Source organism: Myotis yumanensis, unplaced genomic scaffold (assembly GCF_028538775.1).
Source record: "Myotis yumanensis isolate MYYU_CA2020_CCGP unplaced genomic scaffold, mMyoYum1.0.hap1 SCAF_2, whole genome shotgun sequence".
In the NCBI taxonomy this organism is placed as follows: Eukaryota; Metazoa; Chordata; class Mammalia; order Chiroptera; family Vespertilionidae; genus Myotis; species Myotis yumanensis.
The window spans coordinates 77,879,705-77,951,793 of NW_027223753.1; positions in this window are offsets into that span (position 1 = coordinate 77,879,705).

Below are 72,089 nucleotides of genomic sequence, written 5' to 3' on the forward strand. Positions count from 1 at the left end.
AAAGGAGTGCAAAAATAGAATTGGGAAAAAAGAGGGGGGAAAAAAAAGAGAGCGAAAAAAGAGAATGAAGTAGAAGCGGGGAAGAGACTCCCCGTATGAGGAGCAAACTCCAATAGAACTGCCACTAATCTCAACAAATTCCAGCAACAGATCCCTGGAGATGAATGCAAACTACAAACCACCAATAATATCCAGAGGGGTAAGGGAAAACAGAAGCACAAAAATAACCGGGGTGGGGTGGGGGAGGGAAGGGAAAAACCATCAGAAAAAAAAGAAAAAGAAAAAGAAAAACAACCTCGCAACCAGTCCTAAAAAAGAAGAAAAAACACAAAACAAAACAAACAAACAAATTAAAAAAAAAAAAAAAAAAGCCCAATATATTCAACAATCAAGAAAACAATAGAAAGATAAGAGAGAAAAAAATGGTTGGAAAGTGAAGAAGGATAAAGAATAGGTGTATAAGGATTTAGAGCAGTAGATAGGAAATAGGATATATAAGTAGGGTGGAATTAGACAGGGGGTAAAAAGAGGGAATTGGGAAAGTCTGGAGCAGGAATAGGGTAAGAGAAACAGGACACCAAAAGGGGAAAAGTAAGGAAGAGGGTTTTAGCAAAGAGGTGGAATTGAGATAGGGAAAATTAATGCTAAAGGAACGATGAAAATAGAATGGAGAACACTAATCCCAAAAGAAAATAAAGAGAAAATAAAATGGCACTTTAAAAAATGGTAAAATGGTAGCAGTAATAATACTGGTTAAAAATAAAAATGTGGTAATTGAAAGGGTAAAACCAGGTGATGGAAAAAGAAGAAAAAGAGAAAAAAAAATTGGTTTCTTAGTAAAAAGGTGAAAAAATTAAAAAGAAAAAGGAAAAGAAAAAATTTGCAGTAGTGATGGTCTTTCGGTTCTTCTACTCTTCAGCCTGGTTCGCCTTAGTCCTGCCAGGTATTTAGGAGAGTGTTGAATTTGCCTGCATTACACTGTTCCTCCGTGTTGTAAATCACAGTCCTGATTTTAAAGCAGGCCGTATTTGTGATCCAGTCTGCCTTAATTTGTATTCCCCTAAGAGTCAGTTTGTGGCTCAGCCTCTGGGTGGCAGTGTTTTTGGGTTGGCCTCTGAGGCTATACAGCTTCTCTATCCTTTTTTAATCCTTACCCTGCTCTGTGTTGTTGGTGGGACTGAAAATCCCTCTATAGGCCAGACCCTGGTAACTCCCAGGGACTAATCAGCTTGTTTTAGTCCTTTATCTCATACAGGGTGGAATCTGGGTGTGGCTGTGCTCCTTGCCTGGGGGGCTGCGGGGAGGAATTCCACCCTCTGGAGGAATGGCTGCCCCAGTCCTGGGCCCAGGGGGGTCTCAGCACTCAATTCGCTGCCACCTCCTCCGGCTCCCCCTCTTTCCTCAGCCTCTCCCCAGATTCCCCTCGTCTGCACCTTCACCCTCTCTTCAGCACAGGTGAGTGTCTGTATCCGAACTGTCCTATGAGTAGGGTTCAGTGAAAACAAAGGAACAGACAAACGCCGGCCGGCCGCGGAAACGCTCCTCTCTTACCGGTCTGGGAAACGCTCCTCTTACCAGCACTGCATGGTCTGGGAAACGTTCCTCTCTTATGGGCACTGCATGGTCTGATCAGTTCCTCAGGATGCCCCCTTTAGTCTCAGTTCTCCGCAATTGCAAAATCCAAATCTCAAATCTCCTGGCGCCAGCAAACCCGCAGAACTCCTTACCCTGGTCAGGGTCTGTGTCTGTCCCAAGAGACGCGGCTGTCTGCCATGCGGTCTCCCTCCGACCCTCTGGGCTCAGGTCTGGCAAACTTTCCTGCCCAGACCCCTGGTTTTTAACCTTTCCAGGGGAGGTCTGCCCTTCCAGGCTGCAAGCCGTCTCACCAGCTGAGTAAATTTGCCAATTCGGGGTGGGTGTTATTAGTTTCAGCTGCTTACTCCGTTTGCTCCGGGACAAGACCTGGGACGCGTCTGCCTATATCACCGCCATCTTGCTTCTCCAATTTCAGCATTCTTTATGTTGATTAATTTCTCCATAGATTGCATTTAATCTGCAAATAGGTTTTTCAAAAGTTTCATGTTGTCAAATCTCACTGAACCCGTGATTTCATGTATAGAAATGCTTTTCTATTGTCTTTAATACCTGAAGAGCAAACTGACCTGAGATAATGGAAATTTTGTTACACTGTTTCTGAAACTGTGCTTATTCTGAAGTCAGTCAGATTTTGCCACATGCGTGTATGTTGCTTTTTCTTTCTAGAAACTTTAAAAATGCTCTACTCAATAACTAAATGTATTTTTATATTACTAGCTCTGTATTAACTCTTCTTGGTATATGACGTGCCCTATTGACTAGAAGAGTCAGTCATTCATTTACTGTAGGTAATTTTCCTATATTATATCTCTGATTATTTTCTATCTGATGTTGGAGTCTTTACTTGAGCAATATCAAACACCTTTAGGATAAACAGACTATAGTTTCCATATGTATTGTCTTTCTAATTATTTAAAACTTGTCTCTACCTTTATTCACTATCTATATATATAAAACCCTAAGTGACCGTACGACCAGAACAACCCAAAGGACCGGTTGCTATGACACGCACTGCAGGGGCCGGGGCTGGCCAACCTCCCTCAGCCCCTTCCCCTGGCCAGCCTTACCCCAAATAAGACCCCCCAACCACCATCAGGGACAGAGCCAGACAACTTCCCACGACCCCTACCCCCACACCGGCCAGCCCTGATTGGGACTGGGCGAGATGGCTCCAATAGGCTCCGATTGCTGGCCAGGCCTAGAGACCCCACCCACCCATGCCACAAATTTCATGCACCAAGCCTCTAGTAACTAAATAAAGCCTCATCTTCATGATAATTTTGTTTCTTTCTGCTTCTAGTTTACTTTATTTGCACTGTTTTTATTTTTATCTTAGGTTTATTTTTCTTTTGTCTTTGTTTCTTAGATAATATATTCTTTCAAACTGGACTATTTGTGTTACCTTTTGAAATCAATGCCTTTCTCCACTTGTATAGTTTGGTTTGGTGGGGGAGCTGTTATATATTTTCATAGTTCTCAAAGCATTTATTTCCATCCTCCACCTGTTCAGATCTTATCTTTCTCTGAAATAGTTTGTGTGATTTTGCTTTGACATCCTTCCCACCTTATGTGGAGTGATTTATCTTCCCTTCTGAACTAGCAGGCACAGAGAGCAGGATGTAGGGAAGGGGCAAGCACAGCTCAGGCTGACTGCAGTCTTTGCTGAAGTCCCAAGTTCTCTCATATTGCTGAGATCCCACCAGATGGCCTTTGTTAGACCATTTCACCCAGCTTGGCATGCATTCAGTTCTTGAACTTTGGCTCATTCTCCCAACTTAGCCCTCTATGCTGCAGCAATAGAATCAAGGGCCTTTCCTGCTCTTGCCAAGGTCCAGATGTGGTTTGTAGACCATTTATGCAACGTTTGATCTTGATTTTCCCAAGCATATCTACTCATGCCTTTAGCCCACTCCTTGTCAAATCAGAGGGTATTGAGAAATATTCTCAGGATTTTTGTAGCTTTCTATCCTCAGTGCTGCTTGCTGAGGTAGGAACAGGGTTGTCAAACTGGCCATTACACCACAGTCTTCTGTTCTTTCTCTGGTTATCACTTTTTGAAGTTTATAATTATTCCTTATTTCTGTTCGCTGCTGGAAAATTTTTGGCAGAGTTGTTTTGCTCTTCCTTTTGTATTGGAGGAGGGGGATTCTGTACTACAACTTCATGGTACCACCATCCCTCAGACTCAACATTACATGCTACTGTGTTTATGAGATATGCATCTTAAGATTTTAAAGCAAAATTACTAATGTATTAAAATAAATAATCAGGTATGTGAAACATTTATAAACATTGGCTGAGTGTTCATGTTGTACAAGACCTGATAGTATGAAACACATTCTGGTGAGTAAGTAGAGACAGGAAAATGGAAAGAGAGGCAAATATGTTTATGATCATTCTACAAGGGAGCATTACTTCCATTAACAAATCATAGACACAATGTCAAGAAGTATTAAAGAGTGGAGATAGCACACCCAGTTAAGAGACTATTGAGAAGTGTAATGGAGAACATGGCATTGATCATGTAGTTAAATGTTGAACAGGGAAGGGGATAAAGGCATAAACAGATGAGGAAAAGCATAGAATGTAGTTGGAAATGAACAACCTATATAATAAACATATAATTTTACACAATGGGGGAATTAGGGGCAGTGGAGAAAAAAGGCTAAAAGTACAGTATGGGGCTGCAGTGTAGGTAACTGATGCCAGAAAGACTACCTACTAGATAGCAGAAAGCCTTGAGTAGTTAATAAGAGCATGATATGAATAGGTCAGCAAGGATGATCACTAATTTGACAAGTTGAACCCTGAGATAGTGGAAAAAATGCCACAGTAGGTGTCATGAGACAGACTCTCATTCCAGCTTTCCCACACTTACCCAGATGTGTCAGATTGAGTCTTCTGACCCCTGTTGATCTCATTACTTTTTTGGTAAAATAAAGGTGGTGAACTTGGCTTCTGAAACTTATTCTAGCCCTCAAATAGCCTAGCTCTATGTATTGTAATGAGGAAAACGTGTGAAATATAAAGACTCTTTTTAGTATGTGGTAATAATTTTGGCAAAAATAAATGGGGGATAAATTACGGTGATTTAAATACTTATAGAAAACATTTTTGTAATGCAAGGGAATTTTCAGAGGTAGGATCAAGAAGTAGGAGAAATTACATTTTAAGATGATTCTGAGTTTCTGATTTTGTGTTATAGAAGGATACAGATGGCCTTCAGAAGTGTGGAAATAAGGCCAAGAAGCTGTTTTTAAGGACCAGGTCATTTTATAAACTTGGAATATTGGGAGGTTAAGGCAGTGATACTGACATATGGTGATGGTAAATTGGCAGTTAAAAATGCAAGTGTGACAATTCAAATGAAAAATGTAAGAAACTTGGGATTCAATTTGATAAAAAAGTGATTGTTTAACCTCAGAAGTGGAATATAGTTGGTGATATAGAGAGAGGAAAGAAGTAGAAAATGCAGAATAAAGTCAACTCTTAAAGGAGGTCTAATCCGTAATTAAGATGAGATAGGCAAAATATAAGGGGTAGAGAAATGAAAGATGACAACATGAACAATTAGTTCACTCAACAGGTATTTGAGGAGTACTTTTTGAAAAACACTGAAGTACTTTAGGAAACAAACAAATTCTACCCTCAAGTATGACAGAGATATGACTTTTAAATTTTGGTTAATTATGTACATTTATTAAGAATTGTATATCAATTCCTTGAGAATTCTGAGAGAGATGATACTACTTTCTATCAGGAAATATATGGGGATAATATTTTATATAGTAAGTGGCATTTGGTCTGGACCTTAAAGATGGGTAAGATTTTCCAATGGAAAGAATGCTAAAGGGGCAATTTCGGATGGAAAAACTTATATTAGTTGTAGTCCTATAGTAGTAGGGATCATTGCAGGCAGCATAAGGCACAGCGTGGTGGAGCTCTGGAATGACTTTATTGACTACTTACAGGGGCCCATGGACACATAACAGTTGAGAGACAGACCTGGAACAGAGTGTTCTAGGAGTCACTGAAGACCAGAGCCATGCAGACAGCGCCACTGACAAAGCTATTGTCCTGGAGGGATGGTCTCACTGCAGGAGCCATGGTGTGGAAGCAGTGAGGGAACAGGAGGATAAGCCCCCAGCCTCCTTCCTCCTTCTACCACCTCTTGCTGTGACTGCCACCAGCTTATCCTAGTGAGAAGCAAGGGAGCTAGGTGACACAGTGAGTAGGGATAGCTCCCTGGAGCACAGCCTGAGATAGAAAATGGATTTGGGTAGTGGCCAAATGAAGGATAATCACCATATCTACTGAGATAAAAACAAATAAAACGTATATCTAAGAAAAACAGATATTTCATTTTCACCAGAATAAATAATATATGAGGGTGATAAGCCAGAAATGTCCTTACAAAAGTAAATGGCTATTGAAATTCACAGTGACATGGGAAAGGGCAGGGTAGGGAAATTGTGGACTGGTGCTTAAGTCACTTGGAAATTTTGGTGCCTTTCCTGGAAATCAGCAGATGAAAGCAGCAAGGATAGAGAGAAATATTAAGTTAAAAAGAGGTGCTACAGGAGGAAAGTTTGTTTTCTAAAATATTAATGTAACAGCAGCCAAGGAGAGGTAGTAGGGAGAAGGGGGTTCTCTGAGTCTTTCTCTTCACTTTACAAAGTCAGTAGCACAAATGTCATATATTTCAAATGTACCACTGACTTCAGACACATACCGGGATCAGGAGAGACACGTTACTTTCCGATATAGGTATTGCTGGGGAAATTAATGGCAAAAAAGGACAGTTCACAATAAAATAGTTCCTGGGAAATATTTGTGGGCTACTAAAATGGGAGGAGCAGTGGAGTGGGGAGAGGTGGCCAGAGCCACAGGAGATAATTAGAAGGGAAGAAGAGAATTAGAAAGGATGGCTGTGGATGGGGTTGTACACCTGGGATCGTCATTTTTAATAGCAGGAGCAGAGAGCAGGTTGTTGGAAAGTTTAGCAAATACATATTAACTCCTGTGAGAGGAGGGATGCATACTTATTAGGTCTATAGTCTCAAGATAAATCTTGGCATTTGAAAGTGGGTTTTAAGAAGGACCTCGGAGGTGGTTGACTACCACGTGTGATGGTGTCTGGAGCTGGCTCGTACTGGCTCCTGAGAGGTGATTGTGTACATTTCCACCTCTGGGTTCAGTGGCCTCATACTGGCAGCATGAGATAGGTCATGATGGATATATTTACACCACAGAAATCTACAAATGCTAGAAATGAGGGTTCCCCTCTACCTTACAGCCAATTGTTAAACATTTGCCAACACAAACTCGTCTTCTACAAAGACTCAAGCTGAGAATACACTATCGTGTTACGCAGTGAAGATGGTGTCCTATGAGAACATTTTTGCAAGAGGAGGGGAACCTTCTTTGCCAGGGGTGAGGGTGCAGGCATGCTTTTCTTTAAAAGAAGGGAATGAGTTCTACTCATTGGTCAGAACTATATATTGGTCAATTAGGAAGAGAATTCCAGATGATACAACCTGGAAAGAGCTGAACAAATAAAAATAAATAATCGGGCATGCTGAATTCAATGAATAGATCCATTCCATTGAATCGAGCAATGACTGACTTAGCTTACATGAGCCTTACAAGGTGAAGCTTCTTCCTGTGTGCACCCCCACTGCAAGAAGTAAAATTACACACCACCCACCTAAAGCTTGTCACAGTCACCTGTGCTTCTTTGGGAATCTTTTATGCATCCCGAGTTACTGCTATAAATTTCCAGCAATTGTGTCTGTGTTTTCTAATTTGTAGAGAAAATAAATATTCTCAAACCCCAACTGTTGTTGTTTCCCACCTTCAGATGCCTCACACTGGCTCAGTAGGCTTAAATAAACTCTACTGCTGAGCAAGGAATATTTTATTCTAGGAATATAGTGCTGAGGGTGAAAACAGAGTAAAGTTTTTCTTTCTTATAATTTTCTGGATTCCTCCTTCACCTTTTACCCTTAATTTCCTTCTTTAATTTTTTTCTAGATGACATGTTTTTTACACCAATCTTATACACAAGATTACTTAGGAACTAGAAATGCCTAAGAAGTTTAATGAGCAGAGATTACCTACTAAACAATATTGTTCATATAGTGGTCATTCATCATTCATTCAATAATATTCATTAATCATATTCTATGTGATAGACACTGTTAAAAGGACCTTACATCATACAGAGTGTTGACTCACAAGGTATATGCTCAAACAGAGAGAAGATGCAGCCATCAGGCATGCAGTGTCTACCCTAACTTGAGTTTGAATTAAACATTTGTAACTGTATTTACTGAACACGCTGACCATGTGCATGCCTTTTACTTCCTTTATTATTATTATTATTATTATTATTAGATTCACATCTTAGTAAATATTTAGTTTTCAGAGCAGAAGCAATTCAAATTAGCTGTACTGTAGGAAATATATGCGATTGCTATAAAGAACACTTTTGGGCCCTGACTGGTTTGGCTCAGTGGATAGAGCGTCGATCAGTGGACTGAAGAGTCCTGGGTTCGATTCCAGTCAAGGGCATGTACCTTGGTTGCAGGCACATCCCCGATAGGGGGTGTGCAAGAGGCAGCTGATTGATGCTTCTATCTCATCAATGTTTCTAACTCTCTTTCCCTTCCTCTCTGTAAAAAATCCATAAAATATATATTTTTTAAAAAAGAACACTTTTGGGAAAGAGCTGTGGATTTCTTCCCCCAAGGTCAGCCATGGGAAAGAGTGAAGTAGTGGACATGGCACAATCATAATGTTTATAAAGGAAACCTAAAGATCTTAGTGCACAAATGTCACCTCCATAGGTCATCACCATGCCTGACATTCCTACCATTGGTCATTCTTTTTCCTAACATAACCTTTCTCTCTAACCTTTGTTAAAATGTAAATAATATTAATTATCTGAAATTTTCAGTTTCTTAAGGAAAGCTCTAACAGGGACCTGAGTAAATTTGTCAAATGACATGTATGTTTTCACAGAAAAATGGGTTTAAGGGGTGTTCAGGAAGTAACTGGGGTATAGGCTTTGCAGGGGAGGATCCACAAAGGAGTCCAAGAGGCAGCATGAGAGCACTCTGTGGGGTTTATTAACTGAGAAAAGGAATAAGCTGCTAGAATACAAGGTTCACAGCCAAAATTACACTGGCCAGACAGAGTTGACTTTGTTTCTCATTGAATGTCATGGAGAGAGATGGCTGGGACTAGTCTTATGGGGTGGGTGATCCAGGGACCCAGGTTCCTTCCACCTTGCTGCTCCACATACCCATACTATTGTCCTCTCCAGTTTCACTATTAATGCCTGAAAATTCTCAACTATTAATACACATGTGTTCTCAAACAAATCTGCTCTTCCAAGCCCCACTGCTGCTCTACCTGGTAACTACTGGATCCTTTGTTCCGAGTAGATATCCAGTAGGTAGTCGCACTGACAACCAAGGAGTCCATGGAGCCTGCACTGACAGGCTCCACAACTCACCGCTTTGATTGCAAAACCAGCAGGATTACCTGTGGCTAGATGGAGGAGAGTGGGTCTGTCCCCTTTGGTTATACTATGCTCTATAGTTCCTGAAATAAAATTGTTTACACTTCACTGTTTTATAATTTTTAGTAAAAAATAATTTCAACTTTTAATATATAGTTTATGCTCTCCATTGCCCTAAATATGCACCCAGGGGTATAGGATATATGTTGTAGGACCCATCTGGGAGATAGCAACATGCTGTTTTCAGAACCTTTCTTCTCGTATGTATGTACTATCCCCAATGCAATTGACTTAGGATCTTCCTTCCCCAAAATGAGAATCTCCCCCTCTAAATATCTTTCTGTCAAACTTAGCCTACCAGTTCAGTATATATGTTCAGATCACTCTTTTTTTTTTTTTTTTTTTTTTTTACTTTTTAAAAAATTGACCTTTAAAGGAGAGAAAGAGAAACATCAATTAATTGGTTACCTTCTGTAACTTGCGGACCAAACCCACAACCTGAGCATGTGTCCTGACCGGAAACATTTTGGTGCCCAAGACAATGTTCAACCAACTGAACCACATGGCCAGGACTCAGATCACTCATATTTAAAGTGGGGTATAAGCAGGCATAGCATGGTAGGGCATGGGTTGGGGTGTGACACTTAAAAATCATGACACAAGATATGGAACAATAAATTTCTTCACTGGAAGCATGAGGCATACTATTCAATACACCAAAAGTGTCTACAATTATGATATCCATATTGTTCAAAATAACCAACTGCTTGGTGCAGCATCCTAATTGAGTGTTAAGTCTATCTGATTGAAAGTTCTGTTTTGATTCTAAAGTAGATTTAATCTATCATGTTGTAAATGGCAATAACAGTAAATTTTGATACAACAAAAGATGTTGTTTTTATGATCCAGCAATTGCGCTGGTTGGTATTTGCCCAAATGAATTGAAAACTTATGTCCAAGCAAAAATCCACACACAGAAGTTTATAGCAGCCTTTTTCATAACTGCCAAACTATAGTGTCCTTATTGAATGGAGAAATAAACTACAGTATATCCAGTAATGGAATATCATCCAAAGCTAAAAAGAAATGGACTATTAAACCATGAAAATACATGAAGGAATCTCAAATGTATCTTACAAAGTGTAAGAAGCTAATCTGAAAAGAGTATACATACTGTATGATTCCAACTATAGGACAATCTGGAAAAGGCAAAATATAGAAACAGTAAAACTTTATGTCATTGCCAGGGATTATTGGAAAGGAAGCATGAATATGTGGGGCACATAGGATTTGGGGAGTAGTAAAGCTATTTTGTATTATACGGTAATGGCAGATACATGTTGTCAAAACCCATACAATGTCCAAGATGATGTAAAGTATGGCCTTTGAATGATAATAATATGTCAGTGTAGATCAGTGGTTCTCAACCTTCTGGCCCTTTAAATACAGTTCCTCATGTTGTGACCCAACCATAAAATTATTTTCGTTGCTACTTCATAACAGTAATGTTGTTACTGTTATGAATCGTAATGTAAATATCTGATATGCAGGATGGTCTTAGGCGACCCCTGTGAAAGGGTCGTTCAACCGCCAAAGGGGTCGCGACCCACAGGTTGAGAACCTCTGGTGTAGATTCATCAGTTATAATAAGTATAACTCTGTGATGCCAGATATAGTGAGGAAGCCTATCCATGTGTAGGGACAGGGGTAAATGGGAACACTCTGTACTCTCTGCTCAATTGTGTTATGAACTTACAACTGTAAAACAAAAATCTGTGGAGGAGCAGAGCTTTCATAAAACAAATGTTAATATCCCCAATGCAACCCGGATTTCATCGACATAAGTGCAGCACTACAGTCTACTGTGAACGTTTCTATTTCCAAATTCAGGAACTCCAATATTTTGTCAATAATAAATTATATGAATATAGGTTAAAAGTTATAAAAGATTCCTGACCAATTTAAAGAAAGTAAGAAAATCCTTATATCCTTCTTTATTGGGGAATTATAGGAATATATCCCATATGTTCCAAATCTAAGATCTTTACTACTACTAACAGTCTGGATGCAATCCATGTCACAGCTCCTTGCCCTTAGGGAATAAGTGGGAGACAGATGTCAAAAGCTGGAATGTGACAATGTATGCCAGCTACTTGGACTGTATTATTTCATTGTAATCTCCAGAACAACTGTTAAGCTGACATTATCATTCCCACTTTATGAATATTTTGCATGAGGCAGGGTCAGAATTTGATCTTCCAAACATGTTGTTTGAGAGTCCCTCATTCTCCAGGGTTCCAAACTTGTAGACAGGAATACCAGTTTCCCCCAGGTAATTTTCTTAGACTTATATAAGAAAATGTATCAACTGGGACAGAGGCCTTAAATAGGAGAAAACCCTGGAGAAATGGTCCTGTGAACTTGTAGTAGGAAAGGACAAGAGAGCAGGCAGGACTGGGCTGTAGAAGAATCCTCCATCAGGAGAGCAGCATTATAGATCCAAGACAGGATCAGAAACACAGCCATTTTCTTAACCAGGATAAGAATATTGAAAGGGGAGGATGAGAAAGGGGTGGTGATAGATTTTTTTTTTAAATGGACCTTAAAGAAGGGGCACTCAACAATTGTGGGCGTTATTGGGGAATGCAAAATGATAATGGCAAGTCATAAGTTGGGGGAAAGAGGAGGTGGAAATAAAAAATATATGTATTTTTTTATTTTTTACTTCTGAATCTCAACTCTAGACAGCTTGAAATTGACCTCACTTCCATCTCATGTACTAACATGAGAAATAAAATAACATGAAAGCAGCAACTATAATGAACTTGCCTCTGAGGCTTTGAATCTGAAATATAGGGATGGCCCTGCCATCAGAAATCTGGTCCCTTGGTCAATACGAAGGTCGGGATCTCTCTGCTATACTATATCACTGCCATGGAGGAGAAAGAGAAAATAACAATAATTTCCAGTAGTTGTTAGTGAGCTCAAACCCAAGTACCATTTCCTGTCCTTACCTCCTCTCTTTCCCTCCTTTCTCCAGCTACCATGTCAGTCTTGTACTCTGTTGAAGAGAATTGCCAGAAGTTGCAGTGATGCTCAAGCTTAGCTTCCCTTTAGACTCGCCTGGGAAACTTTTAGAAAGAAAAAGCATGGGTCCCACCCCAGAAAAACTAAGCCAAACCCATGGGTGCAGAGAGCATCAGGAAAACAGTAGGTTTGAAACCCACCTCCAGGGGGTTCTAATGTGCAGTAAGGGTTCAGAGCTACCGAAGTGAATGGTCTTTCTGAACTGCATGGTGAAACAAATGATGAGATGTTATTTATTTCATTCTTGAGGAGTCTTTTGATTCCTGTATATAAGCTAGATCTTTGCTGTGAGATACTTTGTCAGTAAAAGTATTTTCAAAATATGTTTTAAAATACTAGAGGCCCAGTGTATTCGTGCACTCAGCCTGGCCTGAACCTTCTCGCAGTCTGAGAGCCCTTGAAGGATGTCTGACTAAAGGCTTACGCCCGCTCTTTCTGGGGAATGGGCCTAAGTTTTCAGTTGGACATCCTTAGCGCAGCTGTGGAGGTGGGAGAGGCTCCAGCCACTGCCACTGCACTCGCCAGCCGTCAGCCCGGCTTGTGACTGAACGGTGCTCCCCTTGTGGGAGAGCACTGACCACCAGGGGGCAGCTCCAGCCTCTCCTCCAATTGCCCTGCAGCCACCAGTTGCCACTGTCACCCACCACTTAGTTTTTCTGGGGTGGGACCCATGCTTTTTCTTTCTAAAAGTTTCCCAGGTGATCGTTGTCCCCTTCTTCTGCTCACTGGCACCAGCCTTGGCTGGCCTGGCACTGCCCAATCGCCAGCCCTGCCCCCTGCTGGCCCGTCGTTCCACCGTTCAGTTTAGTTGTATATTAGGCTTTTATTATATAGGATATTTTTATTGATTTCAGAGAGAAAGAGAGAGGGAGAGGGAGAAAGAGATAGAAACATCATTTATGAGAGTCATTGATTGGCTGCCTCCTGCACACCCCCTACTGGGGATCAAGCCCACAACCCAGGCATGTGCCCTTGAGTGGAATCAAACCTGGGACCCTTCAGTCTACAGGCCAGCACTCTATTCACAGAACAAAACTGGCTAGGGTAAAATATTTTGAAAATAAGGATTTCTTGTTCTTAGTACAAAAAACCCCCAGAATATTCCAGTATTGAAGTAGCACAGGAATTTGTATTTAAGCAGATCTGGCATTTTTCCTTTATATCTTTTTTTTTCTTTTTCTTTTTTGTCAATTTATTATTATCTACTCCAAGAGAAACAGTGAGAAATGAGCATTTCCTTTGGGAAATTACTTGAATGTGAATGCCAATAATCCATTCTACACTACCCAGATGCACAACTGGAGTCTGCCAAGAAGAAAAAGAAAATGTATTAAATCCACAAGAATGAACCTTTAAAATCACTTCAGCTGACAGAAGGCCACTGGTCTGAGGTGTGACAAGCAATGACAAGAAACTGCAGGATCTTGAAAAGTGCACCCACACTTGAACATAATATGATGAAAACCCTGCAAAGAATCTCTTGCTCCTGGAAACATGAGATCTTGTTAAGAATTAAAAACTGCTAATTTTTAGAAGGAAGGTGTTTCTCAGGACTCTGTGTTTGTCTTACAACTAAAGTATCTGTTAATTGAATACGAGTCAAAGGAAGTTTAAATATCAGTATTTGATGGCGTAAGCCCAGGATGTTTCCTTAGGCAAGTCTACATTTCTCTCCCCCTGGGTACGCTGCTGTAGGGATTGCTGATGCTGTAGGTCCATGCTAATGTTCAAATGTGGTCAAATGACTTGTATGTGGCCTTCAGTGTTTTCAACTTGGGTGCAGCTTATAATCTGCCTTTGGTGTTGACCTTTCTCTGCCTAGTGTTGCAAGAAATTTTTATAAAGTCTAGGTCACTTGGAGTTTTTCACAATCTCTATTTTCAATTTTTATACATACATACAATTGTATGCATGATGGGGAAAAATCCTGAAATCTCACCTCCTTTATGAATATTTTTAAAAAATTAAAATCCTAAACTGATTCAAATGTTCACAAGGCTCCAGCAGTTATTCTTCACCAACAACTCTTTTATATACTTGCCTGTGTCCTGCATCCCTAAGAACTATATGCCCTTATTTGATGAAAAGGCAAGGCAAATAGATGATTCTATGTCAGGGAAGGACTTTCTAATTCATGAATCATAGACTCCTTTATGGTTGGCTTAGCAAAGATCCTGTGCCAGGTCTAAAAATATTTGCAGGGGAACATCAAAATCCAATAAACACAGTTGCTGAAGATTACATGGTAGAAAGTGAAAAATGCTATTAATATTGAAATAATTAATGTAAGAAACTGAACATGTACACAGAGCAAACAGTTTAAAAGTAAAAAAAAAAAAAAGAAAGAAAGAAAAAGGAAGAAGCAGTCACAAACCTACCATATGGGTTTGGTAAACTAACAGACCTGGATTTAAGTTGAGTTTCTATATTTCCTAGTTGTGCCATGTTCAGTAATATCAAAAATCTGAAGCTTGGCCATGATACTACCTACCTCAAAGATTGCTGAGAAGTTGTTGAAGAATTCGTTGAGAAAAAGTTACCTAAGTGCACCTTATATGACATCTGGAATATATATTAGAAGGGATTTAATAGATGTCAATTACCATTCCCTTCCCCTTTGTCCTTGGAAATATTAATGTGAGAGTAGCATCACTACCCAGAACTTCAGAGGAGCTGAATTCTGAGGTTAGATCTTAATAGTTAATTATATTTTTCTCTTAGACCCTGAACAAGTACAGGACAAAGCCAGTTCTCAAAGTCTGAAAAAGAAAATCAGATCCCGGTAAGGAAAGCTTGGTTGTGTAACCTGGTGTTGCGGGGCTGCTTTTATCTGGGATCATGATAACCCATTATGAGTGTGCTTCAGAAACCTTGAAAGTGGATAGCAGCAAAACGCAATTCACTGCACAAAAGCAGCATGAGACAATGCACCTTTCAAAATGTTCTGAAACCCCAATCACGGCCATGTCACAGAGATTAATGGTAACTTATAAAACAAGTGCATGATAGCAATGCCTTTTTAAATGAAAGTGGGGGAGCGTGAAAACATAATAGGCGAGTTCTTTCTAAATTTCCTATTATCTTGTCCTTCCAAAGAAGATACATAATCAAAACTGGGTTAGGAACACGGCCTAGAAGTTGCTTAGGATAATGTGCCTTTAAGGGGTGAAGGTCATGTCACCTTCTCCATTTTAGCCCCCATTACATTCCTGAAGACAAAGATAAGCATGTTTCCATTTAATAGTGTAGCCACAAAATCAATAGAGAGAAATTGTTAATACACAGTGCAAATGCCACTTGAAGCAAATACCCTCAAGGAAAAGAGACTTTTAGAGCAAGAAAAGACTTTAGAAAGAATCTTGTCCAAATTTCACAGGTGAGGAAAATGAAGCCCAGATATAAAGGAGATATCCTGGTTAGTATCAAAGCCTAGAATTGACCCAGACCCTCTGACATGGTGGTGGTTCTCTTACCATCACATCCTATCAGAACTAAGAGTGTGAGCTGAAAGCATTTAAGTACAGCTACAACTGCCATTCTATAATAGGGCCCATAAAAAGTCACAGAATAAATAAAAGGCAATTTTCACCAGTGAGAAGGTTTTGATTCTAATGTAAACTGTCTCTATTTCATAAACTGTAATTCTGCACAAGTTGAAAAGAATAGAAAGTTAGAGAGAATTATGAATTCCATTTTGTTTTCTGATTATGTTTATAAAGTTTGGAAACCATGTCCATTTCTCTAAAAAAAATAAACTGGCTATGAATTCTACAACCTAGAGGCCAGGAACAATAATGCTTCAGTCTCTCTTCCTCCTTGCCCAACTCCCATTCAAATGTCTTCTTGAAACAAAGGCCCTGACAAAGTTTTGCCCAAGCCTGGAAAAGCTTTATATTAGCTCATAGGGGGGAAAAAAAAACACAAGGCAAAATAATATAAACAGCAACTCTGACAGCAGGGATGAAAGCTCTTCTCTCTGCTTTCTTGGCTGCTCAGTCAAGATCTTGGAGCCTGATGATGAATAGATTGCATGTGTGCTGCAGAAGATAAAAATGATCTTTGTTGGCCCTTTCCCAGGCGCAGATGTCACGGCCTCGACCTTCAACATCTTACTCCAGCCCCAGTTTGCTGAGATGTTCTGTGGCACGGTCCTTGTGTCACTCCGCCTCAGTGTGGTAAGAGACTCCCAGAGCCTGGGAATGTGCTCCTGTTTGGTGATGCCTTCCTGCGTCACTAAAGCAATCAGATGGAGCCAGCTTGAAAGAGACAATAAGAGCTGGACAAAAGCCAAGAGGGCAAACAGATGGGCAATAACCCCCTCTTTTATCATTCGTGCCTATGGAGAATTATTCAGCAGAATTGGATACTCTGATGAACAAAGCCCAGGACAGCTTTATGCAGTTGAAATTATGGAATTCTTCCTTTTTATTTGCTCTGTGCTCTGAGAGAGATGCTGAGAGGATATTCATATTTATAATAGTAGAGAATCTTTGCAGCATAAAAAGGAATCCACTGATGTTTGTGGCGATCAATATAGTGTGATGCTACAGAGTGGGAGCTCCACTCACCCAGACCCCTTTATCACAGATCAGGATATATATGGGACATCTGTCAACACCCTCCATAAGTTCCCAGGGCCGTTGATCTGAGATGGACAGGGCTTGGGAAAAGAGATGATGCATCTGTTATTCTAAATCAGAATCACCTGAAGGGCCAAGGAAATAATAATCCTCACTGTATAAATTTGAAATAATTCAGTAAGCTGTGATTTGGAAAGCTTCAGCAATGGACTTGGGAAAAGGAAGTCCCCTGTAATCGGGGATAAGACAGCTGGAAATGGGGAGGCATCTGCTGAAATAGAAAGTGCATTGGAGACTTTTCTATTTTCTTTCCCCAATCACACCTTCAATCCCAACCGAGTGGGTCCTGTAGGCACTGTGGGATACCAGTGAGCAGCTGGGTGAGGCATACACTTTAGGGCCTTTCACCTTTGCAGGTACCTCTACCAACAGCTACTGCAGTCTTTGTGTTTTTGTGGTCATGTTTTCCCCTGAAATGCAGGAGGAAAGACCTAAGCTTAGGCTTAGAATCTGATCAAATCTAGAAGAAATTCTTTCAGACTAGATGGGTGACACATTTACCTTTGTTTGTTTTTTTTGTTGTTTTTTTTTTTTTTTTGGCCTGATTTCAACAGGAGTTTTAAAATAAAAACTGAAATAATATCTTATTTTATCACATGCCTAAAAAATTTATTTCACATCAAGGATATTTTGTTACACAAAAATAAAAATAGCAATGATAGCTACTACTCATTGAGTTATTAAGTGTGTGTGTACACACTAACAGTATATATGTGCATAAAGACCCTTGGAGGTTAAGTGGCTTTCTTAAGATAATACTAGTAGTGGGCTTTGGGGTCCAGTGGTGTCTGATTCAGATCTCAAGAACTTTATATAAAACCAAACTACCTTATCTCTAGCATTCAGATGCGATTGAGTCAACACTGCCCTAACATCTTAACTCTCTTTTCACATTTCCTTAACTATGTTGTAAGCTCCTTGAGAGCAGGAGCCCCATCCTATATTTCTTTGTCCCCCCGACTAGATCGGAACAGGATTCTAGAGAGACTCTCTTCAGGGCCACTCCCAGACCTCCTTGTGATGAGAATCTGCTCTATACATCAAGCTATCTCCTCAATCTTATGAGACCTCAAGTCCTTATTTAATTTTAAAAACAAGGTGGGAATAGCTGCAATCAGATTTTGAGAATTTTGAATGCCATATGTGGTAGAGACAGCTGCTCACTGTGTGAGTTTCCATGTGTGCCCCTACATTTGCCAGCCTTCCCCCATTAGCTGCAGTGGGGACATATGACTACTTTTGAGAGAGATTGTGAGCAGAAATGACATAGGTTACATCTGAACCATGACAATTAAAAGTTGATTTCCCTTCTCCATTCTTCTCTTCTACCATCATGGTAACGTAAGATGATACCATCATACAAGATAAACAGCCTGAATTTATCAGTGACCAAATGGATGAGAACTCTTTCATCAGACTCTGCTAGAGAAAGAAATGCACTTTTGTTTCATATTATTACCACAAATCCTATTGTGTGTGTGGTTTTTATTAATATACCATACCATAAGATTTGGACTTTATATTAATGGAGTTGGAACATTAAAAGTTTCTACACAGGGAAGCAATAATTGGAACTATTTTAACTATCAAATTAGCTTTTTTCAAATAATTTCTTCATGTTTTCTCTCATACTGGCATTTTCCAAGATCATTTACTTTTCACTCATTCATTCAACCATTGATCTTTAATCATCTTATTTATCCATTAGTATGTATCTAGTGTGGGACATTCAGAGGTGATGATTTGGTAATTTACTAAATATAGAAATAGAGCATATTATATTCCAGACAGTGTTTGTGAAATACTTGCTTATTTAATCCTCATAGCAATGCTAGAAAGCACTATTAGTATCCTCATTTTCTATATTAAATTAACTAGAGAGATTAAGTAACATGCCCAAAGTCACAGAGCTGGTAGTGGGAAAAATGGGACTTGCATCTAGGCAGTCTGGCTCCCAAAACTGGGCTGTTAACCACTAAACTATGTTGATGACAGTGTTATAGTCTAAACAATGCAGACAGTGGAGTCCTAACAGATCACAATGGCCAACTTGGTCCTTACCCCACGGGCATTATTGAAACTAGTATTTTCCTCCTTCTAATTTATCACAAATATCAACTGGGGTTTAAGACAAGGAAGTTCTCAGGAAAGTGCTGAGAGAATTAACAGGAAATTGATCTTATCTCTACATTCCTTTAATATTTTCTTTATTAATTCCCATTAAATCACTGCTCATACCACATCTTTATTTATTTACTTAGTTATACACAAGTTTTATTCATCTTGGTATGCCTACAACACCTACCTCACTACAGGAATATGCAGACTAAATGTTTGACAGATGAGGATCAACTGCATTATTATTTCTCCACTGATGTGTAACTAGCACCTGGTTATAATATCTACTATTTAATGGACCAGGTTTCAAACCCAAGCAGTCTGACTCCAGATATGTTTTAAGTGCTGGAACATGATGCTGGACTGTTCCCCTAATGAGACTCATGATTCGACTGCCCATCTCTTTTGTCTATGGAGCTATCATGTTGAACTCTTCCCTTCCAGACAAAAGAGATTCCCTGGCATTTCTCAGACTCCCTGATGGCTCAGGATTTGAAAAAGAGAAGAATACAGACATGACACATTGCTTTAGAGCTGGAAGGTAATCCCCATGCCTTGACAGGACTGGAACGCCAGTACTCTCAGCTTTGAGCAGAGAGTCAATTGCCTCTTGAAAATTTCCTCTCCCTGTCCATGTTGTATCCATTAAGCAGCGAAAAAGCTTTCCCAGTGCATTGTCCATATTACTTCACTGTCATAATCAAAACCGTTAGGTTCCATTCTTTCCATATGTCTGAGGATGGCCAATGTACTTTATTTGGTGATATTTTAGTTCATTTGTTCTTAATGCCTTCAGGGGCCTGGACCGTTCTTATAACCTGAGGAAAGTGATGGACATATTCCCCCAGAAAAATGCACATGCAAAATGACACAGTAGCTTTTGCATAAATTTCAGAGATTCGGGGACCCTCTTCATTCTAAAAGCTCTTGCTGTGTTGACAGCCATGTATGTCATTTACATAGGAAGGACAGGTGCCTCTAGCTCCACTCCATACAGTAATAACGACAGCAAATGGACTCTGTAGACTGGAAGGATTGGCAGGAAGATGAAGGTGAGTTTTTGGTCATTGCTGCACCTCTGGTTACATTTTAGCAGGCTTATCTTTGCTTTGTATTTCAATCCTTCAGCTGTTTGCAAGCCCTTCTCACTCAGAAACAGGAGCAAAGCACAACATGTACTTGAAAAGAAAGAAACGCCCTGCTTCCCTGTAGAGGGGCGTTGGTGTCTGAACCTTGGGAAACGGGTGATGTTACCACACAGCCAGGCAGAGTTTCCAATGGCAACTGACATCAGAAAAGCAGGAAACCAGTTCAACAGCTGACACCAGAATGCTTTTCCATATGCAAAGCTGTCTGAAACCCACAAGAGACACTGAGAATAAACTTTGTGTTTTCTTTTCTTTTTGCTTAATAGCAAACAGGTCAGGGAGAAGTGCTGGACACTTTTAAAAATGCACTTATAATTTTGAATCCAAGCTGTGCGAGTGCCCATTGGAGACAACTGTTCTCTCATGGCCTGCTTTGAATAAACAATCCGGGCTCTGTGTGATATTACTTCTGAACCAGATTCTAGCACTGAACTGTGGGCTCGCCATGGTTACTTGCATTTTAAACCAGTGTCTCCTTTTCCTTCCCCTTGGCTAAGATTCCTGCTTACTTGGCAGTGGCTCCTTCTTATTTGAACTTTTGCCCTCTTTTAATCTCCACCAAATTTTAGTCTAAAAGAACCTTTCACAGGCACCTTTTGTTACTGAGTTTCTTTCTCGTGTGAGAACCAGCTTGGAGAGGTGGGTACTGGAAAACACTCCAGGGCCTGTCTTCCTTCGCTGTGAAGCCAGCAGTGACAAGCTGTTTTGTGTGTGTACTTTAAAAAAAAAATTAAGTAAGCACAAAATGCAAGCTATTAGCTGAAAACAAAATGTTTGCTTTCAAAACAAGTGCACACACACATATTTGCATACATCCATGTGGCTTCACTCTTGTCCATACCAGATGCTGCTCCTCAGCATCTCGCAATGCGTAAAGTTATTTCAGATCAAAAGTCAAACCAATGAAGTCTTATGCCCTCCTGATTTCCCACACCGGTTACAATTCAGCAGGCCTTCTAGGCCTCAACATCCATGAAAACTGTTTCCCCTTAAGAAGAATAGCATGTCAACCCCTCCTCTCATTTTACAGTTAGACTATCTGCTTTCTCTTTAAACAGTGCTACCATTTACTCAGAGCCTCATGCTTCATCCTGTCCATTATCTAGATTCTCTCCCATGCCTGGGCCCATAGACACTCAGCTTTGCTCTTCTCTCCCCTCCTCATTGTAGCCTAGTCCCCAGGCTCTCTCCATTCCTTCCCCTGGATCAAAGGCTCCTTCTCTTTCTACATTTCTTTCCCTCAGCCTCAGGACATATAGGTCTGTTCAGAATCAACAGCCCCACCAACAGCCTGGTGTCAGAGTAGGCCCTACCTTGTAGCCTGGTGATTCAGTTCTGCAAATTCTTCCCTACCCTTTTCTGAATATTGCAGAACCCCCCTCTTTATCGTTACACCTTGTCACTATTGGTCATCTTTTTGCCTTCTACTTGTCACAGAAGATGGGAGTTTACTGGCTTAAGCTACTACTTTTGCTCACACTCACTTTTTCACACCATGATAAATACTCGAATGCAACTGTCCAATCTTGTAGGGGAGAGGAACTTATTTTTCCCCAAAGCCAACCTCTCCATCTGTGTGAGCTCTTGATAGAGTCCTCCCAGATGCAGAGGGACTGTGCTCCACATTTCCTTCATAGTCACAGCCAGCTCCTTTTCTTCTGCTTTCAAACATGTTTAACTTATTAAAAACAACCACCAAAAATTTCCAAACAAGCTTTCCTATCCTGTATGTCCTTCTTACTTCTACCCAGCTTCTTTCCATCCTTATAACTTCACACATGAGTTATCACATCTGCTACTTTCATGACCTCATCTCTATTCCTTTGCTTTCTTTTTTTAAATAATATTTTTATTGATTTCAGAAAGGAAGGGAGAGGGAGATAGAGATAGAAACATCAATGATGAGAGAGAATCATTGATCGGCAGCCTCCTGCATGCCCCCATTTGGGTATCAAGCCTGCAACCTAAGCATGTGCCCTTGACTGGAATCAAATTCAGGAACCTCCATTCCACAGGCTGACACTCTATCCACTGAGCCAAACCAGCTAGGGCTATTCCTTTGCTTTCTTATCTCTCTACTCTAGCTTTCAGCTTTAACATCTTCCTAGGGTTTTTCTTATGAAGATCACCAATGAACACCTTCAGTCTCCTTGTCTTCTCTACCATAAATGGCCTACTTTTAAGATGACTCATATTTTCTGGTTATCTCACTATTTTATTTTCCTCCCCTTTTATGTTTCTGCTTCTTCACTGGTTCCTCTTCCTAAGGCTCCTTCCTTAACTCTGTAGTGTTAACTTTATCAAACATTTTTTTTTTTGGAAATTGACTCCCTTAGCTCAAATGTAACATGACATCTTGGGTCTTAAGCTCAAGCCTAATAACACCAAGGCCACAGGAGGGACTGATAATCACCTGGTTGCTAATATATAGAAATCCTGGACACTTGGTAAATAGCCACTTCCCTGTGTTCTACCACTCTACTATCCTAGCCTCTTCCCTGGAGACCCCTTGATTTCCTGATGATCCAGCAAATAAAGGATTTAATCCTGTATCAGCAAGTCCTTTCCAGAGTACTGTTTCAATATTATGGTCTGAATCCATTCAATGGTCTGCCATGATGGCTATTAAACACACGATATATTACACTGCCAATAAGTGCCTCTATGTTATTAAGAGCAGCCAAAGGGATACTCTCAAGGGCTTGCTAAGAGGTTAGACTGAGACATTTTTCTCCCACTCACTTTTCCAACCTTTCTATATAAGCAAAAGACAGAAGTTCCCGAAGAGAAAAAAAAGTTGTGGAAGGAGATAATTATCTGCCTATTGACAAGTGCTGTTACTGGAGGAATACAGATGAAGAAAGGGAAGAAGAACTTTTTCCACTTAAGTAAGAGAGGCTCTAGGGAGCCTTTTTGATGAGATTTTGTCTGCAAAAGAAGAGAAACCAGATCATCCTCTCCAATTGGACACTTTCAAGATGCAGAAATTTTTAGCCTTAGTCAGTGCATCAAAGTTTGATGGTGGAGGCCTTGGGAGCACTTGACATTTAGAAGGAATTTATGTGTGTCCCCTGAAGTTTGGCAGTGTACATAAAAATAGATACTGGAGCCTGCTGTCAGACTGGAGAGATCAGAAGATAAATGGCTGGCTACAAATGCCTTCCATGAAAAGACAAGGAACAGAGAGTGGCTTGAGGAGCAGACTATCCACAGTCTGGCAGGAAAACAGGGATGCATTTCCATTAGATCAAGTGAGCTGTCTTGATCTGCTCATAGTTTAAAAATTGCCTACTTGAGGTAGAGGAGATCCTAACAGAATGGATCCCTGGGGACAAGGGCTGAAAGGATGTCATTCTAGGTCAGCTGGAAGTACATCACCCATGTCATGAAGCAATAATCTGGAACAATATCAGTGAGCAATGTTTGGAGATACTGGCTGAAGATCTAAAAGAAAAAACAGAAAGTTATACATGAGAAAGCAGCATTTAGGAGCTTGCTATAATGGAGAACACATTGGTTATTTACTGTTAGCCAAGAGAAATTTATAAAAAACAAACAAACAAAAAACACAGAAGCTAAATAAAGGCTTGAAACAGTAAGTAAGTAAATAAATAAATATTTGAATGTTTAGATCATGGCCCATTCTCTATTGCAAGCTAGAGTCATGGGCCTGATCTAATCTATTAAAAATAAAAAAATCTAATTAGATGTGAGACTAGAATTTTCATTTAAACTTTCTTAGAATTGTTTTTTACTTCCTTAAAGTGAGTATATGTACTTAAATATTTTTATAATCTAAAATTACTAGGAAACTTTAGAATCATCTCAAAAAAATCATAGGAAGAAAATGAAGATATGTAACCATATTAGAAGACAGAGATTAGAGTAAAAGAAAGATATTATCTCTGTGTTCTCTTGCTCAATAACAAGTCATACCTAACTGGTTTTCAATCATTTAGATTACTGATATACCTTTATTATTGAGATATTATAATTTATACTAACAAAACTTTGCTTTATAATTATCATGAATAAATCTGGTTACAATAATATACTAAAATATTATTATAAATCTTGGAATGAAAATAATTATCTTCAAATATATAAAAAGAGAGTTAGCTAGTCAATTTGATGGTCATATAGAGGCCATTTATTCCTTTTTTCCCCTAACTCACTCTTTTCTGGAACACAATACTATTCCAGCATAATTTGGCAGGTATAATCTTTGATTATAATAAATAGAAAGCTATTCAGTTATAAAATAAATTATTATAATCACATACTACATAATTTCTAATTTACTTGTAAAATTTATTTAATTATTTTAAATAGTACTAGAGACCTGATGCATGAAGATTCATGCAAGAATGAGCCTTCCTTCCCCTGACTGCTGGCATCGCCTTCGCTCTGGCCTGGAGCCGCCTTTCTGCCTTCCCACACTGCCCAGAGGCCAAGAGCAAATGGGGCGGTGTGAAAGGCCTGCATATGCAAATTAATGCATCATCTTTGTTGGGTTAATTTGCATACTCACTCCTGATTGGCTGGTGGGCATCGTGAAGGTATGGTCAATTTGCGTCTTTCTCTTTTATTAGTGTAGATAATTATACTTAACAATAACAAAAAGAAATACATGTCTGGCTGGAGTGGCTCAGTTGGTTATTGCCCTGTGCACCAAAGGTTGGTGGTTGAATTCCAGGTCAGGACACATACCTGGTAAGGAGGGCAACCAACTCTGATTTCTCTCTCTCTCTCTCTCTCTCTCTCTCACACACACACACACACACACATGCATCTCTCTTTCTCTGTCTCTCTTAGCCTGCCCTGTGAGGATAAATTTTTAAAAAAGAAAGAAAAAACACTTAGTCTTCTACTATTCCTGGCACAGAGCTCTTAAAACCCTTGGAATTTTCTAAGTGATGGGAACAATAAAGGTGTCTTTTGTTATATTAATGAGGTGACTTTTGGATCCCACCTCAGGACAGGGGCTAATATGCCAGGAAAAGCAATCATGTGATTAGAAGATTTAAACTTTCAGTTCCAGCACCCTGACCTCTGGGAAGGGGAGAGGTGCTAGAGGTTGAATGAATTGCTAAGAGCAAATTATTTACTCAATGATGGCTTCCTAATGAGACCTTCATTAAAACACAAAAGAACAGGATTTGGAGAGTTTCCCTGTTGGTGAACACATGGAGATGCAGGGGAAGCAGTGCTCTCAAAAAGCTTGGAAATTCTAGGACCTTGCTCCATGCATCTCTTCCAACTGGCTGTTCCTGAGTTTTAGCCTTTTATAATAAAATTAGAGGCCTGATACATGAAATTCATGCAAGAGTAGGCCTTCCTTCCCCCAGCTGCCAGCACTGGTTTCCCTCTGGCCTCCGGCACCCAGGACCCGGGATTCTCTCACAGAGGGAGGCCCCACCCATCCGCTGCAGCCTGCTGGTCAGTGGTCTGGGTCTCCCTCTTTGGAGCAATCTGGAGCCCCCCAATTGGTCACCCCACTGGTCAGTGGCCAGGGCCTCCTTCTGCGGGGTGATCATAGGCCCCCACCAATTGCATCACACGGCCTTGGCTAGCCTTGCGCAAGTGGGTGTCATAGCATAGTCCCATTCAGCTGTTGGGATGATTTGCATATTACACTTTTATTATATAGGATTAGTGATCTGGTAAGTAAATGTGAGTTCTGAGTTCTGTGAGCCACTCTATCAAATTAATCAAACCCAACGATGGAGTTGTTGGAACTTTTGATGTACAACTGGCCAGTCAGAAACACAGATGACAACCTGGACTTTTAGTTGGCACCTGAAGTGCTGTGTGGGGAGGGGACAGTCTTTAGGACTGAGTTCTTAGCCTATGAGATCTAACGTTATCTCTAGGCAGACAGTGTCAGAATTGAGTTCAATTGTGGGACACCCAGCTGGAGTACATGAATTGCTGGTGTACATGAATTGCTCAGTGTGGAGATAGCCACCACCACACCCTATTGGAATTTGTGACCAGAATTGTAATTGTTAGCTCCATTTTGCTGTTTTGGCACTTAGAATTGCAAGTGACAGAATCCTGACTCAAATAGGCTTCAGTAAAGGAGGAATGGAATGGCTCATGTAATGAAAAAGTGTACTACTATTTTAGATTCAGAAATAATCCAGGACTTTAAAATAATATTACCAAGGCACCAGCTTTCACTTTATTTGACATCCATTTCTCTAGTTGGCTTAATCCAGTATGCATGTTCTTTTTTGGTTTTAGGCATAATGGTCCATACCATTCTAGCTTAATAAATCTTGCAAAAAAAAAAAAATGTGAGGCAGCACAGCAATACATTTTCACAAAGTTCTCTAACTGGCCCATCTTGGATTATATGTTAGCTCTAGAGTCAATGGGACCCTAATTATTCCCATGTTGTGGTTGGAAAGGGTGCATTATTCTCACATGAACATTGAAATGAGTCCCCTCAAACAAGGGACTATATTAAGGAGAGAGGGATATTAACACCAACAAAGATAAAAGATGTCCATTAGAGCATCCTCATTTACAGCTTTTCCAAGGTATCTCTGTCTATATTTTTCTCTAATTCTGTCAGTTTTTTCTTTATGTATTTTTGACCTCTCTTGTTAAGTGCATACTAGTATATTGACCCTTTTATTATTTAAAGAAGTCCTTCTTTGTTTCTTATTATAAAATTATAATCTTCTTTCACTCTAAGAACAATTTCATTTTAACATCATTTTGTCTGATATTAGTGTACCTAAAGAATGTTGTGAGGAAGTCAAAATTATAGAACTTGATGTCTTAGATGTTGGGAATGTTATCAAGCATATTGGTATGATTTCAAGATTTGGAACTTGGTTGACAAGGTAAGGTTTTCACCAAGAATGGGAAAAGAGAAGAAACAACATATGTGTGATATAAAGAGAATATATTTTTTTTTGTGGGGGGGGGGGGGGAATATAATGAGTTTGAAAATTTGTGAGAGAATAAAGACTTTGGTAGCTACTCTCAAGTTATATTATTATCCAATTATTAGGTATATAACTCTATTTTGAAATTTATCTATTTGCAATTCTATCAAACCTAGCACAGAGTTTAACTCAGATTAGATGAAATGCTTGTAGATTGAAGGCTTGATTTAGAAAACATGACATTATCATGCATTTCCAGTCATTCTAAACAAAATTTAGTTCCCTGAATATACCATGCCTTTGTTTTTATTTTGGGTGGGACTTTTTATTTTGTTTTGTTTTGGTTGAATCATGAGTCTTTGAATATACTGCTTCCTTTCTTTAGAATGCTCTTCTCTCTTTTCCTATTATTCACTTGGCTAAAACTTCTTGCCTTTCAAGTCTCAGCTAAGATACCACCATCTACAGAAACCTCTTTCAAATGACGGTATATTTTGTGTACTTCCTTTTACTTATCTCAGTGCAGCCTTTCCTGCATTACAATGTTTAATAACCTGTTCCATGAGGGTAAATATTGCTTTCTGTTTACTGTCTTATCACTAGTAGATAACATAATACATAAAAATTCAACAAGTCCTTTTAAAATTAATTAAGTATTAAATAAATATAATTAGCCATAGGTATGAACTGTCTGTCTCATTGCCTATTTTACATTCCTATATCAGCATATCTAAGAATTAAGTGAATGATTCTTTGACAAAACTAAGGAACAAGAGAGTGTCATATAAAGAAGTTACCCTTAACCAGTTTGGCTCACTGGATAGAGCGTTGGCCTGCAGACTAAAAGGTCCCAGGTTCGATTCCGGTCAAGGGCATGTACCTTGGTTGTGGGCACATCCCCAGTGGGAGGTGTGCAGGAGGCAGCTGATCAATGTTTCTCTCTCATCGATGTTTCTAATTCTCTATCCCTCTCCCTTCCTCTCTGTAAAAAAATCAATAAAATATATTTTTTTTAAAAAAGAAGAAGAATGGGTTATTCCAAAATAAATGTCCAAAGGACAAAATAGGAAGACTTTCTTTGTGGAACACCTATCAACTATATTTTTTTCTGGAATAAAACTCCCATGTGCCTCTCAAAGATGCCCAATAATATGAACTAAGTTCCTTTTGGAATGATTGGCTAATGAATAATGGCATTAGCTAAGTTTGGGATGTTTGTGGTTCACACTTCAACTATACAGTATGTTTCAGCAAATCTAAGATGACATTAATTGTAATATGCACTATTATTTTATGTACCTTCAAAAAAGAAAAGTAAAAACTGTTGATTATGCTATGACACAATAATTAAAAAATATCCATTGTAACACAGACAACCATATAGTGATTACCAGAGGGAAAGGGGTGTGGGGAAGGTAGAAGAGGTTAAAGGGGAGTTACTCGGTGGTAGAAGGATATTTAACCTGGGGTGGTGAACACACAATACAATATACAGATGATGTATTATGGAATTGTGCACCTGAAACCTATATCATTTTATTAACCAATGTCACTCCAATAAATTCATCTAAAAAATGAAAGCTGGCTATAAAATAGACAGGATCATAAAAAATAATAAAATAAATGAACAAGTAACCCCTTAAATGAATGGGTAATTTTCATTCCTTATGATCACCTTTTGGTATCATTTCATGCTGTTGACCACTTCCTCTTTCTTAGGTTGCTTTTCCTCCTTGGTGCCCCTTAGCACTCTCTGTGGCCTCCATTTCTATTTCTTATCTTCTCCTCATACTCACTTTTTACTGCCTGCCCTTTAAATGTTGGTTTCCTCCAGGCTTTCATCCTTACTACCTTCTCTTACTATTTTATTAAATGTATTTTCCTTCAGAGAATTTCATTTATATCCTGGGTTTGACTGCTACCTATAAACTTTATGCACCAGCCCAGGCCTCTCCACTTCACCTTAGACCAATGGTATGCTATAACAAGCTTGGACCAGCTCATAAGAGTCAATTGTTAAATCTTCAGGAATTTTGTGAGTCAGTTACTAAGGATGCCATTATTAAAATTTTGTAATTTTACATTAAATATATTAAGACCAAAGGTGATAAATACTGAAAACTCATTACTTCCTAACAATTTTGCTACATCTTTTTAATTATCAATACTCTTGAGATAGTGTATGTCTATTGTATTTGTATGTTGGAAATATAGGTGACCACAGTTTTGAATTGTGTGGGTTCACTTATATGTGGAATTTTTGGTAATAAATACTGTAAATTTAAAAAAAGAAAGAAAGAACTATTCTAAGATACACTTCAATTTCATATATTAAAACATACAAAAAGATGTAGGTTTTAAACTCAATTGAATATGTTAGGTAAGACAGAAATGAAGGGGCCAAAGTTTTGCCACCATGAAGAAATAAGAGACTCAGAAAGAACCTTTGATCCTTCCCCCTTTTCTGCCCAAGAGATTCAGTCAGAGAAGCCTGCTTTGGGAAGGGAAACTTGGATTAATCACCTTAAGAATCTTCACCCTGCCCAGCTGGCGTGGCTCAGTGGTTGAGCATCAACCTATGAACCAGAAGGTCATGGTTCGATTCCCAGTCAGGGTACATGTCCAGGTTTCGGGCTAGATCCCCAGTGTGGGGTATGTAGGAGGCAGCCGATCAATGATTCTCTCATCATTGATGTTTCTCTCTCTCTTCCTTCCTCTCTGAAATAAATAAAAATATATTTTTAAAAAAGAATCTTCACTCTAGTATTGGTCAGAAAGATTCCAAGCTTGTTATCTAGGTACCTGTATGGCCCATTGTTTTTGAGTTGCTTAACAAGAATTTTCCTGCCATGTATGTATATTCTGCTCTTCCTCAACTACCTGTAAATCACTCATTATCACTTCTGAAATCTAATATTTTGTCCTCCTTCATTTCTTCTTTGTCCAAAAATGTCATCTATACCAATGTTGTCTCACTGTCATATATACCTTCACTATTTCTAATGCCAATTTTAACATTGGGTATGTGATGTCATATATACCCAATGTTGCCTCACTGTCTTTGACTTTTCATGTTTATGTCAATTCCCTATGTGCATGTATTAAAACTTTGATTTTCTCCTCTTAATCAGTCTCTATTGATTTGATTATTATCCCAATCCAAAGAACTTAGAAGGTGAAAGGAAAAGTATTAATACTTTTTAGCCCTATAGAACTATAGATTGAGAAAGGACCAAAGACTTCATCCACTCTAATCTTTATCAATTTACAAGTGAACTGAGAACCCAAAGAGTTTACCCATAGGTACACAGAAATTGAGCAAGTCAGTTAACCCCAGAGACCAGATAGGATGGTTTGTTTTAGTGTTACATTTCATAATTTTGTGTACTAATATTAAAAAAAGAACCAGGGGAAATACATATCATCATCAGATGACAAATGTCTCTTTTTTATATTGGAGATAGCTAAGTTTTCTCAACAATAATAATACTTTAAATTTTGTATTTTCAAACACCTGAATCCTGTAATCTACCCCTAATGCATCCAGGATTTCCCTAGAAAGAGGGATTAGAATCCAGTTTTGGGCAGTCAAGGAAATACCTAATGAGATACATGTATATCTAATGGTATATCAGATTTTGTTTCTTCTGCTACTTGAAAAACTTTCATTTAATCAAAGACCATTTTCATGGCATAATATTTAACATGAAGAACAAATTTTCCATAATTATGGTAAATTTTTAACTCTATTTCTTATCAATTTTAACTTGGTTTCCTTCAGTAAGTAAATTTTAGCCTCCCTGCCACAAAGTGCTTGCTGTAAGTTTTGTTTTAAAAGCCACTTATTCCCTTTCTCTGTCCTTTGTTTTCCCTTCCTTTGACAACCCAATTGAAAAAATCCCCCTACTCCACACCCTCTTAAATTCCACTCCCTGCCTGGAACCTCAAGCCCTCCTTTCATTACCCTGCTAATAACAAAAGCATCTTCATTTTCTCTGGAACTCATGCAGAAGAAACATTTTAAGCTCAACTAAATAATTATCCACCTACTTTCTATTTCCTCCCAAGGGGGAAAAAAAAAATCCTGATTGACTGAAAAATCACCAGGTTGTTGTCATCAGAATCTTTAATGTGAAACCTTCCTTACAATTTTTCCTTTTTCAGCTTTCTGTTTTTGATGTGGAAAGTAATAAAATTAGTCGAATTTGTGGGTTGCAGTAGAAAATGCCATCAGACACATGAAGGCACATTTAATTGAATACGTCATTGTGAATGCGCTCAGTATCTGATTGACATGTCAAAAGGAACCCCAAGCATGAGGGTGTGTGGTTCTCTTTCAGCTTGCCACCAGCTCTTACAGCAGACCTGCAAGATGCCTGGAGGGATGGTGCTCTCAGCCAGCCTCACAGTGCAGGCACCAGTGGGGAGGATGGTCAGAGGCTGCCAACTAAAGAATGACTCACCCAAGCAAGTAAAGACAAAGCCTCTCTTGGCAGACCCAATGCCCAGTTGCTTCATCACACTCCCTTTGCAGAAAACACTCTTTGCTTAGAAAGAATGAGAGGAAATTGTGAGGGTCCAGAGCAAGTGCCTCTGGAATGTGCCACTCTGGCATTCAGACTATTCTGAACTGCAATCAGTTAAAGCCCAACAAACTCAAAACGGAGTTTTTACTTCCCCCTTCTCTCCTTAAAGAGATGAAAATAGAAAAACCTGTCTCAGGAAGGGAACCTCAGCATAATCACTTTAATCAGTTTCACCCTAACATTAGATAGGAAGACCCCAACCATGTTTACTAGGTACCCCCTGTGTCTCATTGTTTCTGGATTGCCCAGCAAAAATTGACCTGCCATGTGTGTTCTGCAATTCCTCAAACTGGGCGTGCTCACTTTTGAAAACTAAGACCCTGCTCCTGTTCCACCCTTTTCTCTTTCATTCAAAATAACATAAATATCCAATTTTGCCTTACTATCTTCAGAATTTTCATGCTTATGTGAATTTTCCATGCAAACATTAAAATTTGATTTTCTCCTGTTAGTCTGCTGAATGTTTTTTTAAAATTCTTCAATAAGCCAGAAGAAGTAAATGAGTAAGTGGAAAGTTTCCCTAACCCTTACAGAATTATGATTCTATTGAAGGTCTCCCTCTGACAAAACAACCTCAAGATTTTCAATTAATACTTGTTGTTTATAAACATTTACATACCTCCACACATGAGCACATACATGCATTCATACACATAAATACAAAGCCAATTTTTAAATGGTAAAAAGCTTTTTGTGAAGCCACTGTTGACCCCTGAGCCAGATTGTGATTCAGCAAAGTTTGACTAGCTGTTCATTTAGTTCTGCTAATGTCACCTTTCTTCTCCCTGTCTCATCTCAAGGTATCTTATTCATGTCTCCGACAGGTTTAAACTCTTCCCTATTAATGTGTTAACAACTAAGTATTTTTAAATTACCAACATGTTTGAGGCATTTTTAGTGGTAGTGAAAGGGTCTTCAAGGGCTGAGAGTAATTCAATGTGAACTTGGCAACTGGGAATTTGAGAATAATCTTGTCATTTTGAAACCCAGGGTCCTATGACTTTGATTAAATTTAACTTTGAATCCTAGCTCCTGAAATCATCTCTTTTTATCTTTCTTGCTCTACCTCTCATAAACCTGTCTTCTTCCTTAGATAACCAGCAACCTCCAAGGCAAGAGAAGACAATAGCCTTGATCTGACTATCATTCACAAGGTCTGGACCTCTGGCAGGCTAAAGATAACATATTGGCCTAAGTTATATTTTAGCTCCTGAACCCTTGGCAATTTTTCCAGGAAACCAGACAGAGGGACACCAGAAAAGACCTTAGGGGTGTCCTCAAGCCCCAGAGAAATGATGTAGTTACTTTTACCTCTCTTCCGACCTATCAGCTCCAAGCATGATCCTGAATCCCTAACCCACAGTGTCTTTTGATTTTGTCCTATATAATCTGTACCCTAAATGCCATCTGGCAGTCAAGTCTTTGGAGCATGAGTTCTCTATATCCAAACTGGCCAATTATCTAATTAACCTTTCTACACAGCAAACTCCTGCGGGTGAATTTCTTTGGGCCAGTGCATGCAGGCAGATGGACTCAAATATTGAGCTTGGTAATAATCTCTTGGCCTTCTCAACTGCCAATTTCTGCTGCCAAAGGTATTATACATAGATATTTTTAAAATATGGGAGCTGGAAAAGATCTTAACAGTCATGTCAAACCATCTCCACACTTTATAGATTTGGAAACTGAGGCCCAGAAAACCAAGAGAGTTATTGCCAGAGGTAATAGAAATCAGATTTTCAGGGTAGTAGTTTCCAGAAATCCTGCCTTGAGAATACTAACACTGCTTAGAAGCCCTGCATTTTTGGCACTTAGCAAGTTAAATAAGGTAGCATATATCATTTGGGAAGGCTAAAGGAATATACATAGCTCATAAAACCCCATGTTTGATGGCATAGCTAAACTCAACCAGTTTATTTCTATCTATAGGTCATTTATTGCTTAATTTTTTCCACTTAATCTTTTGGATCCACAAAGCAACTCCAAAAGTATTGAACACCCATGTAGTAGGAAGAAGCTATCTGCTCCAACCTTCTATATGAGAAGGCCTTGGTGATTTGCTTTTAGCATTATGGCTGTCTAGGTGCTCTGAAGGTCTCTTGCTACTATTGCTTACATAGGCAGTCTTCAGAACACTGTTTTTTGTATTTGAGTTGGTGGAGATTTTCACCAACTGCCATGGAATTACAGTAGAGAACTCGAGTTAGGAATCAGGGGTCCGGAGGAACAGGAATACGTTGAGATAGATCAGGATAGTAACATTGCTGTTAGGTATTGAGTCATAGGCAAATATCAAAGTAGAAAAGTTGAGTCTAGGACCTGACCCAAGTCACTCAGGTAAACAGAAGTTTCCACGTATGGCACCCAAACCCAAGGCAGAAAGCATGCCCAGTCTGAAAGAAAGCTTTCTCAACTTTTATCCTGTCGTATTCTCACCAAATAGATCAAGTAATGTGCTCATGATCAAAGATCATTAGCAAATTAAGAGGCAAGTTGTATTTGCTATCTGTAGCTGTGTAACAAATTACCTAAAACTTAGCAGCTTAAAATGGTAATTAAAATTTATTATCTCTCCTAGTTTATGAAGGTAATAAATTTAAATACCTGGGGTTTGGGTTTTGGCTCAGGGTCTTTCATAAAGTTGCAGTCATATGAAGGCTTGACTGGGACTGAAAGAACTATTTCAAAAGGCACTCACTCACCTGGCTGGCATATTGGTGTTGGGTGTTGGTTGGAGGCCTTAGTTCCTCTCCATGTCGTCTTCTTCTCAAGCCAGCTAAATGTCCTCAAGACATGGTGGTGGTTTCCTCTAGAGAAAACAATCCAAGAGACAGCAAGTCAGGCAGAAGTTATTCCATTAAAGTCTTAAACTCAGATGAAATGTAGGTAATTTTATTTGTAATCTTTGGGCACAAAAGGCTAATCAGATGAAGGACTGCCTTTTGGGATATTGATTTTAAGCTCTTTATTAAAAAACAAAAGATTAAAAAAGAATCTTTGACCATCCCCTTTCTATCTAAGAGATGCAGATGGAAAAGCCTGTTTCAGGAAGGGAATCTTAGGATGCTCACCTTAGCCTAATTTGAATTAAGCATGGTAAAGAGCAAGGGCCTATTAGCTGTATACCCACTATGTCCATTGTTTCTGAGTTGCCTAGCAAGAATTTGCCTGCCTTGTATGTTGTGTTCTTCCTCAACTATGAGTCACCCATTCTCACTTTTGAAATCTAAGCTAGAAAAACTTAGAAGGTGGGAGAAAAAGCATTATGTTTTCTAGCTGTCAAGTATGAAAAAAAAATTTCAATTATAATAAAATTAAGAAATTCTGTTCATCAAAAGTCATTGTAAAGAGAATAAAAGACAAATGGCAAACTAGGAAAGATATTTAGAACTCAATAATCAACGAATTAGTATCCAGAAATAATTTCTCCAAATCAATAAGACAGGCAACCTAATAGAAAACTAGACAAAAACTAAAACATAGGTACTTGACAGAGGGAAAAAACAGTGTAACCAATATACTAGTACAGGTAAAAAAGTTTCCTTAGTTAATAATTAAGGAAATACAAATTACAAATATAATAAGATATAACTTTACATCTATTTAGTTGTCTCCAATTAAAATATCTTCCCTCAACATAATAAAAGCCTTATATGACAAACCTACAGCCAACATCATACTCAATAGGCAAAAACTAAAACCATTTCCCCTAAGAACAGGAACAAGACAGGGATGCCTACTGTCAACACTCCTGTTCTACATAATACTGGCAGTGCTAGCCATAGAGATCAGACAAGAGAAGAAATAAAACACATCCAAATTGGAAAAGAAGAAGTAAAATTGTCATTATTTGCAGATGACATGATATTGTACATAGAAAACCCTAAAGAATCCATCAAAAAACTACTGGAATTAATAAACTAATTTAGCAATGTAGCAGGATACAAAATTAACACCCAGAAATCTATGGCTTTTTTATACACCAATAATGAACTCACAGAAAAAGAAACTAAAAAAAATGATCCCATTTACCATTGCAACAAAAATATTACAGTACCTAAGAATAAATTTAACCAAGGAGGTAAAGGACCTGTACTTAGAAAATTATAGGACTCTGAAAAAAGGGATAGAGGAAGACATAAACAAATGGAAGAATATACCTTGTTCATGGATTGGTAGAATCAACATCATTAAAATGTCCAAAGCAATCTACAAATTCAATGCAATCCCCATTAAAATACCAAGGGCATACTTCAAAGACCTAGAACAAACTCTCCAAAAATTCATTTGGAATAAAAAAAGACCCCGAATAGCTGCAGCAATCTTGAGAAAGATGAACAAAGTTAGAGGGATCACAATACCAGATATCAAGCTACACTACAAAGCCACTGTTCTCAAAACTGCCTGATACTGGCACAAGAACAGACATATAGACCAATGGAACAGAACAGAGAACCCAGAAATCGAACCAAGCCATTATGCTCAATTAATATTTGACAAAGGAGGCAAGAGCATACAATGCAGTCAAGACAGTCTCTTCAGTAAATGGTGCTGGGAAATTTGGACAGATACATGCAAAAATATGAAACGAGTCCACCAATTTACGCCATACACAAAAATAAACTCAAAATGGATAAAGGACTAAACGTAAGATGAGAAACCATAAATTCTTAGAAGAAGCCATGGGCAGTAAAATAGCAGACATTTGTTGTAGCAATATCTTTACCAATACAGCTCCTAGGCCAATGGAAACTAAGGAGAAAATAAACAAATGAGACTACATCAAAATTAAAAAGCTTCTGTACAGAAGAAACCATCAACAAAACAACAAGAAAGCCACTGCATGGGAGAACATATTAGCCAATGCTATCTCTGATAAGGGTTTAATCTTCAAAATTTACAGGGAACTCATACAACTTAACAAAAGGAAGATAAACAATCCAATCAAAAAATGGGCAAAGGACTTAGATAGATACTTTTCAAAAGAGGACATACAGAAGGCCAAGAGACATATGAAAACATGTTCAAAGTCACTAATCATCCAAGAGATGCAAATCAAAACAATGAGCTATCATCTCACACCTGTCAGAATGGCTATCATCAACCAATCAACAAAGGACAAGTGCTGGCAAGGATGCAGAGAAAAGGAACCCTTGTGCACGGTGATGGGAATGCAGACTGGTGCAGCCACTGTGGAAAACAGTATGGCGTTTCCTCAAAAATCTAAAAATGGAACTCCCATTTGACCCAGTGATCCCACTTCTAGGAATATATCCCAAGAAACTAGAAACACCAATCAAAAAAAGACATATGCACCCCTATGTTCATAGCAGCACAATTTACAATAGCTAAGATTGGAAGCAGCCTAAGTGCCCATTAGTAGATGAGTGGATTAGAAAACTGTGGTACATCTATACAATGGAATACTACGCTGCTCTAAAAAAGAAGGAATTCTTACCATTTGCAACAGCATAGATGGAACTGGAGAGCATTATGCTAAGCGAAATAAGTCAGTCAGAGAAAGTTAAATATCACATGATCTCACTCATTTGTGGAATATAATGAACAATATAAACTGATGAACAAAAATAGAACCAGAGTTATAGAAGCATTGAACTGACTGTCCAATCTATGAGGGAAGGTGGATGGTGAGGGGGTAAGAGATCAACCAAAGGACTTGTATGCATGCATATGAGCATAACCAATAGACACATATGGGGGCGGGGCGGTGTGAGGGCATGTGCTGAGGGGTGGGGTTGGCCAGGGAGAGGTCAATGGGGGGGGGGTGGGAAGGAGACTTATGTAATACGTTAAACAATAAAGAATTCAAAAAAATAAATAAAAGATATGACAACACCAACCTTGGAGAAGAAATGAATTGATAAGAAAGCTAGGGACACTAAAATGTTATAATTACTTTGGCAAACAATTTAACAATATATTATAAATGTGAATATTTGACCATCCCCTGATCTCTACTCAACAGTTGTATTTCTAGGTCATTGGTTTTGACCCCTAATATTTAGCAATGTCTAGAAACATTTTTGGTTGTCACAAGTGGAGGACACTACTATCATCTAATGGGTAGAAGCCAGAGATGCTGCTATACTACAATACACAGGACAGCCCCATACAACAAAGAATTATTTGCCCCTAAATGTCAATAGTTCCAAAGCCAAGAAACCCTGTCCTAGGTATATACACAAGAGAAACTCTTGTACATATGTACATTAGGAGGTACAGAAGAATATATTCATACAACAACAACAAACTGGAAGTAATACTTCCCCTCTGACAAGAGAATAGGTAAATCATTTGTGACATAGTTATTCAGTGAAATGTACATGATTGAACTACAGCTACAGACAACAACATGAATGAACTTTAGTGATGTAATGCAAAGCAAAAAAACCTAACCCTCATAAGAAGATATTTAATGTGACATGTTTAATACAATGCTCAAAAACAAGAAAAATTGAAAAATCTGTTATTTAGGCATATCTATAAACATATGATTAAACTATAAAATAGGCTAAACAATGATAAAAACTATCTTTCTGCAAGACACGGGAGAGATTCTGGGGTGTAGGGAGAGATAAACTGAGGGAAGTTATGTGAGCATGTTTGAATATTTCTATTGGATAATGGGTTCACAGTTGCTCATTATATTATCACACTTTATTATACATATAAAATATATGTCATAAATATTCTTTTGTACCAAATAAATTAAAATATAATCAAATTGAAAAAATCATTCAAGACCAAAGTGGTTGGATGGGTTGTACAATATCACCATATAAATAATTTATTGGAATTAGGGCAACCAACTTACTTTCAATTTTTTACAGAGTAGATGCTATTATTGTGTTAGGGTCAGCCTCAAAATGTAGTATAATTTGTTCAATGTGTTCCTTTCTGGCAGCCTTTTAGAATAGCAACCCCCACACAAATGCTGTTGACTTAAGCATCCCTTACCTTTAAGCTCTGTTGACAATAAACATGGGGCAAATAAAAGGTAACAGGAAATCATACAGACCTTTTGTTTTTAATTTTTCTTTCTTTTTTTTAAATATATTTTTATTAATTTCAGAGAAGAAGGGAGAGGGAGAGAGATAGAAACATTAATGATGAGAGAGAATCATTGATTGGCTGACTCCTGCAAGCCCCCTTTTGGGGATCGAGCCCACAACCCGGGCATGTGCCCTTGCCTGGAATCGAGCCTGGGACCCCTCAGTTCTCAGGCCAATGCTCTATCCATTGAGCCAAACCAACTAGGGCCAAACAGACCTTTTTATTCTCTGTCTGTATACTGAAGTCATACACTATAAAGGCACAATATCATCCATCTATAATAATAAAAGTGTTATATTCTAATTAGACCGGACAACTGGACGACCTTCCAGACCTTATTCCAGACATCCTTCTGGACAAAGCCATGGTTGCGGGGGCCAAGGCAGAGGTGGTTAGGGGTAATCAGGAAGGCAGGCGAGTGGTTAGGGGCGATGAGGCAGGCAGGCAGAGTTGTTAGGGGTGATCAGGCAGGCAGGCAGGCAGACAAGCGGTTAGGAGTCAGTGGTCCTGGATTGCAAGACAGAGATGGTGCAGGCAGGCTGAGGGACTCCTCCCCCTGTGCACGAATTTCGTGCACTGGGCCTCTATTATATATATAAAAACCTAAGTGACCTTACGATTGAACAGCCAGAACAACCGGTCAACCAATCGCTATGACATGCACTGACCACTAGGGGGCAGACGTTCAACATAGAAACTGCCCCCTGGTGGTCAGTGCACTCTCATGGGGGAGCACCACTCAGCCAGAAACCAGGCTCATGGCTGGCGAGCACAACTGAGGCGGTGGGAGCCTCTCCCGACTCTGGCAGCGCTACCGAGCACCCAGCTTGGGGCTCCTCTCTGGCTACCTGCCACTTTGCACACTGCTACATCCCTGGGGGGATATACAACGACTGGTTTAGACCCGATCCCCACAGGCCAAACCTAAACTGACAGTTGGACATCCCCCAAGGGGTCCTGGACTGTGAGAAGGCACAGGTCAGGCTGAGGAACCCCTCCCCTACCCCCCCCAACCCCCCGACCCCCCCTGCACAAATCCGTGCATTGAGTCTCTAGTTATGTAACTGAATGAGAAAGTGAATGATCTGGGGCTTTCTTTGCCCCTTAGGGGACACCACAATTCCTTTTTTTAAATTCAAAATTTCGAAGTACAGTCATACCTCAAATATTTTTCAGGTTCAGTTCTAAGCCACCACAGTAAAGTGAATATGGCAATAAAGTAAGTCCCACCATTTTTTGGTTTCCCAGTGCATATAAAAGTCATGACTGCACTATACCATAGTCTATTAAGTGTGTCATAGCATTATGTGTGACTTGTCACTTGAACACTTAGAGGCCATTGTAGGGTTACAGATTGGCCTAATTTCAATATTGTGGTGTTTCATGGAATAGGGAGGCCTGAAGAGAGGGAGAGAGGTGGGGGAGTAGAGCAGTCAGAACACACATATTTCAAAATTTTTTTTTATTTAAGTAGAGTTGGCATACAATATTACATTAGTTTCAAGTGTACAACATAGTGATTAAACATTTATATACCTTCTATGTGATCACCACAATAAGTCTAGTAACCATCTGTCATGGTGAAAAGTTATTACAATATTATTGACTGTATTCCCTGTGCTGTACACCATATCCCCATGGCTTATTTTATAACTGAAAATGTGTACTTTTTATTCCCCTTCACCCTTTTCATTTATAACTCCATATCCCTACGCTCTGGCAACCATCAGTTTGCTCTCTGCACTTATATGTCTGTTTCTGTTTTGTTTGTTTATATTTTTTCTTTTTTTTAGATTCCACTGATAAATGAAATCATACAGTATTTGTCTTTGTCTAACTTATTTCCCTTAACATAATACCCATATATTCATCCACATTGTTCCAAATGGATAGATTTCATTCATCTTTTATTGCTGATCACTGATCACAAATCATCGTAATAAATATAATAATAGAGAAAAAGTTTGAAATATTGGGAGAATTACCAAAATGTGACACAGAGACACCAAGTGAGCAAGCGCTGTTGGAACAGCAGACATAGACTTCCCAGAACCCTTCAATTTATAAAAAACACAGTATCTGTGAAGCATAATAAAGCACAGTGCAATAAACGAGGCATGCCTGTAATGTGCCTTTAAACATTAATTTTGCAGATTAAGCCCAGATGATTTAAAATACCTTGACCACCTACAAATTTTAAGCAAAATGATAAAGATTTCCTTTCTTATTTACTTTATTTTCTTTCATTTTATTCTAACCAGATTTTCCAAACACCAACCTGCCCCCTTGTTCCTATTCTCAGATGACTTTCAAATAATCTCTGCTTGAGTGTTAATTGAAAAGTGTTTATAGCTCAGTACGATCCCTCCTGGGGTGGTTTTTATTTTCATAGGGGACTCATAGAGGTTGGTATTGATAGCAGGGAGGGAAGGTCAAGGGATGACCTTCAGGAGGATGCAGCTGACTCCAACACCTGAAGAAGAAGCAAATAAAGAATATTTGTTATACAGCCTCTGAAAGGTTGGCCAAACCTTGCTTCAGGCCCTATTTAAACATCCAGGCTCTGTCTACTGCTTTTGGAACTGAGCTGCAATAACACCTCTTACTTTCTTGACCCAAAAGGAAATATTTTATAAATTATAGTGTATAAAATTATTTAGTCAACATTTAGACACGAAATACCCTGAAGAGTGATAAAGTTGAGGAAAACACAGACTTGGAGAAAGCACAAAGGCCAAAATCAATAAATAAAAATACTTAATAGTACAAAGAAAAAAAAACTTTACAAGAGTCCAAGCACAAATGTCAGGAGTATTTCAACAAAACCCAAGGCCTGAAATTGAAGCATGTGTGTGTGAGTGTGTGTGTGTGTGTGTGTGTGTGTGGTGTGGTATGGAGATAGAAAAGATTCCTGCAGAGAATATAAGAGTGTGGGATGTGTACATCTATAATAATAAAAGCTTGATATGCTAATTAGACCAGACATCCTTCTGGACGACCTTCCAGACAAAGCTGGGGCTGCGAGGGAAGCCTGGGTCCTAGGTGCCTGCTAGTGGCTGGAGGGAATCCCGGGTCCTGGGTGCTGGAGGGAAGCCAGTGCCAGCAGTAGGGGGCCAGGGGAGGGGGGAGGAAGGTCTATTCTTGCATGAATTTCGTGCATCGGGCCTCTAGTTTATTTATAAAATAATTGTTCCACCACTTACCTGTTTCACAGTATACCTGATATTAGTAACTGCTTCACCTGATAAGAAATGGTATCAACTCTTTATTAAAGATTTCTGAGCCACGGGGTTCCAGCTGAAACACATCTAAATGTACAGTACTGCTTCTTAAACTTCACTGTGTATATTCACCTAACAGTTTTTGTGTAAAATGAAGATTCCTGGACTCCCTCTGAGGTTATTCTGATTCAGCAGCCCCGCCTCAAGGCCTAGGAGCCTGCACTGTGGAGCACTCCAGGTGAGTCTAACGCATACACTGTAATGCCATTTTGCTGAACCCACAAACATCTCTCTGCTCCCAACTTTTGCTCTGTAGGAAAGAAAAATAAGCCAACAAAACAGGACCAAAAACAAGTAAAAAAGCTATTATGCCTCAGACACTACATTCATACTTTCAAATAACGTTTTACTGAGGTATAACACATATAAAAAGGCACAGGAATCATAAATGTATAGCATGAGATGTTTTCACAAAGTAAATGTTCCCATGTAACCAGAATCTAGGCCTAGGAATAGAAAATTGCAAGTACCCCAATAGCCTTCTTTATGCCATTCCCAGTTATTCCTTCCACCCCAAAGACAACCAGTATACTGACTTCTAATACCATCAACTCATTTAATGGTTTCTGAAGTCTATATAAATTGAATCACAATTTGTACTCAATTGTGTCTGGTTTCTTTTATTCAATATTATCAGATTTATCCATGCCATTACTTATAACAGTAGTTCATTTTTATTGTTGTATATAGCATTCACTTGGATAAATATAAAAAAATAATTTATTCATTCTACTATGGTTGAACATTTAGATTGTGTCCACACTTTGCCTGTTACAAAGTGTGCTGCTATAAGCATTTTTGTATATGTCTTTAATGGCGCAGTTTGCATTTCTGTGGGAAATGTACTTAAAGTGAAGTCCCTGGGTACATATGTCCAGCTGCTTGTTAAAATATTTTCCAAAGGGATTGGAAATTAACAAGATGATTTAAAATTTATATGTTAATATGGAGGGCCAAGTATAGCCAAGATATTCTGGGGGTGTGGGGAACCACCAAAGTGGAAAGTACTGTTTGACCTATTCTAAAACTACAGTAATTAAGACAGTATGGTACTGTCATAATAGTCAAATAAACAATGTAATATAATATGGAGTCTAGAGATAGAAAGATGATATAAATAGATGATAGATGATAGATAGATAGATAGATAGATAGATAGATAGATTCTTGATTTATAATCAAGGTGTGACTGTTGAGCATGTGGAAAGAATGGTCTTTCCAAAAAATGGTGCTACATCAATATTATATTCAGATTGAAAACAAAATATCTGGATTACTATCTTACACAAAATCAATGCCACAGTCTACCAAGGCTTGCAATCTTTACCAGATGTATACTTAATTGGAAAGAAATAAAGTTAAAAAGCCTAGTCACTTGTATCTGTCTTAATAAACTATTTTCCTTTGTATTATGATTGAGATTAGTATTTTAGATTATCTTCTTTAGTGAAGATCACATTAAAATGTAATCTTTATGTATATTTTGGGAAATTTATTTTCCTTTCTCCCTTTCCCCCTCTGCTCCTTTCTCCTTCCTCTTTCCATGCCTCCCACCATCTATCCTTTCATTCATTCAAAAACAGCATCAGATATTGGGGTAACAAATCAGCAGCCCACATACCTACAGAACTATTTTAATACAAATCATGTAGAAAAAATCCCATTGCCAACATGATGGAAGATTTTACAGGAACCCAATTATGAGGCATCTCTTGAAAATCTGGCCCATCTGGCAATGGAGGCCAGACCATGGCAACAGCCTACGGAATTTTGCGAAGCCCTTTCCTGCTTTACACGGGGCAGCCCTCTGGAGTCACCGTATTGCTCACCGTGTCTGCTTTACTTGTATCTATTACCTGCCTGAACCCTGGATAAATTTTTATTTAAGATCCTTGCTACCATTAATGTTTGAATAGAATAGCGAGATATAAAAACATGTTTCTAAATAATTGAGGATGCATAAATGTCAATATTGTTTTCTATTTATATACAGTTTTCAGTATTCTACATATGGTAACTAAAATGATTTTTTTCTTCTTGTTTTTTTAGCTTTTGGACAAATCCTTCCTGGTTTTCACAGGAACATTAGCTCAAATTTGCAGATACTGTGTTGCAGATAAAATCGTCGCATTTAAAACCATATGTCACACTGAACTATTCAACAGGCGTCAAGCCTTTCCTACTCCCAGATCTTTGAAGATATAATTTTATGCTCACTTGAGATGGAAGAGTGCATTAGGCTTGAAGAGAAACCTATTTACTGTGGATGAATTTTGCTAAATTATCTCACCAAATTACTAGGTGAAGAGACATTAGTATAGGGCCTTAAAAGACAATGTTTTCAATTTACATATGTCTTCCTTCATATTAATCATCTGCTAGGAATTAAAATCCCGATAGCAACAGGATAAGTGAGAATCCTTGAAGGAATCTGCCTCCTGCTTATTTACACATTCATATTGACATTTAAAAAATTGTAATAAGAATCTCAATTCATAAAGTGGCTTTGAATCATTTAACATTTTATGGGAAATTTTTGCTTTACAGGCCATCATTATATTATGGTTATAGAAAGACATAAATATATTACTATTTCAGAGGTAAAAAAAAATCAACCTGAGTTTTATAAAATAAGTAGTTTAAGACTCTGAAAAGTCCTTCAGGAGTGAGATGCATTTCACTATAACTAGTCTTCACTCCCATATAAGTAACTTGTAAATTCCTTTCAGACACAGAAGCACATAATGGGAGTGTATGCTTTAAGAAAATACTGGTATGTTCTCATATACACAAAACAATGTAATGACAACCAAACTGAATTCAGATCTCAGCCATGAACAACTGGCTTCATTTAGCCGTGTGTGTGTGTGTGTGTGTGTGTGTGTGTGCTGCATGCATCCGCATGTGCATAATACACATAAACACACATGTACGTATTTTTTTCCCTTTTTAGTGACTATTAAAAGACAGGTAGAAAATACAGAAATTTAAAAGCTACCATAGATGCATTCGTGAAAAAATTTTCTGCTTCAGGGGTGACCAGAATCCCAGTACCACTTAACCAATTGAAACTGTGACACTAAAATTGTAATGTTTTACATAAAATATTTACAATGGTAGTAAGTACAAAGAATCAATAGTCGGTTTGGGGTACATACATACACATCCAATGTTGGGCAATTTCTGACTCAGGCATGCCTGACACACAAATTGTTTTCATCACCATTAAGATCGAGTCACTTTGAGGATGTTATGCCCAGATTTCAGGATCCCCAAGAAACCACATCAGGGAGCCAGCCATGTCCGATGCAAAAGCATAAGAGTCTTTATTCGAGCTAGCTCGGCTCCCCCACCTTGCCGACGCAGCGACAGGAAGCAGAGAGAGATAGCTCTGTGTGGAGACAGGTTATATAGGGGGAGTTGGAGGAAGGGGAGGAGAAAGGACTGTGCTCTGCCAATTGGCCAGGCACAAGTCTGTGTCTTGTTCCTGGGTGTGGCTAGCAGAGGCTTAGACTTCCGGGAAGAAGCTCCTTGCCAAGCACATGGCCAAGGTAAGATGGAGCACTTACCCTGGGGCATGGTGGAGGGCGTAGCCCTTACCCTGGGGCAAGGTGGAGGGCCTAGCCCTCGCCCTTTCATTCCCCCCTTTGTCTTGGAACTTCCAGCTCAATCATGAGACGGACTGCTTTTCTATTCCACCATTGCTAGAGGCCTGTACTGGGCATATCTTAACAAATGGTCTGGTGGAAGGGAAAGAAACCATTTTAGGTTTAATAACTTCTATTGAAATAGGATTTTTCTTCTTAAAATTCCTCCATGGCTATCAAAAAGCCAAATCAAGATTAATTTATCTACTGTCCTGATGTTTGCATAAACACAACAAGAATGGTAACTGACTACCTTTGCTGGAATCTCATGGTTGAATCTTAATGTGCCCTGTAGGGCCAGGAAGCCACGCCACCCAGCTGCCATCAGGCCCGCCTGCAGTATCTGCTGAGTTAGGTGAATCCCTCACCTGTAGCAACTCCACCTGAGCCCACGCTCTAGGCTTTAAGCCCATCTCAGTAGCCCTCCTACTTGTTGCGGCCCAGAGTGTGTGGGGGTCCCGCAGGAACGCAGAGGCATCCCTACTGCTCCCCTTCTACTCTTACCAACCGCCAATAATGGTAGGGCATGGGCCTGACGCTCCAGCGCCAGCCATCTTCAGGGCTTCCAAGCAGGATACCAGGCATTCTTCGTGGCATTTTTACTGGCTTCAAGTCTTTAGAGCTCAGACAGGGCTCTTTAAAACATGATACTCCAGTCAAAGTTTTCCATTAATAAAACCACTATTAGGAACCAGTCTTATTGAATCTATGCAAAGAAATGTATTGCCATGACTTATTTAGCATTGCCAATATTTCAGAGGAATTATGTAAGGAGAAAAACATACTGATCTGCTCTAAGATTTTCTGATTTTTCCTTGCCAATTCCTTTTCATGGAGTTATAACAAAACAGTAACTGTTGGCATTAAACTTTCTTTCTATGCATAACCATGCCTTAGACCTTCTATTCCAAACAGGCCTTTCCCAGCTTTCTACAGTTGAGGTTTGTACTACCCCTGACGTGGGCATGGTTACGCAGGCCTGCAAGACAATATACAGGCTGCCAACCATCAACTGTCTCTCAACAGAGGCCAAAACCTGATGGGCACCCTTCCCTGCCCAGTTGGGCACCTGCCCTCTTGGCAGCCAGACACCCTCTACTCTTGGGGTTCACCCCACACAGTCCCCTTCCAGGACAGTCAACATACATTCAAACCTGCAAGAGAATCAAAGGTCAATATAACATATCAATACAATGAAACATAATATTGGCATCATGGCCACTTCAGGCAGCCAAATCCTACTAAAGTCTATTCTTGACCTTCCTATAAATTGTCCTTGTCTCTTTGGAGCCATGTCCATGAAGATGCAGGCATCATCTAAGTCTATTACACAGTATTGTGGGGGCTCCCGGCAGCAGGAGTGATCGCGAGCAATGTTACCAGCATCAGGCAGGTCGAGCACGCCGTAGCTTGAGCTTGAGCGGGTGGCGTTGATCTCGATCGATGCTCCATTTGGTGACGAAGTCTTTCCGGATCACGGATGGGTCCGCTGACTGGACGTGAGTGTGATGGAACCAGGTCGCTACGCCGTCTACCTTGAGAGCGGTGGGGGTCGTCAGCACCACAGTGTAGGGACCCTTCCAACGTGGTTCGAGGGTCTCCTGGCGGTGCCTTCTGTCGTAGACCCAATCTCCTGGTCTGTGCTGATGAGGAGTTGGGGTTGGGCTGGTCTAGTACAGATTCTAGGGCCCGTTGCCTTCCTTTCACAGGCAGGGGGAAGGGCCCATGAAATCTCTGCCCTGAGGAACTGTGAGCCCCACCCTTAAATGTCCCAATCAGACTAGAAAATCCACAAATACCTTTTAAATCTACCCCAGAATTTCAAAATCCCAACCCAGCACAGAATATCACATAGCAAATCAAAGTTCTCAGCAAACAAACAGACAGAGATGTTTACTAGTTAGGTGGGCCGATTCCACCTCTGACAGAGAGCAAGCGCCCTTAGGGAAAGATCCCAGCGGCCACTCAGGGTACTTTGCTATCAGTCAGAGCACTCAGCCTCAAAGAAATCAAGCCTGTGGTTGTTTTTTTTTTTTTTTTAGACACAAACAGAAATTTCACTAGCTAAACAATTTTCAATAAAGACAGATAACATTTCCCATTAAAAACTTTGAATCACCACAGGAGAAAACAAAACAAAACAGGAATAAACAACACTTTTACACAGGCGCATGCCACATTTACAGCACAAAATACCATCAGATAACCTAGCTTGATTAACATATTATCTAGAGCCCGTGGGTAACCTGGGTTAAACTTAGGCATGTTATCTAAATTACAGTCCTGGGTCTCCAGAACACTGAGTTGATAAGTTAACTGGAGCCCCCTGATCCTGGGACAGCTATGCCATCCCTCCCAGGCAAAGGAAAAATGTGCCCTCTAAGCCCAGTATGAAACCAGTTTCTACCTGAAATAATACTTTAGAAATTGGATTACTGCTATCAGTCCCTTTTAAGACTTTGACATAAGCTATTTAACTTTTGTTTAGGGAGGGAACATATAACCTTTAATTGCCCTTAGTTTAAGGAAAGCAGGGTTTTCTAGATTTAAGAGATTAGCTTAAAAATAGTATTAAATAAATCCATGAGGCAAGCACACTTCCTGCCCCATAAAACTCCACCTTAAAGCTCCACCCTTGACTAAATCAGAGGGAGGGGCCTTTGCTGTTTCAAGATGGCGGCCCCCAGGGGAGCGGCAAGTCATGTGGCTGACATGGCGGCTGCCAAGTCATGCAGCCCAAAATGGTGGCTGTCTACACTATTTTTTTGCAAATCAGTATCAATAAGCAAAGGCATTTAGTGACCAGAATTACACAAATTTTCCCAATTCAATCCGAACCTTAAACTTTTAGCTGGCAAGTCAAAATATTCAGCATTTCTCAATCAGTCTAGAATCTAGCTAGCATCCCCCTTTTTGGGGGGGGGGGGGGGGTAAATGATTAGTCTTGGGCTCCATCCTGCACATCTGCAAAGAGACTCTAGCTCAAAACTCTATCCAAAATTGGACAGTGCGCGCATTAGTTTTAAGCCAGCTTTTCTCTCTACACGTGCACAGAAATCCCAGACGCATTTACTTGGGGAGGGGGTGACCTGTTTTCACAGATCCTCACTCAGATGCCCACCTGATCGAAGTTGTAGAGCCACACAAAGGAGGGGAGAGGGCAGGCCCCCTCCCTCCACACTCACACACTTTCACCAGACATTCACTCAGAGTTTAAACAATAACAACTTCCCAACTCCTGAGGGAGCTCTACAGCCTCCCCCAGTCTCCTTGAAATGATCAATCACAATACCCAAAGGAGCAGTCTGAGTCCGTCCCATAACATCCGTCCAGTAAGTCCACAGAAAACAGAAAAACACAGACACAGACAAACAGAGGGCCCCAAAGAACAGCCTTCCAACTCGATGGAAGCAACTAGACGATGGCCTTACGCCAAACCGGCGGGAGCGACCCGCCTCGTCTCAGATTGAGGGGGTTTCTACAGACCTTCTGACTCCGCGGAAGCAAAACTACACCCCTCCAGATGGAGGGTCGAGGCGTCCCCCGACTCCTCCCGCCCTTGATCCCCCTGTGCGTCCACTTAGATCATTGCGGGCGATTACAGATTTCAGAAGTGAGCTCACACAGAACAGATACAGAACAAGTCCCTGAACAGAGGCAGTAGAAAACTGCCTAGGAATGCTTCTCTTCTACCTTTTTTAAAAGATAGGCCAGATTCGAACCCTTAGCCAGTCCGAGTTTTGACGGTGAGTACCATCTAGAAGCCATTCCTCCAGATACAGGAAAAGTCCCTTAGAGATAACATATATCACACAGAACAGAATACACAACACACAGACACTTACCGCGGCCAGTCAGACTCTACGGATTGGGGGGGTCCCTCAATGGTTTTGGGGATCCCGGACGAGCCCCCAAATGTTATGCCCAGATTTCAGGATCCCCAAGAAACCACATCAGGGAGCCAGCCATGTCCGATGCAAAAGCATAAGAGTCTTTATTCGAGCTAGCTCGGCTCCCCCACCTTGCCGACGCAGCGACAGGAAGCAGAGAGAGATAGCTCTGTGTGGAGACAGGTTATATAGGGGGAGTTGGAGGAAGGGGAGGAGAAAGGACTGTGCTCTGCCAATTGGCCAGGCACAAGTCTGTGTCTTGTTCCTGGGTGTGGCTAGCAGAGGCTTAGACTTCCGGGAAGAAGCTCCTTGCCAAGCACATGGCCAAGGTAAGATGGAGCACTTACCCTGGGGCAAGGTGGAGGGCGTAGCCCTTACCCTGGGGCAAGGTGGAGGGTGTAGCCCTTACCCTAGGGCAAGGTGGAGGGCCTAGCCCTCGCCCTTTCAGAGGACTGAGGCCTCACCTCCAGCTTCTCCTGTTGCCCAGTCCTTTCCACTCCAGGGCCAACCCATTTCCTCTCTTCCACCCTGGCCCAGTTGTTTATTTTGAGCTCTAATAATAAAGTATGGCAACCACTGTTCCCCTCCCCCACCTCATCTCTGCCTCTTCCATTGTCCCAGTGTGCCCAGTGAGAAGGAAAAAAAAAAAAAAAAAAGAGGTAGCCCTGAAGATGTGGAGCAGAGATAGGAAGCAAAAGAGATAAAGAAGAAAACCTTTATGAGCTTCTGAAAGTCCATTATCAGCCACACATTTCTTCCTTCCACATAAACTTAGTTCTGAGTCTGCTCCTTAAAGCTCTCCAGGCCTTAAACATATTTAAAGCCCTGCTACATTTCCCATTCTTTGGTCACTGCATCTACCTTGAAAACTGGTCTTCAATATTCAATAGTCTCATGTCTGTCTCTAGCCCCTAATGAAGTATGGTAGCAATCATCTCAGGTAGAAACTATAGTTTAACTTTAACCTTGCTGTTTGGCTTCTGTACTTATTTGCTTGCTAAAATATTAGAAAAGTTATTTTGATTTTCTGAATTATATAAATCGTCCCATTCAATTGAATACCTTATTGATTGTAATGTGAATAACCCATTGGTTGTGATCATACTGGTTTTAGAAAGCACATTCTTCTGTACCTGGCAACCAGGACAGCACAATTATCCTAAATTGCCTCAGTGGCCACAGATAATGCATTCTGGTTGACTCAGTGGTCCCAAGACCAGGATAGCACAATTACTCTAAATTGCCTCGATGGCTCCAGATAATGTGTTTCAGTTGACTCAGTGGTCCCAAGACCCGAGGGCTCTAGATAATGTGTTTCTGTCAACTCAGTGGTCCGAAGACCCAAAACTATAATTAATCTTTGTAGATAACTAATCGGCTCAATTTCGCTTCTGTAACTGCTTTGTGCAAACCAGGTTCCTCATTCCAAACCCAAAAATGTAATTGATACCTTTGTGATTTTGCCTATATAAATCTGGTGTTTCGGCCATCTTAGCGCTATGAGACTTGAGAGAGGGAAATGCCCCCTTGTAGTCCTGGATTTGCAATAAATGTGACTCCTTAATTTGACTTCTTGAGGCGCCCTTGTGTGATTCGCGGGGTACATTACAACATTAACAGGCTCCCATCTTTATTACCTAGAAATTGTTACCAAGTCTTATGAATATACAGCCTTGCTTTGCAGTTTTCAAAAGTCTAATCAATAAATACTTGACAAGTTTCAAACACAAAATGTAATGAAAAATTTCTCTTACACTGGCATTAGAGTGAATCTAAAATAAAATTCCCAATGAATCAGTAGTCAACTACTCTGCTCTTAGCTCTAGGTCATCGATGCTGTTGGGAAACTTGTGTAACGTTATAGATTTGGGGACCCTACCCATTTGTGGATTTCAGCTTCATAGGACACCAAAAGCTGCGCAGCAAGCCTATGACTGGACTTCAGGCAGTTTTCCTGGTCTCTGAAGCCCTTCAATTTCTTTGTCATCAAATTTCAAGTGTGTGTAAATGAAATAGATAGATAGATAGATAGATAGATAGATAGATAGATAGATAGATAATAAATAGATGCTAGATGATAATCTGAATTCAGTCAGATCTCTTTCACTGTTGTGCTTTCCATATCTATATCTCTCATTCAAAAATCAACATTGCCACTTAGATAATGCTGTTTATCACATTTCTATCTCCATGGAGACCATACAAATCAAATTTACCTAATTTTCCTCTTCTATCGGATACTTCATTCTCTTTACTGTTTTTCAATACCTTAGCTGATAGAAATTGTGATACAAAAATACCTATTATTTTGTCTTTGTCTAGTGTTCCTGGCACAGAACTCCTAAAACATTTGGAATTCCTGAGTGATAGGAGTGTCTTTTGTCATTCATAATGAGCCCCTGTGATCTCACCTGAGTCTTTGCTATGAAGGTGATTCAGGGTGAGGCTCCTACAGAGCCTCTGGATTGGGACAGATCACCAGAAAGAACAAACAGTTGGGAAACTCTCAGCCATAGCCCGTACCAGCCCAGCTTCCAGGGAAGGGAGAGGGGTGGGTGCAGGAAGCCACCCATTGTCTTCACTATCAGAGAAGTGCAAACAAGGATCCTGGAACACTGGTGAACCTTGAACCCATGACAAGGGCCAGAGTTATACACCGATTGTCTAGTCCAGACAATGAGGTCTCAAGTTATTTCCTGATCAAATAGTCTCAGAGTAAATCCTTGTAATATTTACTGATCTTTAAGATAGTCTGTCTGGCCCTAACTGGTTTGGCTCAGTGGATAGAGCGTCGACCTGTGGACTGAAAGGTCCCAGGTTCGATTCCGGTCAAGGGCATGTGCCTTGGTTGCGGGCACATCCCCAATAGGAGGTGTGCAGGAGGCAGCTGATCAATGTTTCTCTCTCATCGATGTTTCAAACTCTCTATCTCTCTCCCTTCCTCTCTGTAAAAAATCAATTATATATATATATATATATATATATATATATATATATATATATATATAAAGATAGTCTGTCTGTTACCACAATTACCTGCCTGATTAAAAGCTAGATGTGTATCCAAAATTGAATAAAAAGCTGGCAAGGCCTGGGCACCAGAGGAAGTCCTTTCTCTTGCATTGGGCTTGCCCACCTAGCCCCCAATATTTCCAAATCCTTGAATCACGCGGGACTTGGGGAATATTCACAGGTGGGCTAGAGACTGGGTGGTGAAAACTGGAATAATGATAGACAAAGAGCTTCTGGATTGAAGAACAGGTAAAATGCTGAGAGGGTGACCTGCCCAGGGAGGACTTGGAAGTATGCCCCCCCCCCCCACGCCACCCCCTCCCCCCGCCCCATCATATCTTTCTATGCCTCTTCTATTTGGCTGTTCTTGAGTTGAATCCTTTGTAATAATCTGTAAACATAAGTAAAGTATTTTCCTCACTTCTGTGAGGTATTCTAATAAACTATCAAATCTGAACAAGGGGTGATGTCAAGAAAAGCCTTGAACTTGTAGCCATGGTGGACAGAAGTGCAGGTGGGTGGGGGCAGTCTTCTAAGACAACCTTTAAATGTATGGCGTCTGATGCTAACCCCGGGTAGTTTCAGCATAGGATTGAATTTTTGGACACCCGCTTAGTGTGGAGAATGAAAGATATATTTCATCCTTAGCAGTCTCTCAAGTCTCTCCCTCTTTCTTTTTTTCCCTTCCTTTTAATCATGCAACTTCTTGAAAGACATGTGCATAATAGATATTAGCCATTTATTTCCTCTCCTTCTAAAAAAATCTCTCCTCTCCTCTCTCTCCTCCTCTCCTCTTTTCTCCTTCTCCCAGTCTCTCATTCCCCACCTGTGTTCCTTGGAGCACTTATGACTTTCATTAAAGCTCCAAGTTTGTATTACCAGCTGCCTAACTGGATATCTCCAACTGGAGTTTTTAAAGGCACCTCAAACTCAACACATCTGAAACTAGATTTATTATCTCCCCTTTGCTGAAATGTTCTCCTCTGCTATTTCCTAACCTAGTTAAAAACATCATGTAGATTAATGACCCTCAATTTTCTTTTCTTTATTCATGTTCAGTATGGACTAAAAGAGTTGTGAAGCACTGGGTTAGTGATGGCTCTTTTTTAACTAAGATAGCTACCTAGCCATAATGCTTCATTTATCAGACACACCAGAATAACAAGTATAGGCAGTAAATTTGCATTTGGGTGTTTCATTTGTGTACCTTGTATCATCTTCATAATCAAGAGAAGGAATTTGTAATAGCTATGGATTACCATCCTAGATGAAATTCATTTGTGTTCATTACTCCATTTCAGAAAAAAAGAAGGCAGTGCTAATTTTAATTAAAAAATTCAAAACATCAATTCACCTAGCCAGAAATTAATTCCACAGAATGCTTTTTCTTAAAGATTGTTATTTCCTAATTAACACACTGGATATATGTTATATTCATCTAAATGAAGCTAATATTAGGAATGAGGTAAGAAACGGATATTCTTTTTTAAAATAAATTTTATTAAAGTATGATCTTCATGCAGTAAATCACAACTATTTTAAATATGTTGCCCAATTGTATACATCTGTGTAACCACCTCCACAGTCAAAGTACAGAAAATTTCCATAAAACCATCAAGTTTCTTTTTTTATTTTTTTTATTTTATTTTTCGCTAAAAGTATTACAAAGGGTATTACATAAGTGTCCTTTCCACCCCCCCCCCCCCGCCCTTGACAAACCCCTGCCCTCCCTTACCCCCCCAGTGTCTTATGTCCATTAGTTATGCTTATATCGATGCATACAAGTCCTTCAGTTGATCTCTTGCTCCCCTCCCTCCTGTCCCCCACCCCTCCCTGGCCTTCCCACTGCAGTTTGACAATCAGTTTGAGGCAGCTCTGCCTCTGTATCTATTATTGTTCAAAAGTTTGTAATGGTCTTTATTATCCATGAATGAGTGAGATCATGTGGTATTTTTCCTTCATTGACTGGCTTGTTTCACTTAGCATAATGCTCTCCAGTTCTATCCATGCTGTTGCAAATGATAAGAGTTCCTTCTTTTTTACGGCAGCATAGTATTCCATCATGTAGATGTACCACAGTTTTCTAATCCATTCATCTACTGATGGGCACTTAGGCTGTTTCCAGATCTTAGCTATGGTGAATTGTGCTGCTATGAACATAGGGGTGCATATATTCTTTCTGATTGGTGTTTCTGGTTTCTTGGGATATATTCCTAGGAGTGGGATCACAGGGTCAAATGGGAGTTCCATTTCCAATGGCCTTCTTCAAAGATCTAGAACGAACTCTCCAAAAATTCATCTGGAATAAAAAAAGACCCCGAATAGCTGCAGCGATTCTGAGAAAGAACAAAGTAGGTGGGATCTCAATGCCAGATATCAAGCTGTATTACAAAGCCACTGTTCTCAAAACTGCCTGGTACTGGCACAAGAACAGACATATAGACCAGTGGAATAGAATAGAGAGTCCAGAAATTAGCCCGAACCAATATGCTCAATTAATTTTTGAAAAAGGAGGCATGAACATACAATGGAGCCAAGATAGTCTCTTCAATAAATGGTGTTGGGAAAATTGGACAGATATATGCAAGAAAATGAAACTAGACCACCAACTTACACCATACACAAGAATAAACTCAAAATGGATAAAGGACTTAAATGTATGACAGGAAACCATAAAAATTCTAGAAGAATACAAAGGCAACAAAATCTCAGACATATGCCAAAGCAATTTCTTTACTGATACAGCTCCTAGGGCAGTTGAAACTAAAGAGAAAATGAACAAATGGGACTACATCAAAATAAAAAGCTTCTGCACAGCAAAAGAAACCATCAACAAAACAACAAGAAAACCCACTTTGTGGGAAAACATATTTGCCAACGTCATATCTGATAAGGGCTTAATCTCCAAAATTTATAGGGAACTCATACAACTTAACAAAAAGAAGATAAACAATCAATCAAAAAATGGGCAAAGGATCTAAATAGACACCTTTCAAAAGAGGACATTCAGAAAGCCAAGAGACATATGAAAACATGCTCAAAGTCACTAATCATCCGAGAGATGCAAATCAAAACAACAATGAGGTACCATCTCACACCTGTCAGAATGGCCATCATCAACAAATCAACAAACGACAAGTGCTGGAGAGGATGTGGAGAAAAAGGAACACTTGTGCACTGCTGGTGGGAATGCAGACTGGTGCAGCCACTATGGAAGACAGTATGGAGTTTTCATCAAGTTTCCTTATGCTTTTTGCATCAGGACCCCCTACTTGCCCCCCTTAATCCCAAGGGAAATTTATGTGCATTCTGTCATTTGCATTTTCTGGAATTTTATCTGAATGAAAACATACTATATGCACTATTTTGCATCTGGTTTCTTTTGTACAACATGAAGTTTTTGCAATGAAACCACCTGGTTACATGCACGATGCTTTTTTTTTTTTTTTTTTTTTTTTTTCTGGGTGTTTTTCTGTTTTCTATTGTATGAATTTACCACAAACCATTCATCCATTTGCCTAGTGATAGGCTTGTTTCCAGTTTGGGACAATTGTGAATAAAGCTTCTAAGAACATGCATGTACTTATCTTTGGGTATATATATATATATTTCCCCATTTCCCATGGGTAAATATCTAAGAACTAGAGGCCCAGTGCATGAAATTTGTGCACAGGTGGGGAAGGTCCCTCAGCCCGACCTGCACTCTCTCCAATATGGGACGCCTTGAGGGATGTCTGACTGCCAGTTTAGGCCTGATCCTGCACCAGCAGTAGGACATCCCTCTCACAATCCAGGACTGCTAGCTCCTAACTGCTAATCTGCCTGCCTGCCTGATCACCCCTAACTGCCCTCCCTGCCCGCCTGATCACCCTTAACCACCTCTGCTTTGGCCCGCCACCATGGGTTTGTTCGGAAGGACGTCCAGAAGACATCCAGCCTAATTAGCATATTACCCTTTTATTAGTATAGATGGAATTGTAAGGTTATACATTAAGGGTATGTTTAATTTGATAAGAAATTTCAAAATTGTTTTCCAAAGTGGTTGAGACGTTTTACATTCCTATCAATAATGCTAAATTGATGACATTAATGATTGTGTTTTATAAGTTTTCCATATTCTACTGTTATAGGACTGTTTTTTTCATTACCTACTGAGAACAGAATGTGAAGTATCAGCTATAATGAAGAGTTTATCTATTGCTAATTTCAATTTTGTACGATTTTTTTTCTCAGGTATTTTTGAATCTCTGTTATTAGGTACATAAACATTTAAGGTTGTTATGTCATCTTGATGAATATACTCCTTGATAAAATGTTCCCTTTTATTCCTGCTAATATTCTTTTTTTTATGTATGCTTTCATCAGTGTTTATACAACCATTCTAGTATTTTCTTGAATAGTGCTTGCATAATATATTGTTTTTCATCCTTTTACTTTGAAATTATCTATATCTTTATATTTAAAGTTCTGCCCTTGTAGACAGGATATAGCTGTCTTTCTTATAATCCATCTAACAGGCCATGTTTTTTAGTTAGAATGTTTATATTGCTTATATTTAATGAAATTATTTATAATGCTGGGATTATGTCAACCATCTTGCTTTTTTTCTCTTTGTTTCATTTTTTTCTTTTTTGCTTCCTTTCCTGTCTTATTTTTAATTAATTGAACATTTTTACTATCCCACTTTAACAACACTAAGAAAACTTTGTTTTTCAAGATTTTACTTTTTTAGACATTTACATCTTTAACTATGACAGCCTAGCCTCAAGTAATGTATTACTTCAGGAATAACATATGAACCTTAACCCTTTGTGGTCCAATTTTATTTTTGGAATTCAAACAGTCTGGTCCAAATTAATTGACAGGATTGAATGTTGAACCGGTTTGCAGTGCCGACCTCAGCCTCGATGTTGGACCTGCTCCTAGTGCCTGGTCTGTTGAGTCAGCCTCCACGTTAAACTGAAAAGGGTTAAAGCAGTGTACTTACATTACCCTCCACTTTCCTTCCTGGTTTCCAATTATGCCCAGTTATAGATCACTTGAGGCTCTTTCATCATCATTATCATTATTATTATTGCTATTATTGTTGTGTTTTCCTTTTTTCTTTCCATTTTAGATAGTTTCTAATGCTAGATATTCAAGTTCACTATTTTTTTTCTGTAGTGTCTAATCTACTTTTAATACAATTGAGTGATATTAATCAGAGAAAGACAAATATATGATTTCATTTATATGTGGAATCTAATGAACAAAATAAACTAACAACCAAAATAGAAACAGACTCATAGATACTGAGAAGAGACTGACAGCTGTCAGAGGTTAGGGGAGTTGGGGGACTGGGTGAAAAGGTGAAGGGATTAAGCAAAAAAATAAAATAAAGTAAACAGACAGACAATAGCAAGGTGATTTCCAGAGGAAAAAGGGGGGAGGGGGAGATGAACGAGGGCAAAGGGGAGGATAAATGGTGGCAGAAAGAGGCTTGACTTTGGGTGGTGAGTTCACAATGAGGTATGCAGATGATGTGTAATAGAGTTGTACACTTGAAACTGGAATGGTTTTATAAACCAATATGACCCCAATTAATTCAATAAAAATGTATATGTTATATTTTTTCATTTCTAGAGTTTGATTCTTTTCTCTCACTTCTTATTTTTCTCATGTTTTTCTTTAAATACTTGAGCATATTCATAAAGACTTTTAAATTCTCTGCCTGCTAATTCCATAGTCTCTGTGATATGTGTGTCTATTTCTATGCATTGGTTTTTCTCTTTGTTGCAGTCTTTTTTCCCCATGATTCCTTATATGTGTAATAGTTTTTATTAAGTGCTGGACACGGTGAATTTTACATTGCTGAATGCTAGGTTTTAGTATTTTCCCTTTATGAATTTGGACTTTGTCATGGCAAGAAAGTTAAGTATCTTGAAGTTTGGCTTAACACTTTCAAAAGTTATTTTTAAATATTAACTAGGGATCCAGTGCGTGAATTTGTGCACCTTGAGAGGAATTGTGGGCCACAAGGCTGCGATAGGCACGGGGGGGGAGTCTTGGCCCATCCTCTATGCCCCAGTCCGGCCCCTCCCACCTCGGCCTCCCCACACCCCTGTTCCCTGTCTGCTGGCAGCCCTGCTCCCACTGCTGCCATTTCCATTCACTGAGGGCGCCAGCCCCGCTAGCACCCACTGACGGCATGGAGTGATTGGGGATGGTGCCAGCAGTGGGTGCAAGCGGGGCCGGCACCATCAGCTGGTGTGAGTGGTGGCTGCTTCCCTGATAGCTCCTTAGGAGCAGGGGGAGGTGGAGAAGCCCTCAGGGGCAATCAGGGCTGGAAGCCACTGCTCATATCTGCTGATTGTGCCAAGTAATCGGGACCAGCGGCGGGCAGGGCACCAGCAGTAGGTGCAAGCAGAGCAGGTGCTGGCAGTGGGTGTAAGCAGGGCTGGCACTGGCAGCAGGTACAAGTGCCGGGCAGGACCACAGCGCCCAGGAGCAAAGAATTTTCAGTAACCACCAGAGGCTCGCTTTGATGACAGTGACTGGTGCCCCACCTTGGTCTAGTGCCCCCACTCACCTGCTCCACCATCCCCTCGTGGCCACCGCCCGCCATGTTCTGCACACAGCCCCTGGTGGTCAGTGCACGTCATAGCAACCAGTTGTTTGGTTGTCCCAGTTGTTCCGTCGTTTGGTCTATTTGCATATTAGCCTTTTATTATATAGGGTGTTATTAATAGCTGGTTTAAAAATACCTCTACTCTAGGTAGGTCTAGGTTAGATTGCCCTGCCTGTATTTTTTCTAGAAGATTACTTCAAGCAGAAATCTGGGCTGATACATGTTTCCTTCTTTCAGAATTACCATCTTGTTTTATCTTATATCTAAAGTCTAAAAGTTTTGCTTCATATATTTTGCCCATTTATCTAGTTTTCTTTCCTTTTTCTAGATTTTTATGGTGTGAGAATAAATTTGTTAATTAATCCTGACTAGAGACCGACATCTGACATCTATTTTCAAAGAGACATAGTGGGTAGTAATTGCTTCAAAATTTCTTTTCTTATAAGAGGTAAAAGATTACTTTTACACAGCAGAAAACACTGCTTACCACAAAATTTATTCCATCTTTGTCAAATGTAAAATACTCACTGGTTTGGTTTTAAAAGCTAACACCATTATTTTTGTGTTTAAGGAAGCAGGAGTTATTCTCTATCACTCACAATATCTGTTCAGGGGAAAATAGTTGAATATATCAGTTAGTTATTACTATGAAACAAGTCACCCAATCTTTAGTGGCTTAACACAACAACCATTTTTTTCTCATGAATCTATGGATTGGTGAATAATTTCTGCTGATCTGAGTGAGCTTACTGGGGCTCACTTACTGGCCCTTGTTCAGCTGCAGATCTGGTAGTCTTCTCTTAGCTAAGTTCTCTCACATATTGTGGGCCTCAGGACATGGGACAGATTCAGTTCTATTCCATGTGTTTTATGCTTGATCTCAAAGTAGTGGTAATTTAAAAAAATAAAAACAGAAACTCATTCAAGTCTCCTTTGGTACATACTTTCAGCCATCATCAGTGATAGGGTCATTCCATATTCAAGGGCTGGAGAAGTAGACCTCACATATTGATGGGAAGAAAAGCAGGTCATAACGCAAAGGGTTTATTTAGATAGAGAAAGCAGTGGACATTTGGAGACATTTTATAACCCATCTACCATAAAATCTTTACTATGCAAAATTATCTTGTTTTGGAAAACTAGGCTCAGAAAAACTATAGTGATTTGAAGCTTTCTCTCCTAAGCTTCACTAATCATGATGATTAACTCTAGCATATGGGCAATGAGAACACTAGTAAATCTCATTAATCAGCCGTCTATGTCTGTCTTCTCTGCCTCTGCCTATCTTTGCCTCCTTTATTGCTACTTTGGCCAAATCTTTCAAATATATCATAATCTACTGTATGATTTAGTAAGTACTTTTAAATGAAATCTATTTGAGTGCCTTGCTGAAATATTTTTATAGCACTTTTTACCACCACCCATATGACACATACCATATTTTCCTTCCATTTTGGCTATTCGTTTTAGTATGTGATCATCTGCAAAGAAATAGATTTTGCCCTAGAGCCTCCAGAAAAGAACACGGCCCTGCCAATACCTTGATTTTAGCCCAGTAAGACCCGTGTTGGATTTCTGACCTACAGATCACAGAGTAATAGATTTATGTATACTACTGTTTGCAGTGATTTGTTACAGCAATAGCAGGAAATAAATATTGTGGGGATGGTAAGGGATGATAGAAGAGACATTTTCCAGAGATGGACAGCTATTCTCAGGTTATCGCCTTCATCCTTTACTTAGACTTAGAAGAATTCCTTTCAAAGCTATTGAACATAAGCCTCCTCAGAACAATAAAGTTTTCTCTCCAACGCAACTATCTTCAACATGAACTTTTCCTTCCCCTTCATAATGTTGCATCTGTGTGCATATGCAGAAATCTGAGATTAAAATATAGACAAAATAAGAGAAACAGGAGAGGTATGGCAGGTAATATAAACCCTTAAATCTACACCACAGTCATTGCCACAAACCTTTGCCAACTGCCTGCTACATGGACGGTATGTTGCTATGTACTGAGGATTTAGAAAATAACCACTTGGCTTCTGCCCTCAGTGTGACACCATTCACTTAGTTGATGTCATGATTAACTTAATTTATTTCTGAGTACTGCTGTTAAGAGGAACTAGCAAATCACCCCAAAAAGTTGACCTTTTTTCATTTTATAGAGTTTTTAAATGGTACTTGATTTTCCCAAAGATGATGGTTCCCATAAGACATTAAATCAACAGTGCAGAAATCTTTCTTATTTCCCATCCAGACTCACTAAGGGAAAAATTTTAAGTGATACATTTTTAGGAAGATCCAACAGAAACTGGAAAACCATTGAGTTCTGGCTTAAATAGTCACCATATTGAGTATTCAAAATCAATCGAACAGAGGTATAGAAGACCATTTCCAGTTGTTGCTTATGTAAAGAGAGAAGGCAATGCAGAGTTAATTTCTGATTGAAGGAAAACTTTTTTATAGGTACTAATAAAAACCTGGTCTTCAAGTAGCAAATGACCTGAGATTGAACCAATCTTATAATTGTGATACCTTGTAATTGTGTGATTTTGAGAAAATTCCTTAATTTCTATGAACTTCTCTTTTCTCATTATTCAAACATGCAAATGCATTTCTGAACCACAGAAATGTTATCAGTATTATATCATATGGGGAAGAGATTATAAAAACACATAATGATGTTTTTGGCACATACAAATAAAATAAAAGGTTTTTTTTATTCATTCTTTCATTTATTCAAAACTTACTTGGCATTTGCAAATACAGAGAGATAATTCTTGAACACAATGGTTCCATACACTTAAGAACTGCTGATTTCAAGTTTTGATATTTTCAAATAGAATCACCAGTCTGCCAAGATTTGCATGAAAATCTTCAACAGAGAAATTATAAGTTAACTCTCTTTTTTGTTTCATTTTTCATTTTTAGATGTTTCATAAGCAACTCCTTTAGGAAGGAAAAATATCCAGCATATCAGCATTATTCAAGTACATTACAGTTTGAACAGCTTAATGACAGTATCTCCTAAAGTAGAGATTTTTTACTCACAGAGAATTATCTCTCCCACTTTTACAAATTAGAAAAAATTTCTAGTGCATTTTCTGCCAATTTTTCTGATATTAAAATTTTGATGGAAATATTCATGTTCAATGAAACTGTTTAATCACTTCTTGAAGGCAAAACTATGTCTTTTTCTTTTATATCTTCCATGTTCCAATCCATAGTAAAGATATATTCATATATGTATATTTAATATATATTAGATATTAGATTCCTAAAACACAAGAAAGTCTGTTTTTAAGGTCATATTTTATTGTATTTTTTTTAAATAAGAAAACTACTAAACTACACTTAACCTGCTTTGTGAGAAAACTAACCCTCTACCAGTAATTCTCAATCCTGGTTGCAAAATAGAATGACTCTAGACAACCTTTAAAAAATATCTATATCCAGAAGTTCCCCCTTCTAATTTACTTGGTCTGGAATGGGGCCCAGTATAAATTGGGATTTAAAAAAAAGTTTCTCAGGTCATTTTAATGAATAGCCAAAGTTGAAAAATAATGACCTACACTGATGGGTTAGTGGTTCATAGCCTTAGTAGTACATTTGAATCACCTGAAGGAGCTTAAAAAAATGATAACGTTCAAGGCACACTCCAGACCTATTAAATAAAACTGTCGGGTGGGGGTTGGCATTTTTTAGAGCTCCCCAGCATGTGCCACCAGAGTTGAGAACCACTGCCCACATCATGCCAGTGATGTAATTATGATGATGAACATTAGGCATCAAATGATCCATTACGCAACTTTATAGTCCAACTCACTGCAGCTGGGACTCATATTAGACTGTGTATCTTTGTTTCACATATGGAATTAACAAAATTAATTTCAGGTTCTATCATACCTTTACTAAGATGACTATTGTCTCAGTGATCAGAGAATTGCCTCTAGTTTCCCTGACATATTTGCTTTCACAATATTTTGAGAACTAAGAGTATATCATGAGCAAATATTAATATCATCCCACGTGAGCAAGGTTAGTCCTGGAATTGGCCTTGGGCAACTCATGATTTCAGGAGCCTCGGGTCTCTTATCAGTTACATTGTGCGGACTTTTTGAACCATGCGGTTGGCTTAGGTAAACTTATACCCTTCACGCTTATCACTCTTAGTGTCTGCCAACCCTAAGGGAATCCTTTTAATATTATAAGGATGTACAGGGTCCACATTACTTATGTTATCACCATTTTTCTGAAGTTCCATTATGCCAAGGATATCAGAAAACTTTTAGGGAAGCTAAATCTTTTCTGGATACTTTGATATTACCTGTCTCTAATGGAGAACCATCATTGTTGTTCTCAGTATATTTCTTCAAGTAGCAATGGAAGAAACATCACTCTCCTGTCATTGAGTAATTTGACTGAATAATAATTAGAATAGTCTTTAGTACTGAGATTATTTTGCATTTCTTTACATGGTCTTTGTCTAGAAACATTTTATCGCATGGTCTTTGTTGGCCCTCTTGTAAATCTGTTTTGGAACAGGATCTTTAGGCAGCTGGATTTGAAATGAGGCATTGTTAGTTGTGAAATGAAATTCTCAGTCCTTCTGTGGTTTTGGTGCGAGAATTCCATCTGGAAGTGGATCAGGCCTTACTATCTCAACATATGTCCCAGGGACTACACTCTCCAAGTAATTAAAACAACACTGTGGTTCCAAATTCAGCAGTTTTCTCCCTCCTTGCTGTCAGACATCTATCTATGAGTGTATAAACTTCAGGAAACAAAATTAAAGTGTGGAGAGATATTTATAATTAACAAACAAAATCCCAATATCCTCGTCAAAATTAAGTGAGGTTGAAATATTCTTCTGGTTTGTATTCTACTCAAGATTATCGTTCTGACTTTGTTTACCTATAAATCATCTGAGTTCTCACCATTTCCCTGCAGTTTAACATTTTAGTGTCACAGAATAAACTTCTCTACCATTAACTGATTGGACAGGTCAAACAACCATGGGCCTTTCTCATTATAAAGCTCTGGGGCACAATAAAATGGCTCATGTTGTCAAGGTAGAAAAAGGGCAAGAAATAGGTCTTCACACTGTACATTTGAAAAAAATACAGGACAAAAGTTTCTATACCTCACTATGTCACACAAGCCAGATGGCCACTGAGACCTGGATGGGAGAGAAATTCACTCACTGCTTCTTCTGTTTCTTTTTTTAAAATATATTTTTATTGATTTCAGAGAGGAAGAGAGAGAGAGAGAGAGAGAGAGAGAGAGAGAGAGAGAGAGAGAGATGGAAACATCAATGATGAGAGAGAACTATTGATAATCTGCCTCCTGTATGCCCCCTTCCCCCCACTGGGGGTTGAGACCTCAACCCAGGCATTTTCCCTGACCTGGAATGAAACTGTGACCTCCTGGTTCATAGGTCAATGCTCAACCACTGAGCCATGCTGTCCAGACCCACTGCCTCTTGTATAGGACACAAATGGTCAGTCCATGCCTGGATGGTGGGAAGTGATAGGAAATAAAGTGGGGAAAAAAGATCCTTGACACAATATTATAAAAAGTACTAGAGGCCTGGTGCACAAAATTCATGCATGGGTAGGGTCCCTAGGCCTGGCTGGCGATCAGGGCCAATCTGTGGGGCAACTGTGGGATGATCGGGGGGGCCTCCCGCCGGCACCTGCCTTGGCTGGCCTAGAGCCTGAGGGCTGAGGGCAGCTCCTGTGTTGAATGTCTGCCCCCTGGTGGTCAGTGCACATCATAGCAACTGGTTGTTCCGCTGTTTGGTCAATTTGCATATTAGGCTTTTATTATATAGGATTACATGACAAAATAAGAATTTTGACTTTGATCAGGTATGGCACAAAACATTATTAAGAGAAAATGAAGAATACCCATGTAAATGAAGGATGCACCATATTCATAGATTGGAAGACTCAATTTAAAAATAACTACCTTTCCTAAATTGAACTATAAATTCAAAGCAATCAAAATCAAAATCCATGAAGTTTTTTGAAACTTGGTAAACCTCCTCTAAAATTTGTATACTAATGCTAAAGTCCAAAAGTAGGCAGTCAAGATAATTTTGAAGAAATAGAACAGGTTAGAGGTCTTACTTTCAAGACTCATGGTAAAGCTATGATCATTCAGGCAGCATGGGAATCCTAACAAAGGAGAGCTGAATAAACTAACAGAATTTAGTAGAAATTCCATACACTGACCCATACATACAATATCATTTGACTTATAATAGATGTCAGTAATCTGCAATGAGGACAAGATGGCTCATTAGTAAATAGTACAGGCCCATTGGAAATTTATATGGAAAAACATAAGATTGTAATCTATAACTTACTCCTTGCACAAAAATTTATTCCAGATTGTCTGAAGATAAAGTGAAATTATAAATAATCTAGAATATAATATTTTTATGCAAAAGTTTTTTTATAAAACACTAACCAAAATAAAAAAACCTTAATAAATTGGGCCATATTAATACAAAAATGTCTATGTTTATGAAAAGACCTTATTATGAGATTGAAAACACAGGCAACAGAGTAGAAAATACTTGCCACACACATCTAACAAAGGAATCATATAGCAAATGCATTTAAAAAACTCCTACAAAAATCTAAGCCAGAGCAAGAAAACAATTTTTATAAATTGTTCAAAACATCTGAACACGCACTTCACAAAAAAGAGACATCCAAATTGTGAATAAGCTTATAAGAATGTGGCCAATCTCATAGGTCATTGAGGAGAGAAAATTAAAACCATAATGAATACAATTATTTGCTCACCAAATGACTAATATTGAACGTACTGACAATACTAAGGGCTACCAAGATTTGGACTAAGGAATACTCTCATATACAGCTGCTGGGAAAAATTGTTAGAGCCATTTGGGAAAAGTGCTTGGTAATATTTATAAAGAAAAATGTTACGCGAAGCAAACAATTAAACTCTTAAGAATACACTTAACACAATTGCATCCATATTTTAACATAGACAAATAAAAATGTTTATAACAGCAATCATAGAATAACCCCAAAATGAAAAATTTAAATGTGAATCAATAGCAGAACAGATAAATAAATTCTGGTAATCCATACAATGGGTTATTACACAATAATGAGGTTAAGCAAATTACTGTTACACATAACAATATGAATAAAAAACAACTTTGTAGTTGAGCAAAAAAAGATGGATACAAAAGAATCATACCATAATCCCATTTATGTAAAGTTCAAAACAGACCAAACTAATTGATAATACATAAGTTCTTCAAAAGAATATATACACCCCTGTGTTCATTGCAGTGTTCTTTACAATGACCAAGATTTGGAAGCAGCCCCAGTCCCCAGCAGTAGATGAGTGGATAAAAATTCTGTGTTACATTCATTTGGCCACAAAAAAGAAGGAAATTTTATCCTTTGTGACAGCATGGATGGACCTGAAAAGCATTATGCTAACTGATATAAAGTCAATCAGAGAAAGACAAGTACCATGTGATTTCACTCATATGTGGAATCGAATAAAATGAACTAACAAGCAAAATAGAGACAGTCTCACAGATAGAGAGCAACCTGAGAGCTGTTGGGGGTGGGTACAGGGATTGAGCAATAAAGAATAAAAAGAAAGAAAGATGTCATGGACATGAACAACTAAGTGGTGATTGCCAGGGCAAGAGAAGGTTGGGGTGGTGGAGGAGGGGATAGGGTAGATAAATAGTGATGGATGAAGTCTTGACTTATGGTGGTGAAGACATAATACAGTGTACAGGTGATGTTTGGTAGAATTGTGCATCTGAAACCTGTATAATTTTATTGAGCAGTGTCACCCCAATAAATTCAATTAGGAAAAAAATTAGAAGTCCTATAAGTGGTTACTTTCAGGAGAATGGAAGAGTCTTTGGGAGTTTTAAAAGGTTCTTTTTTTAATGTGTGGTGGTTACTCAAGTGTGATCACATAGTGAACTGTACACTTATGATCTGTGCGCACTTTAGTATTAGTGCTATAATTTAATACAAATTTTACTTTAGACATTTTTTCAGGAATTTAATCAGAATAAAGTATGCTATTTTCTCAGACAGGACATAATTTTTTCTTGCATTATGTTAAAAGAAAACTATTTTCTTGCTGGAATTTCTTTTCTCTTAACAATATGTTCAACAACTAATATAGAAGTGATTTGCCTTAAAAAGAAAAGAGAGATTAATTGTGCTCTTTTAGAAAATAGATAATGAAGTCCTAAATTGTATGGAAATAGAGACATGAGACATAATAGAAGCAGCATTTCACAGACAGAAATCACAGGACTTGATGTTCAATTATCTGTAAGATGAGGAAAAAAGATTTTAAAAGTCACTCTAAAGTTCCTAGCTTGATATACTTGAATGATTACTCAAGTGAACATAATGAAGTATTTTTGGAGGTATTAGAGAGTTATCTAGATGGACATACTATATTTTATGCTATTGAACATTTGGGTCTGAAAGTTAGTAAAAATGTCAAGACTAGAAATGTAAATTTGTATCTCTTCAAATGTATGTCTCACATTTATATTTTATGATTAAAGCCTTTAAAATAGATACGATTCCCTTCCCTACCCTGAGGAAATGTGTTGTGTGAAGAGAGGACACCTGAGAGAAGCTGGGAGAATAAGATAAGGAAGAACTTTCAAGCATTTATCTTAACTGCTTTTAAGTGTCAGTAACATATCTACACACACAGTGTACCTTAATAATTCTTATACTTCTTTTTATCCTTTAATATCTATTTTCCAAGTATAAAAATTATTATTAGAAGCATCACAAATAGCACCTGGTGTTCCACAAAACTTAATTTATCACTCACATCTGCACCATAGTATTCTCAGAAAACAGTATTAGATTGGATCTGTTATAATGATAGATATTTCAGAAATATCTTCCAACTTAAATAAAATTGATGTGAACTTATGTCTATAGCCTCACAAGTGAATTTCAGAGGTTTAAATCAGATATTCATAATAATCTCCTGGAAAATGAATACTGTTGAGAACCACAATTTAAATCAAGGTGGAACATAAAATATTCCCAAGTTGCATAAGATTATCAATAAAAACTTATGAGATTATTCTAGTTGCTAAAATATTATAGTTTTATTCTGAAACCTATTCATCCATTACAATTTACTGGAGTTCACAACATATTCTTTGAATCCATGGTAACAATACCACTAAGGAGAAAAACACTTTCCACTTTCCTGTAAGTAAATCCATTGTTCTAGCTAGATATTGTTATGTAACAAATTACCCTCAAAATTTAGTAGATTTAAACAATCCCCATTTTACTAGATTTCACAGTTTTGGGGTTCAGAAATGCTGGCAGGGCTCAGCTGAGTGACTCTTCTCCATGTGGCATTGAGGGAGGTGCATTCATCAATTTATCTGGCAGGTGGGCTGGGGAGAGGATTGAAGGTGGCATCCTCTCATGTCCAGTATCTTTGCAGGTTTGGCTGGAAGACTGGGCTCAACTGTGACTATCAACTGAAACACCTCCCAGTGACCTCTCCAACATGGTGGTTTCAGAATAGTAAGACCAACGTGGTGGTTCAAGGTTCCTGGTGTCAGTGTTCTCAGACAGAGGAAGTGGGTACTGCTAGTTTCTTAAGGCCTGAGCCTGAACGTGGCACAGCATTACCTCTGCTGTCATGATTTTGTCTACTCAGGTTCAAGGAGAGGGAACATAGACCATTTGATTAGTTTGTTATGTCCCCGAGTAAAACGATCTTTATGGGCTGTTTTTATTTTATAAGTAAGTTAGAAAATAAAAGACTCCCACACAGAGGGAGACTAACAACTAGACTGAAACTGATGGGCTCACCTTGATCTGCACTCATTAGGCTTTTGAGGGCCTGAGATGACCAACCAGAAGGAGGTATTGATATACATTCAGCTTAAGTCTAAGGGCTGCTAGACTCTTCAAGAGCTGCAAGAAACCCATGGGTTAGACTTCTTCTGGAACAGGGGGACAAGGGTTCTTAGGGAGAGGGTGAAGGTTATTAGATCAGAGATTTGACAGGGAACTGCCCATGGGTAGTGGAACATCAGAAAGAAAATAAAAGAGAAAACATATGGGTGAACAAAGCATATATGAAGAAAATCCTGTCTGTAAGAGCTTTCCTATCTTAGGTCCAGGGAATGTCTAGTTAGCCCTTCAATCTTTATTGCTTCTGGAGAAAAGTAAACAGAAAACCATTGGCTGCTTCAGGTATATTTTCATGCAGGACCACTTTGGATTATCAGCAAAGAGAAAAGTACCCACTATCCAGAAAGCATTATATAAGACCCATGTATAAATGATATTTAGTCCAATTGTAAATTGTGCTGCTATGAACATAGGGGTGCATAGATTCCTTTCAACTGGTGTTTCTGGTTTCTTGGGATATATTCCTAGAAGTGGGATTACTGGGTCAAATAGAAGTTCCATTTTTAATTTTTTGAGGAAACTCCATACTGTTTTCCACAGTGGCTCCACCAGTCTGCATTCCCACCAGCAGTGCACAAGGGTTGCTTTTCCTCCACAACCTCACCAGCACTTTTCATTTGTTGATTTGTTGATGATGGCCATTCTGACAGGTGTGAGATGGTACCTCATTGTTGTTTTGATTTGCATCTCTCAGATGATTAGTGACTTTGAGCATGCTTTCATATGTCTCTTGGCTTTATGAATGTCCTCTTTTGAAAAGTGTTTATTTAGGTCCTTTGCCCATTTTTTTGATTGGATTGTTTATCTTCCTTTTGTTAAGTTGTATGAGTTCCCTATAAATTATGGAGATTAAACCCTTATCGGATGTAATATAGGCAAATATATTCTCCCATGCAGTGGGCTTTCTTGTTGTTCTGTTGATGGTTTCTTTTGCTGTGCAGAAGCTTTTTATTTTGATACAATCCAATTTCTTTATTTTCTCTTTAGTTTCCATTGTCCTAGGAGATATATCAGTAAAGATATTGCTATGACATATGTCTGATATTTTGCTGCCCATGGATTCTTCTAATATGTTTAAAACAGCCTCAGTGCCCATCAGCAGATGAATGGATTAAAAAACTGTGGTACATCTACACAATGGAATACTATGCTGCTGTGAAAAAGAAAGAACTTTTACCATTTGCAACAGCATGGATGGACCTGGAGAGCATTATGCTAAGTGAAATAAGCCAGGCAGAGAAAGATAAATATCACATGATCTCACTCATTTGTGGAATATAATGAAAAACATAAACTGATGAACAGAAATATATCCAGACACATAGAAGCATCAAACCTCAGAGAGAAGGCAGGGGAGGGTGGTCGGGGGGAGGTAAGAGATCAACCAAAGGACTTGTGTCATGCATATGAGCATGACCAATGGTCACAGACAATAGGGAGGTGGGGGCATGTGCTGGGGGGTGGGAGCAGGTGGAGAGAGGTCAATGGGGAAAAGGAGACATATGTAAACCTTTCAACAACAAAGAATTTTTTAAAAAGGATATTTAGTACAAACACCTTGATTCTATCATGTAGGTTACAGAAAGTTACCCCTTAAGATCAAAGACTTCAGTTTTTGGTAGAGCAAAGGTATTCATTTTCAGTATAATAATTAGTTTTCTTCTGGGAAATCACATTTTTTAATAAATTTATAGTTCTTTAAATGAGCACAGAAAATTTGAAATTTCCTAGGCCATTCATAGCACTATGCAGAGCGTCAATTGATAGCTCTGTGTTCTGTGTGTGTGTGTGTGTGTGTGTGTGCACACGCTCACTATAGACCTTATTTCTTTTAATCTTAGAAATAAAAAAAAATTGAGAATTATTTAAAGATATCTGTAGCTCAAAACCCTAAAATATCTGAACTATCTCCCTACCTGAAAATAATCAACATATATAAGTGAGCTTTAATGCACATGTTTTGTGAAAATTAGACAGATTAGCTCAGTGTGAAAGCATGAGCTGTTTTGATGAAGATAATGGCAGTCATCCATAGCAGGAGAAACAGCAGCATATGAAAGCAGAGGAGAAAAAAGAGGAATAATGAAAACAAGTTCTTTGGGGAATTATGAGGTTCACTTCTCCCATCACTGTAGAAATGTTCCAAGGGCTGTAAAAATTCACAGATAAGAATAAAATTTTGTTTCATTACTCATTTGGGTAGAAGCCAAATTTGAACTGAGAAATAGAAAATATTTCCATGCACAGACAGCAGCCTCTGAGAGCATCAGCAAAAGAAAGGATGGGTCTGGACCCCAGCATCTACATTTTGAAATCCTAGCTACTCTGAAACAATCACCATTCATTTCACATGAGAAAGAAGTCTAAATTTGGATTTCCCCAGAATCAGACCCTAACACAAAGATTCATGTCTAGAGTAGGTTCAGTGATGGCCCCTCAAGAGATAGGTTTACCCAGAACCTATATATGTGACCCTTTTTTGGGGGGGTGGGGGGTGCCTTTGCAAATGTAATTAAGTAAGAATTTTAAAATGAGATCAGCTAGGGATTAGGTGGGCCCGAAATCCAACAAGGATCCTTGGAAGATGCAGGTATAACATTTGACCACAGAAGAGGAGGAGACAAGAAGATGGCAGAGACAGAGAAAGGAATTATTCTGCCACAGTCAAGCATTGCCTGGCAGCACCAGAAATTGAAAATATAATCAAGGCTCCCTAAAACCTTCAGAGGCGGTGTGGCCTCGTTGACACCTTTATTTAGGATTTTTGGCCTCTAGAGCTGTGAGAGAATATATTTCTCCTGTGGTGATGTGTTATAGCAAATACAGAAAACTAAGGCAATATCCAAGTAGTTTACTTGGGAGGCAAAGGAAAATATTGGTAGGGGAATAGGAAAATGAGACAAGGAGAAGTCAGTTAAAAATAAGAAATGGTTACACAGCTATCAGTGTGAGCATCTGTAGCTGAATATTGCTGGGGAAAGCCTGAGGTC